The sequence below is a fragment of the Triticum dicoccoides genome, chromosome 1A, assembly GCF_002162155.2.
Source record: "Triticum dicoccoides isolate Atlit2015 ecotype Zavitan chromosome 1A, WEW_v2.0, whole genome shotgun sequence".
NCBI lineage: Eukaryota > Viridiplantae > Streptophyta > Magnoliopsida > Poales > Poaceae > Triticum > Triticum dicoccoides.
The window spans coordinates 436,008,961-436,081,049 of record NC_041380.1 but is presented as its reverse complement, the minus strand read 5'-3'; positions in this window follow the sequence as shown (position 1 = coordinate 436,081,049).

The window sequence follows — 72,089 nt, the reverse complement described above, 5'->3', positions numbered from 1 at the left end:
ATTCTACGGTGGGTGAACAAACTACTGTTGAGCGATTGACAGAATTGAGCATAGTTATGAGAATATCTAGGTACGATCATGTATATAGGCATCACGTCCGAGACAAGTAGACCGAAACGATTCTGCATCTACTACTATTACTCCACTCATCGACCGCTATCCAGCACGCATCTAGAGTATTAAGTTAAAAACAGAGCAACGCCGTAAGCAAGATGGCATGATGCAGAGGGATAATTTCATGCAATATGATAAAAAAACCATCTTGTTATCCTCGATGGCAATAATACAATATGTACCTTGCTGCCCCTTCTGTCACTGGGAAAGGACACCACAAGATTGAACCCAAAGCTAAGCACTTCTCCCATGGCAAGAACAACCAATCTAGTAGGCCAAACCAAACTGATAATTCGAAGAGACTTGCATAGATAACCAATCATACATAAAAGAGCTCATAGAAGATTCAAATATTATTCATAGATAGACTGGATCATAAACCCACAATTCATCGGTCTCAACCAACACACTGCAAAAATAAGATTACATCGAATAGATCTCCACAAGAGAGGGGGAGAACAGTGTATTGAGATCCAAAAAGAGAGAAGAAGCCATCTAGCTACTACTATGGACCAGTAGGTCTGAAGTAAACTAATCACACTTCATCGAAGGGGCTTGGATGATTATGTAGAAGCCCTCCGTGATCGATGCACCCTCCGGCGGAGCTCCGAAACAGGCCCCAAGATGGGATCTCGTGGATACAAAAAGTTGCGGCGGTGGAATTAGGTTTTTGGCTCCGTCCCCGATCATTTGGGGGTACGTGGATATATATAGGAGGAAGAAGTATGTCGGTGGAGCTTTGAGGGGCCCACGAGGCAGGGGGCGCCCTAGGGGGGCGCCCCTACCCTCGTGACCACCTCGTGGCTTCCTTGATGGAGGGTCCAAGTCTCCTGGATCTTATCTGATGAGAAAATCACGTTTCCGAAGGTTTCATTCCATTTGGACTCTATTTGATATTCCTTTTCTTCGAAACCCTAAAACAGGCAAAAAACAACAATTCTGGGCTGGGCCTCCGGTTAATAGGTTAGTCCCAAAAATAATATAACACTACTAGGGAAAACCCTAGTAGTAGCACGGGTTTAAATCCCACTAGTAGCGCGGGCAACCACACTACCAATAAGGCGCTACAGCTATTAGTTAGCAGTAGCGCGTGCAACAGGCGCTACTGCTAAGACACATAGCGGCAACGCTTGTTCTGTCCTGCGCTGCTGCTAATCTAGCTTGTTGTAGCGTGTTCCTTATCCATCGCTACTAGTACTCTTTTTTTAATTTTTAGTCTTTTTATACGATGTTATACAAATTTTGGTACAATACCAATTATGATGTTTATATCATTATGTCCATAACAGTGTGTCAAATGAAGGTGGATTAGGTTCAAGTGGAGGCAATATGTGGTGCATGTCAAAAGTATACTACTAATCCAAACTTGATCTAGTTTGGACTAGTAGTACTTTCGATGTGCACCACATGTTGCCTCCACTTGAATCAAATCCGCCAGCACAAGCTATTTAATCATCATCATAGTCATTACCACCAAAAGTATTTATTTAATCACCATAGTCATAGTGTAGCACATCATCATCTTCAAACTCATTCTAGCTAGCTAATCACCACCAACACTAGCTGCAATAGCTATCTAATCACCACCAACACTAGCTAATAATAATCATCATAGTCATTACCACGAACACTAGCTATTTAATCATTATAGTCATAGTGTAGGACATCATCATCTTCAAACTCATTTCTAGCTAGCTAATCACTCCTGCTGCTCTCTCTCAGGTAAAATAACATAAAACATGTATAGCACTCCTCCTTCATCAAGTTGGAGCATGCAGATGAAGCTGTCTCCTAATCATGGGATACACTTTTGATTGCTGCTCCCTAGTACTTCTCTGCGATCATTCACAATTTTGCTCCAGTCTTTCACTATTAAGCATTCCTCGCTATTAGAAATCCTGAATGCACTAAAGTGCATTGTAGGATATCTTGGCCGTAAGCTAACAATATTCATGGTACCTTAAGTCTCGATCCAATTAGGCACAACATTCATCGGGAGTCCCTGTTGAAGAACATCGTATAGTAACATACTTAAAAAATAATGTATGCAAAAGATGAATTGAGGATAAAATAGTAAAAATATTACCATCTTTCCTAAATAGATGTGACCGTAGTTTAGTACAAACACTATTGGTCGCACGTTTTCAGTACTAACATTTCTAAGTGCAGGAAGAAAATTTGTCTTGACAGTATCAAGATCCTGAAGCCATGAAACATAATGACTTAGCTCCTCGCAGTTTACTTCAGCCCCGGGACAGTAGTAGGTCCTGTCTACCAAGCGCTGGTCACGTTTGCTTGAACGGAAATAAGCTGACAATAGCAATTAGTTGTCAACTATTTTTGAATAAACAATATCAAAGACATAAATATGGTTAAGAAACTCACATAATGGTATAACTAGAGGCATCTGCACATCGACCCAGAAGTCGGTATTACCTTCAAGATCATCTTCCGGATGAATATCAAAGCTGATAACCATATCAGGCTCAGATGCATAATTCTTGCATACTGCTCGCCAAGTTTTGCATCCAAAATAGGTGTAGTCATCTTCGTTGTATAATTTTGCATGGAAAATATAACCATGCTCGGTCTTCAAGTAAACTTTATTTACCTCCATAGTACGACTGAAACCTATCTTATCCAAGACAAAAACTCTTGCATGGCAAGGGATACGCTAGTGGAATAGTAAAAAATTAATTTATAAGTTGAAGCCAATGAAGGAGATGTCATGCTTAATTACAAAAAAGACTTGCCATTGTGACTTACTGTATCCACTTCGAAGTTCTCGTCCAGCTTGATGCTGAAGCGCCTATCATCATCTAGGAAGATTCCGTCGCGCAGGCCGCGCTCGTCTTCGCAGTACTTGCAAATACCGAAATCCTTTTCGTCATCAGACATTTCCTATGTTCATAGTTGAAACATTAATTGAAAATCGATTGAAGACAACTACTAGGATACTCAACAGACAAATCCGGGACAACTCGATATTTCCTACATATTCTGGCACAAGTCATGCCAAAATTCACAGAAAAATCTGGCATGACCTTTGCTAAAATAGGACACATCGAGCGCCTGAAATTTGCCACAACGGAAATGAATCAACACTCCAGCAAAACATAGGCCACTCGGAGGTGTAACATGCAAACATAATCGGCCACTTGGGCAAGCACATATCCTATTTGAGCAACGCAAGATATACACTTCAAAATATCTTATAGGACTCATATTGACATGAGCATTCAATAAGCAAAACCAAATCATAAAAAAGTAAGTATTCAAATTAGCATGCATTCAATAAGCAAAAGTAAATCGAATAGTATCATACATATAACATCACTAATACAACTAAAACCCTAGCACACGACGGGTATTAGTGCGGGCGGTGGACACCCATAGAGAAGGAACCATCATAAGATCATAGCTCCAGTGAGATCCCTGGAGAACCAGCCAGGTATTGGAGAACATGTGCTCCAACGCAAACAAGTAGCGACGGACGTGCACGTCCTCCTCACTGACACGGTGACGCACCACCTTCGCGGGGTCCTCGAGCCTCTGGACCGTCACTAGCCCACGCGACCGCCACCAAAGAAGGTCCGGGTCAACGACGGGCTGCCTCACCAACCTGCGCCCCCTGGTAGGTAGCGCCTCCCAGTACCACCCTAGCGGAGGCCAGTCCCGGACATGACCCATCTGGTGACGCAGGTGTCCTCTGCCGACTCGACGACGAGGATGCGGGATAGGCATTGTCGACGTTGATGCGGGAATAATTGCTTTAACTAAAAAAGTAAACTAGTTCTATTAATTTTTGTACTAAAAATAAAATACTTGTATTAACTCAACTAGTTCAATTAAGCACTTACTATGAATAAAAATAAACTAGTTTTTACTAAAAATAAACTAGTTCAACTAGTTATATTAATTTTCTTACTATATCTATTAAACACTTACTAAAAATACTAAAAAAACTAGTTAGATTAACTCTAAAATTTAATGAACCCTAACTAATTTGATGAACTCTAAAATTTAACCCTAACTAATTTGATGAACTCTAAAATTTAACCCTAACTAATTTGATGAACTCTAAAACTAATTCTATTTAACAACTACTACCATAATTAGCATCTAATTTGATGAACCCTAAATAATTAGATGAACTATGAAATTTAACCCTAGGAACCCTAGCTAGGCAGAAGTAGGGGAGGAGGAGGAGGGCATGCTCACTTCTGGCGCCGGCAGAGTTAGGGAGAGGGGCACGCGGTGCTAATTATCAGTAGCACTTTTGTACTCGGGCGCGCTACTGATATAACTGTATATGTAGTGTGGTTTAAAACACCACGCTGCTACTAATTAGCACCAACGTGCGTTTTTAGCCCGCGCTACTGCTTATGTTCTGTGTATAAGGTTTTCCCTAGTAGTGTAAAAGTGGAAAATAAAGCCCAATAATGTCTAAAAAAGTAGATAATATAGCATGGAGCAATAAAAAATTATAGATATGTTGGAGACGCATCACAAGTTCGCGACCTCAGTAGCCGGCATCTCCTTGGTGCTCAGCCGACACGGGTCGCGATGCCCGCTTATTCGGCTGATCAGGTGCGGCCTACTTTGGAGCGGGAGAACCCGGCGCTCAACTAAGGCGACTAGCAAGTCGGAAGCCTCGAGGCCTTCGGTCTCGGTCAGCTCCCGGAGCCGTTGGATGGCGGCGGCACCGTCTGCCGATGCCGGCTTCGGCTTGTAGCACCAGCTGGCCTGGGGTTCGGCAGCTGGGCCGGCTATGTAGGCCGGCAGGTTGATGAAGTCGGCGGACGAGTCCGCGTTCTCCACGTCAAACTAGGATTGCGTGTAACACCCACGATGCGTCTATATCTCCCACGTGTTGGGGCACGACTTAGAGGCATAACCACATGGTAGGCATGTCGCAAGCGGGGTAATCTTTACACATCCCATGTACTGAATAAGAAAGGGATAAAGAGTTGGCTTACAATCGCCACTTCACACAATACATAAATATATCATCATCCAGAATACAATCAAGGTCCGACTATGGAACAAAAATAAAGAAAGACAACCCCAAATGCTAGATCCCCGATCGCCCCAACTGGGCTGCTCTACTGATTATCCAGAAACGAAACATAGTAATGACCCGAATCGTCGTCGAACTCCCACTTGAGTTCGGTAGCCCCTGCACTGGCATCATCGACACCTTCATCTGTTTGGAAGTATTTGTGAGTCATGAGGACTCAGCAATCTCACACCCGAAAGACCAAGACTATTTAAGCTTAAGGTAGGAAAGGGGTAGTGAGGTGGAGCTGCAGCAAGCACTAGAATATATGGTGGCTAACTTACGCAAATGAGAGCGAGAAGAGAAGAAAAGCACGGTCGAGAAGCTAAAGGTGATCAAGAAGTGATCCTCAAGCTACTTATGTTCAAGCATAACACGTGACCGTGTTCTCTTCTCGGACTCCGCCAAAAAGAGACCATCATGGCTACATACGCGGTTGATTCATTTTAATTAAGTTAAGTTTGAAGTTTTCTACGACCGAATGATAACAAAATCCAACCTGCCCATAACCGCGGGCACGGATTTTGAAAGTTCAAAAGCCTATAGGGGTGTCCCAACTTAGCCCATCACAAGCTCTCATGGTCAACGAAGGATATTCCTTCTCCCAGGAAGACCTGATCAGACTCAGAATCCCGGTTACGAGACATTTCGACAATGGTAAAACAAGACCAGCAAAGCCACCCGAATGTGCCGACAAATCCCGATAGGAGCTGCACATATCTCGTTCTCGGGGCACACTGGATAAGCAATCCGTACAACTAAAACCAACCCTCAAGTTTCCCCGAGATGGCGCTGCAAGGGGCTCTAGTTTGGACCAACACTCAGAGGAGCACTGGCCGGGGGGTTTAAAATAAAGATGACCCGTGAGTCCGCGGAACCCAAGGGAAAAAAGGCATAGGTGCAAAATGGTAAAACCAAGGTTGGGCCTTGCTAGAGGAGTTTTATTCAAGGCGAACTGTCAAGGGGTTCCCATAACACCTAACAGCGTAAGGAACGCAAAACCAAGGAACATAACACCGGTATGATGGAAACTAGGGCAGCAAGAGTGGAACAAAACACCAGGCATAAGGCCGAGCCATCCACCCTTTACCAAGTATATAGATGCATTAAAGCGAACAAGATATTAATAATGATATCCCAACAATAACCATGTTCCAACATCGAACAAACTTCAACTTCACCTCCAAATAGCAACGCTATAAGAGGGGCTGAGCAAAGCGATACATAGCCAAAGAACGGTTTTCTAGGAAAGGTGTGTTAGAGGCTTGAAATGGCAATATGGGAGGCATGATATAGCAGGTGGTAGGTATCACGGCTAGCAATAGAGCGAACAACTAGAAAGCAAAGATAGAAGTGATTTCGAGGGTATGGGCATCTTGCCTACAATGTTCTCAGAGTTGCCGAAAGCTTGATCCTCGTAAGCGTAATCAACAGGTTCGTCGATCACATACTCGTCTCCCGGCTCTACCCAAAGTAAGAACACAAGCAAAGGAAACAACAATCAACCATGGTGCAATGCGCAAGCAACATGATGCAAAACATGGCATGATATGCGAGATGTGATATGCAATGCATATGTGTGCTCTGGAAGGAAAAGATTGATCAAGGCATCAACATGGAAAACCAAGTGTTCCCCTGGAAAGATGAGATTATTTCGGTCGAAATCGATATAAAGATCACCGGAATCGGATGCACGGTTTGCAAATGGCAAGCAAAACAATAATGGCACAATTATGCGATTAACAACACAATGCCACCTAGAATGCAACAAGAAACTAAGCTACTGCACTCCAATATAAGAACAAAGCACATGGCAGTGATTTACTCAAGATGCTTGACAAAAGATGAACACTTAGCTATGGCTAAATCACACCAGAGTAGGTTCAAACAAGCATGGCAAAAGCGCAAAACATCCGGAAGCCAGGTTTAGAGCAAGCAAACAACATGCTACAGGAACAAATCATATCAAACAAAGGCATGGCATGAATTTACTAAGTGCATATATTAAAAGTCCCTTACTGATCAAGAGCCAAAAAGGCACAGAAGATATGATGGCACCATGTAAACATATCAAGTTTCGTTAACAAATTCAGAGGTCGATTAAGACATGCTAGGGCACCCACCTTTGCGAGCTCGATTCACTCACCACAATGCATTGCATGACAAGATAAGCATAATATAAGAAAGAAGACGTGTTCTTGAAGCTAACCATCGCAAGAAAAAGTTTATAGCATGCATGGATCAACTACAACATCCATGGCAAAATTGATTAACTTGTAAACAATCTGCCAGGAACATTTTATAGCAAAAGTAGATCAAGATTAAGACATGCTAGGGCACTCCATCAATGCAACCAGGGGCATGGATGGATAGAACATAACCATGTGTACAAATCATCCTTACTGAAGATACTCAAAACAAGCATTGATCTCATGTAGCATCATGGATACATGGCATAAAAATAACAGCACATCAAGGACTTTGCAAAATCCTAAGTCCCTGAAATCAACAATATCAAGAAGGCTACTTTGCATGCTTGTGCTAGTCACCACAAACATCACAAAAATACATGGAAAGCACCCCTGTAAAGATGGCATGGCATAGACCAAAACACATGTAGAGCTCATGTTCATATGAAGCACACACCAAATGTGACAAAAATGACAAATCATCATACTCTGATAAGAAACAACACTTAACAATTTATAGCACTCTTGCATCAATGATTTGGACATCAAGATGGACTCAAACAAGCATGTCACAATGGAACAAAATGAAGAGCACATCATGATGAACATTTTGATATATTGCACGCACAAAACGGAGCAACACACATGAAGTTATGGCATGATGAACATGGTCTAAAAATGTGAGGGGAGAAGGACTTGGCAATGAAAACAACCTCCGGATGGATCTAGGTTTGACTGGCACGCGGATCGAGGACTCGCCGGAATGGTGCCGGAGGAGCCGCCGGAGAGGAGGGAGACGATGTGGTGGCGAGATACGCCCGGATCCTCGCCGGATTTGGCCGAGGAAGAGGAGGAGGCGGTGGGGCGCGCTGTTGCCGCGGAGGTCGGCGTGGTTCGGAGGAGCCGCGGGCGGCGGCGGGCAGACGCACGGGCCGGAGAGGGCCCGCCCCGGGCCTCGGCGGGCCGGCGCGGGGGGGCGGGGATGTGGGCGCGGGTGACATGGCGGCCCTGGATTTGCCGCGGGCGGAAGTGGGTGTAACACCCGGGATGTAATTTACCTTATATGTACTCCAACTCTTGCCATTTTCGGCGCTAAGTTATTTTATTTTCCTCGGGTTCGGGTTTTTGTCTTCATGTGTAGTGTCCTTTGTCATGCATCTCATATCATGTCATCATGTGCATTGCATTTGCATACGTGTTCGTCTCATGCATCCGAGCATTTTCCCCGTTGTCTGTTTTGCACTCCGGCGCTCCTATGTCCTCCGGTGGTCCTTTCTACCTCTTTTCATGTGTGGGTGTTAAAAATTTCCGGTTTACTACCGGTAGACCGCCTGTCAAGTTTTGTGCCATTTGGACTTCGTTTGATACTCCAATGGTTAACTGAGGAACCGAGAAGGCCTCGTGTGTGTTGCAGCCCAACACCTCTCCAAAGTGGCCCAAAACCCACCTAAACCCTCTCCATAGTCTCGGTCGTTCGATCATGATCGCGTGGCCGCAAACCGTGCTCAATTTGAAGCCTCCTAGCTCCTCCTATGTATAAATAGGTCCTCCCACTTCAAATCCCAGGTCATTTCAACCGTAAACCTAGTCTCCTTCCACCTCCAGCCGCCGGACGCGTCCGACCAGGCCGGACACGTCTGCCCCGCTCCCCCCGTCCAACCACCGCTCGCCACATGTCCCGCAGGAGCCCCACATCGCCGCCCAACCGCGCCGGCCCGCCAGGCCCGACACCAGCCCCCGCAGCCCGCTCCGCGCCCACCGCCGCCCGCTTGCCCGGCTCGCCCGCGCGCCGCCCAGCCGACTCCAGCCCGCCGCCGCACTGTTCGCCGCGCCGCCCCACTCCGCCTCGACGCCGGCGGCCGCCGACTCGCTGTACCGCCGACTGACGCGTGCCGCCCGGAGTTCCCCTCGTCGCCCCGCCGCCTCCTCTCGCCGACGCCGCCCGGATCCGGTCGGCTCCGCCCACCCCGGCCTCCTCCAGTCACTTCTCCGGCGGAGATCCGGCGAGACCTGCCGCCGCCTTGAAGACCGTGCCCGATCTGGATCCGGTGCTACAGTAAACCCTAGGGGTTGACCTCGTTTCCCCCCAAGTCAGTATTATTTTTAGCATTGTTCATCGCATCGTAACTCCACATCCATAGCTCCGATTTGCGCGTATATCATATCAAAATGTTTGTCTCAGAGAGTACATCATTTCATCTCATTGCATCATTTTCATTTGAGCTCATATTGATGCCCGAAATGCTGTTGGAAGAGGGCAATCTGATATAATTGTCAGATCTGTTTCATCAAATAGCTATTTGTCATTTTTGCCATGATTAATGTGTGCATGATATGCTCCTGAGCTCTACATGAGTTTTGCTATATGCCATGCCCTCTTTGCAGAGGTACTTAGCATGTATTTTTGTGATATGTGTGGTGACTAGTACAAGCTTGCAAAGTAGTGCATTCGTTAATGCTGATTTCAGGGACATAGAATTTCTCTAAGTCCTTGTCCTGATTTTGTCATTATGCCATATGTTCATGTTATTTCCTAGTGATCCGTGCCTCTTTTGAGGATGACCAGTAAGGATGATTTGGAACATTGTGGTGCTCTATCCATCCATGTCTTTGTTTGCATTTATGGAGCACCCTAGCTTGAGTCAATTGACTTCTACTTTTGCTATTTCGTGAATCCTGGCAGATTGTTGACTTGTTAGCGATTTTTCGGAGGATGTTGCTAGTGATCCGTGCATGCTATGTGGTTGTTCTTGCCATGTCTAGCTTCTATTATATGTATTCTTAATGGGTGTATGCTTAGTTTGTCATGCCTTGCTCTGTAGTGAGTGCATCGTGCTCGTGAACATGCCTACTCGTTAATAGATTTGCATGCTCCAGTTTTTCACTAAGTCTGTAATATGACTATGTTTCTGCCATGTTCGCATGCTTACAATTGTATTTTCTAATCCCTTTTGGCTCAAGGTCACTAAGGGACTTTTGTTAAGTGCTTTGAGTAGCTTCGTGTCATGCCTTGCTTTGCCATGTTAAGTTCCTGTAGCACATAGTTTTCATGCTCTAAATTGTGCTACCTGATGTTAAATTCCAGACTTGTGTTAATTTCACTAAGTCTGAAACCTGTTATCAATTGCACTTTTGCCATGCTTATTTGAACCTGTTAATGGATGAATTGGCCATAGCTCAGTGTTCATATTTTGTCAAGCATCATGAGTGGATCCCTGCCATGTATTTTTTTTCATGTTTGAATGTTGTAGCATAATTATCTTGATGCATTTAGATGGCTACTTGCTGATTATCGCAGACCGGTGCCATATTTGTTTTGCTTGCCATTTCCAAACCGTGCATCCGATTCCGGTGATCTTTATATCGATTTCAACCGAAATCACCTCACCTTTCCAGTGGAACTCTTGGATTTTCATGTTGAAGCCAGGTTCAATCATTCCTTGACAAATCTTGCATATGCATCACATACCGCATCCCGCATAGCATACCATGTTTGCATCATGTTGTTCGAGCTTTGCACGTGGTTGATTGTGTTCCTTTTGCTTGTTTGTCTGGTTTGGGTAGAGCCGGGAGACGAGTTCGCTAATGAGGAGCCCATTGAGTTTCCTTACGCGGATCAAGTCAACTCTGACAACTTTGTAGGCAAGATGATCATACCCTCGAAATCACTTCTATCTTTGCTTGCTAGATGCTTGCTCTTTTGCTATGCCTATGGTACGATACCTACCACTTGCTTATCATGCCTCCCAAATTGCCATGTCAAACCTCTAACCCACCATGTCCTAGCAAACCGTTGATTGGCTATGTTAACGCTTTGCTCAGCCCCTCTTATAGCGTTGGTAGTTGCAGGTGAAGATTGGAGATCGTTCCTTGTTGGAACATTATTTATTGTTGGGATTATCACCATATTATCTTGTTATCTTAATGCATCTATATACTTGGTAAAGGGTGGAAGGCTCGGCCTTTTGCCTAGTGTTTTGTTACACTCTTGCCTCCCTAGTTTCTGTCATATCGGTGTTATGTTCCCGGATTTTGCGTTCCTTACGCGATTGGGTGATAATGGGAACCCCTTAATAGTTCGCCTTGAATAAAAATCCTCCAGCAATGCCCAACCTTGGTTTTACCATTTGCCACCTAGCCTCTTTTTCCCTTGGGTTTCTAGAGCCCAAGGGTCATTTTATTTAAACCCCCCCGGGCCAGTGCTCCTCTGAGTGTTGGTTCACCTTGTCAGCCGCCGGTGGCCACCAGGGGCAACTCTGGGCTGGCCTACTGGAAGTTTGGACAATCTGAGTGTGCCCTGAGAACGAGATATGTGCAGCTCCTATCGGGATTTATTGGCACACTCGGGCGGTGTTGCTGGACTTGTTTTACCATTGTCGAGGATGTCTTGTAAAACCGGGATGCCGAGTCTGATCGGAATGTCTCGGGAGAAGGAATATCCTTCGTTGACCGTGAGAGCTTGTGATGGGCTAAGTTGGGACTGCCCTGCAGGGATTTGAACTTTCGAAAGCCGTGCCCGCGGTTACGGGCAGATGGGAATTTGTTAATGTGTGGTTGTAGATAACATGAAACTTAACTTAATTAAAATGAATCAACCGCTTGTGTAACCGTGATGGTCTCTTCTCGGCGGAGTCTGGGAAGTGAACACGGTGTTGGAGTAATGTTTGACGTAGGTTGTTCTAGGATCACTTCTTGATCATAGTTCTTCGTTCGTGCTTTGCCTTCTCTTCTCGCTCTCTTTTGCGAATAGGTTAGCCACCATATATGCTATTCGCTTGCTGCAACTCCCCATATTACCTTGCCTTACCTATAAGCTTAAATAGTCTTGATCGCGAGGGTGCGATATTGCTGAGTCCCCGTGACTCACAGTTTACTTCCAAACCAGATGTAGGGACCCATGATTCCGTTCTAGATGATGCGCTTGAGCTCATGTGGGAGTTCGACGAAGACTCTCGCCGTTACTAAGTGTCTTTCCCAGATGATCAGTAGAGGTGCCCAGTTGGGGCGATCGGGGACCATGTCGCTTGTTGGGGTTGATCTTTTATTTTGGTACCGTAGTCGGACCATGAGTGTATTGGATGATTGTAATGTTATTCATGTATTTGTGTGACGTGGCGAGTGTAAGCCAACTATGTACCTTTTCCCCTATTATCTATTTACATGGGTTGTTGTGAAGATTACCTTACTTGTGGCATTGCTTTCAATGCGGTTATGACTCTAAGTCGTGCTTCGACACGTAGGAGATATAGCCGCATCGAGGGCGTTACAAGTTGGTAATCAGAGCCTTCCCCAACCTTAGGAGCCCCCCTTCTTGATCGAATAGCTGGCGATGTTGAGTCTAGAAAAATGTTTTGAGTCATTTAGGAATTATATATCAGAGATTTAGGACTTCTTTTTACTCCCCAGTCCCTTCATCCCTCTGGCAAGGCATCCTGATGTAGAGTTTTGACTCTTCTCTTCTCAAATTTCACTAACTTTTTTTTAGGATCACGCGGGTATCTTGGAATTGTTCCGATGGTTTTGTGACGAGAACATTGTTCTTGGTGCCTCCTGTCATTTAGGGGTTGTGGCTGTGTCCCGGGGAGTTGAGCTCCGAGGTGTTGTCATCACAATTCTATCGTTGCAGTTCTGGAATACCTGAGTTTAGGTTCGCTGACATCGAAAATCTATTTTATGCAGTTGTTGGTGAGATAACCTCGACGCCACCCAGTACTGGGGCGGGAGTTCGGGAGTATTGCCATAACTTGTATAACGGATGCTTTTCGAAGGTTGAGGTAGACGATTTCTGAAGTTTTTTTCGGTTATGTGTTGAACGATGGATACAGCTGGATGTAGGATTTGCTAGAATTGGGTGAGATATTATGCTTCCCCTGTATCCCCAAGACTTGATTGCATAATCGGAAAGGTTCGGGAGTTTCATAGGTGGGAATTCTTGTAGCTCTAGTTCTTCTTCCATGGATATTTGGTTTGAGATTGGGTGATCCTTACTGAGTATTCGTTCTTGTTCTGTACCTTGTTGTTTTTTCTTCTACCTCAATTCTAAGTGGCTTCTCAATTTATGGATATGTGACCATTTCAAGTGGAATGCATTCGTTCATTTTGTTCGGATGTGAAGACTATATGTTGCAATTTCAACCCGTTTGATTCAGCTTCAATATTTGTTTGTCAATGTGCTAATGGATGTAAACCTCTTCAGGATGGCTCCTCCAACGCGCACGACTCCGAATCCTGATCCGCCACCACCACCTCCACCTCCGGAGGCATGGCAAGATGTGATGGCCGCTACCAATGCAAACACGCAGCTGATCATGCAACTTCTTCAAGAGCGCAACCAAGCGAACCAGGGCCAAGGCAACAATCAGAATCACTTTCCTACACTCAACCAGTTCCTTGCTAACCAGCCAAAGACCTTCAGCAATTGTGTTGAGGAAACAGACGCTGATGATTGACTCGTGGACATATGCAAGCATTTCGAGTGCAGTAACGTCAGGCCTGAGGACTTTGTCAAGTTCACTTCCTTCCAACTCAAAGACCAAGCTGCAGAATGGTTTCAGCAGTACAAAGATTCCAGAGGAGGCCGTGTGATTACCTGGGATGAATTCCATCATGACTTCAAAGCTCATCACATTCCTCAGAGCGTGGTTGAAAGTAAGCGTGAGGAATTCCGCAACCTAAAACAAGGCTCTATGTCTATCTACGAGTACAACAAGATGTTTCAGAAGCTCACCCGTTTTGCTAAGCAAGATGTCCCTGACGAGAAGAGCATGATATACTAGTTCAGGGGTGGTCTCAGAGAAGAAATCCAGCTAGCTCTTGTCCTCTTTGAGCCCAAGAGGTACGATGAGTTTTACAACATGGCAATGACGCAAGAGACTGCTCAACTGAAGTACGATGCTTCCAAGAAGCGAGTCAGAGATGCTACTCCTTCTTCCTCAACTCAAGTGGCTAAGCAGCAGAAGTATTGGCTTCCTCCTCCTCCATTCCGCCAGCCTTATCAGCAAAAGAGCAAAGGTGGCAGTGGATCTTCCCACCCACCAAACCCTGGCTTTTAGAACAAGACTTCGTCTCAAGCTCCAAGATCGAGTGCTCCGTATCACCGTCCGCTTTCAGAGGTCACGTGCAACAAGTGCCAACAGAAGGTTCACTATGCCAACAAATGCTTCAATCAGAGGCGTCTCCCTCCTCCTCCTCCTGTGAGACCGGCAAGTACAGCTGTGGTCAAACATAACCCCAAGCACGCCAAGGTCAACTTGATGAATGCAGCTCAGGCAGAGGACTCGTCAGATGTCATCATGGGTAACCTTCCTGTTAACAATGTTCCTGCAAAAGTACTTTTTGACACTTGTGCATCACATTGTTTCATCTCGAGACCTTTTGCATCTAAGCATGAGTTGTCTTCTCATGTTTTGCATAAACCGTTAGCAGTTGTCTCAGTGGTAAATGTTTGCTCGCAAACTACAAGATTCCAGATATTTCTATCATGATGGGTGACTTCAAGTTTCTAGCTTCTCCAATGGTCCTTGGTAACTCGGATATTTATCTTATTCTTGGAATGGACTGGATTTCGAAGCACAAGGCTCAGCTTGATTGTGCTGCCAAGCAGATTCAGTTGACTCATTCGTCTGAGGATGTAATTGTCTTTGCCACTCGGGATAATACAATCCGTCTGTTTTCTCTCAATAAGAAGGGTGAACTGGATGCCATCTCTCAAATTCCAGTCGTTTGCGAATATCAAGACGTCTTTCCAGAAGAGCTTCCAGGAATGCCTCCGCACCGGCCAGTTGAATTCGTCATTGATCTTGAGCCTAGCATGGAGCCTGTTTGCAAACGTCCTTACAAGCTTGGACCTGAAGAGTTGAAGGAGCTAAAGAAGCAACTCGATATTCAAGAGCGAATGGGGCTCATCCGACCTAGTTCTTCTCCGTGGGGTTGTGGAGTTCTTTTTGTGAAGTAGAAGGATGGAACGGACCGACTTTGTGTTGACTACTATCCATTGAACAAGAAGACTATCAAGAACAAGTACCCACTTCCCAACATCAATGAACTGTTCAAACAACTCAAAGGTGCTCAAGTATTCTCCAAGCTTGATCTCCGTATGGGCTATCACCAAATTCGAATCCGTGAGCAAGATATCCCCAAGACGGCGTTCAGAACAAGCTATGGTTCATATGAATACACTGTCATGTCTTTTGGCCTCGTCAACGCTCCTACGACCTTCTCTCGCATGATGAACTTCATCTTCAACGCCTACAAAAATGACTTTGTCTTGGTCTACCTCGATGACATTCTGGTCTTTTCGAAGAACAAGGAAGATCATGTCAAGCACTTGCGTTTGGTGCCCAATAAGCTCAGAGAGCATCAGTTCTACGCCAAGTTCTCAAAGTGCGAGTTTTGGCTCGATGAGGTTCTCTATCTTGGGCATATCATCTCTGCCAAGGGCATAGCGGTGAATCCTGAGAAGGTGTCTGCAATTGTGAATTGGGAACCACCTCAGAACGTGAAGCAACTCCACAGGTTCCTTGGTCTCGCAAGCTACTGTCGAAGGTTCGTTGAGAACTTTTCAAAGATCGCGAAGCCTCTTTCAAACCTTCTCCAGAAACACGTCAAGTACGTTTGCTCTCCTGAATGTGACATCACTTTCAACACTTTGAAAGAGAAATTAGTCACTGCTCTAGTTCTGAAGAATGTTGTGGCTTATACCTCTCGCCAGTTGAAGCCCAACGAGAAGAACTACCCCACTCATGACCTCGAGCTGGCGGTAGTTGTGCATGCAATTTTGACTTGGAGACATCTCTTATTGGGAAGAAAAGTGGACATCTTCACTGACCACAAGAGTCTCAAATACATCTTCACTCAGCCTAATCTCAACCTCAGGCAGACTCGTTGGGTCGAAATGATTCAAGAGTATAATCCGAGTATCGAGTATACTCCAAGCAAGGCCAATGTGATTGCTGACGCTTTGAGCAGGAAGGCTTACTGCAACAGTCTGATTCTCAAGCCTTACCAACCCGAGCTTTGTGAAGCTTTCCGCAAACTCAATCTGCAAGTTGTTCCTCAAGGGTTCCTCGCCAACCTTCAAGTCTCTCCTACTTTGGAAGACCAGATCTGCGAGGCTCAACTTCTTGATGCTGTGGTGAAGAAGGTGAAGATTGGGATTGCCAAGAGTCAACCAATGAACAAGTGCTATCTCCTTGATGACAAGGATACTCTCTTCTTCGAGGATCACATTGTTGTGCCTAAAGGTGACCTTCGTAAAGTCATTATGAACGAGGCTCACAATTCACTCCTCTCCATCCACCCTAGGAGTACGAAGATGTACCAGGACCTCAAGTAGGCTTATTGGTGGACTCGAATGAAGCGCGAGATTGCTCAGTTCGTGAATGAATGTGATGTCTGCAGAAGAGTGAAGGAAGAACACCAATGACCAGCTGGTCTCCTCCAACCTCTTGCCATTCCAGAATGGAAGTTTGACCACATTGAGATGGACTTCGTGGCTGGGTTTCCAAAGTCCAAGCGTGGCGATGATGCTATATTCTTTGTCATCGACAAACTCACTAAAGTGGCTCACTTTCTGCCTATCAAAGAGTCTATCAGTGTAGCTCAATTGGCGGAGGTGTATACCTCTCGGATTGTCTCTCTGTACGGCATTCCACAGTTGATTTCTCTAGACCGTGGCAACATCTTTACCTCCATGTTTTGGGATTCTTTTTCAGAAGGCCATGGGCACCAACATCCGCTTCAGCACACCTTTTCATCCTCGAACTAGCGGTCAAGTCAAGCGTGTCAATCAGATTCTCGAAGATATGCTCAGGTCTTGCGTTATCTCTTCCGGTATGAAGGGGAAGATTGTCTTCCATATGCCGAGTTTTCCTACAACAACAGTTTTCAAGCAAGTTCGGGCAAGGCCCCATTCAAAATTCTCTATGGCAGGAAGTGTCGTACTCCTCTTAACTGGTCAGAGACCGGTGAATGTCAACTACTTGGTAATGACTTGATCACAGAGGCAGAGGAAATGTGCAAAGTCATTCATGATAACCTCAAAGCAGCGCAATCGCGCCAGAAGAGCTACTATGATAGTAAGCATCGTGATTTGGCTTTCGAGATCGGAGACCATGTTTACCTCCCCGTCTCTCCAATGAAAGGTACTCGCCGCTTCGGTATCAAAGGGAAGCTTGCCCCTAGATACGTGGGTCCTTTCAAGATCTTGTAACACCCCGGATGTAACTTTCACTATTTGTTCTCCAACTCTTGCCGTTTCTGGCGTTAAGTTATATTTATGTTTCTCGGGTTCAGGTCTTTGTCTCTGTGTGTTGTTGTCTTTGTCATGCATCTCATATCATGTCATCATGTGCATTGCATTTGCATACGTGTTCGTCTCATGCATTCGAGCATTTTCCCCGTTGTCCGTTTTGCATTCCGGCGCTTCGTTCTCCTCCGTTGGTCATTTCTAGCTTTCTTTCGTGTGTGGGGATTAAACATTTCCGGATTGGACCGAGACTTGCCAAGTGCCCTTGGTTTACTACCGGTAGACCGCCTGTCAAGTTTCGTACCATTTGGACTTCGTTTGATACTCCAACGGTTGACCAAGGGACCGAAAAGGCCTCGTGTGTGTTGCAGCCCAACACCCCTCCAATTTGACCCAAAACCAACCAAACTCTGCTCCATGTCCTAGAGCGTTCGATCACGATCGCGTGGCCGAAAACCGCACCTCATTTGGACTCTCCTAGCTCCACTTATGCCTATAAATAGACCCCCCGTTTTTCGGATCTTCTCCTCCCACGAAACCCTAAAAAAATCCCCTCGCGCCGGCCGGACATTGTCCGACCCGGCCGGACGTGTCCTACACCGCCCGCCTCCGCCAATCAAGCCGCGCCACGTGGCAGCCACCACCTCGCCGCCACCGCAGGCCGGGGAGCCCGAAGCCGGCCCCCGTGGCCTGTCTTCTTCGCCCCGCCGCCCGGCTCCTCCCGCGAGCGCCCCGCCGCCCCGCCACTCGACTCCGGTGGCCGGAGCTCCGCCGCCTCCCTCCACGGCGAGCGCCGCCCCCCGCGGCCACCCTCGCCGCCCCGGCCTTCTTCTCCCTCGCCGGCCAGCGCCGCCCCCCGCGGCCACCCTCGCCGCCCCGGCCTTCTTCTCCCTCGCCGGCGATCTCCACCGGCTCCGGCGCCGGTCGTCCTCGGCTTCCGCGCCGACTAGTGAACAGTGCAGCACCGCGCCTCGGTTTCTGTGCTAACCCTAGATCCAGATCCAGAGGTTGTTTTTTTTGCTAAGTCCCTAGATTTTTTTCTCCATATGCTCATGTTCGAGGCCCAGTAACTTTGCATCCGTAGCTCCAATTTGGGCATATAGCATATCAAAATGTTCGCCTCCATTAGTACATCATTTCATTCCATTGCATCATTTTTATTTGAGTTCATCTTGATGCCCGAAATGCTGTTAGAAGGAGGCTTCGTGAGTTAATTGTCAGATCTGCTAGTTCATCTTAGACTTTTGTCTTTTTTGGCATGATTATTGTGTGCATGATATGCCTGTGAGTCCTTCATATGTTTTGTTAAGGATTTTGTCTTCTTTCCAGAGGTGCAACCCATGCATTTTTGTGATGTGTGTGGTGACTTGTGCAATCTTGCAAAGTGAGGCACCCGGTAAATCTGGTTTCAGGGACTTAGTTGTTTTCACTAAGTCTGGGATTATTTAGTTCATGATGTTCTTGCTGTTTTCTAGTGATCCGTGCCTCTTTTGAGGATGATCGGTAAAGGAGTTTTGTTAATCTTGTTATGCTCTATCCATCCATGTCTTTGTTTGCAATTATGGAGCACCCTAGCTTGAGTCAATCAAGCTCTACTTTTGCTTCGTTGTGAATCTGGGCAGATCGTCAACTTGTTTGCGATTTTGCCGATGTTATTATAATTGATCCGTGCATGCTATGCCATTGTTCTTGCCATGTCTAGCTTGTATTTTGTGCCTTATTTAAGGATGTATGCTTGTCTTGCCATGACATGCACCGTGGTGAGTGCATCGAGCTCATAAACATGCCTTCGTGAGTTATGTTTCAGCATGTCCCAGTTTCCACTAAGTCTGAAAACTGGTTATGTTTTTGCTATGTTCGTGTGCTTGTTAGTATATTTTGTGATCCCTTTTGGCTCAAGGTCACTAAGGGACTTTTGTTAAGCTTGTTGAGTAGCTCCATGCCATGTCTTTCTTTGTCATGTTCAGATCCTGTAGTATGTTGTTTTGTTGCTCCGAAGAGGGCTATATGATCTGAAATTCCAGACAAGTGTTAATTTCACTTAGTCTGAAATCTGTTTTGCATTTGCGTTTTTGCCATGCTTGTTCGAACCTGTTAGTGGATGAATTGGCCGTAGCTCAGTGCTAGACTTTTGTTAAGCATCTTGTGTGCATCCCTGCCATGTATTTTGTTGTCATGTTTGGTGGCTGTACCATGTTCATCTCATTGCATTTAGATGCCTACTTGCAGTAAATCGCAGACCAGTGTCATTTTTGAATCGCTTGCCATTTCCAAACCGTAACTCCCATTCCGGCATTCTTTATATCGTTTTCAAGAGATTCATCTCATCTCTCCAGTGGCACACTTGGTTTTCGAAGTTGAGGCCAGGTTCATGCATTTCCTGTCATATCTTGCATTTTGCATCCCGCATCACATCCCGCATAGCATATCATCTTTGCATCGTGTTGTTTGAGTTTGCACGTGGTTGGTTGTATCCTTGTTGCTTGTTTGTCTTGTTTGGATAGAGCTGGGAGACGAGTTCGCTAACGAGGAGCCCGTTGAGTTTGCTTTCGAGGATCCAGTCAACTCTGACAACTGTGCAGGCAAGATGATCACACCGTCGAAATAACTACTATCTTTGCTATGCTAGTTTGCTCGCTCTTCTGCTATGCCAATGCTACGATGCCTACCACTTGCTTGAAAGCCTCCTAAATTGCCATGTCAAACCTCTAACCCACCATTGTCCTAGCAAACCGTTGATTGGCTATGTTACCGCTTCGCTCAGCCCCTCTGATAGCGTTGCTAGTTGCAGGTGAAGATTGGAGGCCGTTCCTCGTTGGAACATCATTTATTTACTTGTTGGGATATCATTATATTTCTATGTTATCTTAATGGATCTATATACTTGGTAAAGGGTGGAAGGCTCGGCCTCTCGCCTAGTGTTTGGTTCCACTCTTGCCGCCCTAGTTTCCGTCATATCGGTGTTATGTTCCCGGATTTTGCGTTCCTTACGCGGTTGGGTTATAATGGGAACCCCTTGATATTTCGCCTTCATTAAAGCTTGTCCAGCAATGCCCAACCTTGGTTTTACCATTTGCCACCTAGCCTTTTCTTTCCCTTGGGTTCTGAAGACTCAAGGGTCATCTTATTTTAACCCCCCCCCCCGGGCCAGTGCTCCTCTGAGTGTTGGTCCACCTGTCAGCTGCAGGTGGCCACTAGGGGCAACTCTAGGCTGGCCTACCCGTACCTAAGACAATCTGAGTGTGCCCTGAGAAAGAGATATGTGCAGCTCCTATCGGGATTTGTCAGCACATTCGGGCGGTGTTGCTGGTCTTGTTTTAACCTGTCGAAGTGTCTTGAATTACCGAGATACCGAGTCTGATCGGAACGTCTTGGGAGGAGGTTTATTCCTTCCTTGACCGTGAGAGCTTGTCATGGGCTAAGTTGGGACTCCCCTGTAGGGAATTGAACTTTCGAAAGTCGTGCCCGCGGTTATGGGCAGATCGGAATTTGTTAATGTCCGGTTGTAGATAACTTGAACCTTAATTATTTAAAATGAATCAACTGAGTGTGTTGCCGTGATGGCCTCTTCTCGGTGGAGTCCGGGAAGTGGACACGGTGTTGGAGTAATGTTTGCGCAGGTTACTCTCTAGACTCTCGCTCGCGCTTTGCCTCCTCTTCTCGCTCTCCTTTGCGTATAAGTTAGCCACCACATATGCTAGTCGTTTGCTGCAGTTCCACATATATATTGCCTTACCCTTCCTATAAGCTTAAATAGTCTTGATCGCGAGGGTGCGAGATTGCTGAGTCCCTGTGGCTCACAGATTACTATTACACCAGATGCAGGGCCTAATGATTCCGCTCCAGGAGACGCGTGTGAGCTCAAGTGGGAGTTCGACGAAGACTCTCAACGATACTATGTTTCTTTTCCCGACGATCAGTAGTGGTGCCCAGTTGGGGGTGATTGGGACCGTGTCGCATGTTGGGTTCTCTTTTATTTTGGCGCCGTAGTCGGGCCATGAGTGTTTGGGATGATGTAATGTTATTTATGTACTTGATTGATGTGGCGAGTGTAAGCCAACTATGTTCTCCCCTTATTTATTCATATTACATGGGATGTTGTGAAGACTGCCTAACTTGCGACATATGCGTTCAATGCGATTATGTCTCTAAGTCGTGCCTCGACACGTGGGAGCTATAGCCGCATCGAGGGTGTTACAAGTTGGTATCAGAGCCTTCCCCGACCTTAGGAGCCCCATTGCTTGATCATTTTTAGCGGCCGAGTTGTGTCTAGAAAAATGTTTTGAGTCTTTTAGGAATTATATATCGAAGAGTTTAGGAATTCTTTTTACTTCCCAGTCTCCTCATCGCTCTGGTAAGGCATCCTGACGTAGAGCTTTGACTCTTCTCTTCTCAAAATTCACTAAAAAAAATTTAGGATCACGCGGGTATCTTGGAATCGTTCTGATGGTTTTATGATGAGAACATTGACTTGGTGCCTCCTGTCAGGGGTTTAGTGGAAGTGTCCCGGGGAGTTCAGCTCTGAGGTGTTGTCATCATAATTTTATCGTTGCAGTTCTGGAATACCTGAGTCTAGTACGCCGACATCGAAAATCTCTTTTATGCAGTTCGTTGGTGAGATAACCACGACGCCACCCAGTACTGGGGCGGGAGTTCGGGAGTATCGCCATAACTTGTATAACGGATGCTTTTCGAAGGTTGAGGTAGATGGTTTCCGAAGGTTTCTTGGTTATGTGTTGAAGGATGGATACAGCTGGATGTAGGATTTGCTAGTTTGGGTGAGATATTATGCTTCCCCTGTATCCCCAACACCTGATTGCATAACCGGAAATGTTCGGGAGTTTCATAGGTGGGAATTCTAGTAGCTCTAGTTCTTCTTCCACGGATATTGGTTTGAGATTGGGATTTCTTACCGATTATACGTTCTTGATCCATACCTTGTTGATTTATTTCTCTACCTTAATTCTACCTGTCTTCTCAATTTATGGATATGTGACCATTTCAAGAGGAATGCATTCGTTCATTTTGTTCGGATGTGAAGACTATATGTTGCAATTTTCATTCCGTTGGATTCAGCTTCAATATATTATCTATCAATGTGCTAATGGTGGTCAACCTCTTTAGGATGGCTCCTCCAACGCGCACGACTCCGAATCCTGATCCGCCACCACCTCCACCTCCTCCAGAGGCATGGCAAGCTGTGATGGCCGCAACCAATGCAAACACACAGCTGATCATGCAAATTCTTCAAGAGCGCAATCAAGGCAGTCAAGGGAATCAAGGCAGCAGTCAGAGTCACTTTGCTACACTCAACCAATTCCTTGCTAACGGGCCAAAGACTTTCAGCAATTGTGTTGAGGCAACTGATGCTGACGATTGGCTTGTGGATCTGTGTAAGCATTTCGAGTGCAGTAACGTCAGGCCTGAGGACTTTGTCAAGTTCGCTTCCTTCCAACTCAAAGATCAAGCTGCAGAATGGTTCTAGCAGTACAAGGACTCTAGAGGTGGACGTGTTATCACTTGGGATGATTTCCGTCGAGATTTCCGAGCTCATCATATTCCCCAGAGCGTGGTTCAAAGCAAGCGTGAGGAATTCCGCAATCTGAAGCAAGGCTCTTTGTCTGTCTATGACTACAACAAGTTGTTCCAGAAGCTCGCCCGCTTTGCGAAGCAGGATGTCCCTGATGAGAAGAGCATGATATATCAGTTCAGGGGTGGTCTCAGAGAAGATATTCAGCTAGCTCTTGTCCTCTTTGAGCCCTTGAGATACGATGAGTTCTACAACATGGCACTGAAGCAAGAGGCTGCTCAGTTGAGGTGTGATGCTTCCAGGAAGCTAGTCAGAGATGTTACTCCTTCTTCCTCTACTCAAGTGGCCAAGCAGCAGAAGTTTTGGCTTCCTCCTCCTCCGTTCCATCAGCCGTATCAGCAGAAGAGCAAAGGTGGCAGTGGTTCTTCCCACCCACCCAACCCTGGCTTTCAGAACAAGACTTCATCTCAACCTCCAAGATCGAGTGCTCCGTATCACCGTCCGCTTTCAGAGGTCACGTGCAACAAGTGCCAACAGAAGGGTCACTATGCCAACAAGTGTTTCAACCAGAGGCGTCTTCCTCCTCCTCCTCTTGTCAGATCGGCAAGTACAACTGTGGTCAAGCATAATCCCAAGCATGCCAAGGTCAATTTGATGAATGCAGGTTAGGCAGAGGACTCGTCAGATGTGATCATGGGTAACCTTCCTGTTAATGATATTCCTGCAAAAGTTCTTTTTGACACGGGTGCATCGCATTGTCTCATCTCGAGACCGTTTTCAAATAAGCATGGTTTGCCTTTGCAAATTTTGCCTAGTCCTTTAGCAGTTGTCTCTTCTGGTAAGCGCATGCATGCTAACTCCATTGCTCCGGATGTTACTATCACTTTGGGTGACTACAAGTTTCTATCTTCTCCAACGGTTCTCGGTGACTCGGATATTGATCTTATTCTCGGAATGGATTGGCTTTCTAAGCACAAGGCTTAGCTTGATTGTGCAGCTAGGCAGATTCAATTGACTCATTCGTCTGAGGATGTAATTGTCTTTGCCGCTCGTGATGATTCTGTCCGTCTGTTTTCTCTCAATGAGAAGGGTGAATTGGATGCCATCTCTCAAATTCCAGTCATTTGCGAATATCAAGATGTCTTTCCAGAAGAGCTCCCAGGAATGCCTCCGCACCGGCCAGTTGAATTCGTTATTGATCTTGAGCCTGGCACGGAACCTGTGTGCAAATGTCCTTACAAGCTCGGACCTGAAGAGTTGAAGGAGCTGAAGAAGCAACTCAATGAGCAAGAAAGAATGGGTCTTATCCGGCCTAGTTCTTCTCCGTGGGGTTGAGGTGTTCTTTTTGTGAAGAAGAAGGATGGAACGGACCAACTTTGTGTTGATTACCGTCGAGTGAACAAGAAGACCATCAAGAACAAATACCCACTTCCCAACATCAATGAGCTGTTCGAACAACTCAAAGGTGCTCAAGTATTCTCCAAGCTTGATCTCCGTATGGGTTATCACCAGATTCGCATTCGTGAAGAAGATATTCCCAAGACAGCATTCAGAACAAGCTTTGGTTCATATGAATACACTGTCATGTCTTTTGGCCTCGCAAACGCTCCTCCGACGTTCTCTCGCATGATGAACTTCATCTTCAACGCCTACACCAATGACTTCGTTTTGGTCTATCTCGACGACATTCTGGTTTTCTCCAAGAACAAGGAAGATCATGCCAAGCACTTGCGTTTGGTTCTTGATAAGCTCAGGGAACATGAGTTCTACGCCAAGCTCTCCAAGTGTGAATTTTGGCTTGATGAGGTTCTTTATCTTGGTCATATCATCTCCGCCAAGGGCATTGCCGTGAATCCTGAGAAGGTGTCTGCAATTGTGAATTGGGAACCTCCTCAGAACGTGAAGCAACTCCGAAGTTTCCTCGGTCTCGCAAGCTATTGCCAAATATTTGTTGAAAACTTTTCTAAGATCGCGAAGCCTCTCTCAAATCTTCTTCAGAAGCACGTCAAGTACGTTTGGTCTCCGGAGTGTGATACTGCTTTCAACACTTTGAAAGAGAAATTGATCACTGCTCCAGTTCTGACTCCGCCTGATGAATCCAAGCCGTACGAGGTCTTTTGTGATGCCTCTCTCCAAGGTCTTGGCGCAGTATTGATGCAAGAGAAGAAAGTGGTTGCTTATACATCTCGCCAGTTGAAGCCTAATGAGAAGAACTACCCCACTCATGATCTCGAGTTGGCGGCAGTTGTGCATGCTCTTTTGACTTGGAGACATCTTCTATTGCGAAGAAAAGTGGACATTTTCACTGATCACAAGAGTCTCAAGTACATCTTGACTCAGCCTAATCTCAACCACAGGCAAACTCGATGGGTCGAAATGATTCAAGAGTATAATCCGAGTATCGAGTATACTCCAGGCAAGGCCAATGTGATTGCTGACGCTTTGAGCAGAAAGGCTTACTGCAATAGTCTGATTCTTAAACCTTATCAACCCGAGCTTTGTGAAACTTTCCGCAAACTTAATCTGCAAGTTGTTCCTCAAGGTTTCCTCGCCAACCTTCAAGTCTCTCCTACCTTAGAAGACCAGATTCACCAAGCCCAGCTTCTTGATGCTATGGTGAAAAAGGTGAAGATTGGGATTGCCAAGAGTCAGTCCAAGTACAAGTGCTACCGCCTTGATGACAAGGACACTCTCTTCTTTGAGGATCGTATTGTTGTGCCCAAAGGTGACCTCCGTAAAGTGATCATGAACGAGGCTCACAATTCTCTCCTCTACATCCACCCTGGGAGCACGAATATGTATCAGGACCTCAAGCAAGCTTATTGGTGGACTCGAATGAAGCGTGAGATCGCTCAATTCGTGAATGAATGTGATGTCTGCAGAAGAGTGAAGGCAGAACACCAAAGGCCAGCTGGTCTCCTCCAACCTCTTGCCATTCCAGAATGGAAGTTTGATCACATTGAAATGGACTTCGTGACTGGTTTTCCTAAGTCCAAGAGTGGCAATGATGCCATATTCGTTGTCATCCAAAAACTCACCAAAGTGGCTCACTTTCTGCCTATCAAAGAGTCGATCACTGTAGCTCAATTGGCGGAACTGTATACCTCTCGCATTGTCTCTCTGCACGGTATTCCTCAAGTGATCTCTTCAGACCGTGGCAGCATCTTTACCTCGAAGTTTTGGGATTCTTTTCAGAAGGCCATGGGCACCAACATCCGCTTCAGCACAGCTTTCCATCCTCAAACAAGCGGTCAAGTCGAGCGTGTCAACCAGATTCTTGAAGATATGCTCAGGGCTTGTGTGATCTCCTTCGGCATGATGTGGGAGGATTGCCTTCCTTATGCTCAATTCTCCTACAACAACAGTTTTCAAGCAAGTTCGGGCAAGGCCCCTTTTGAAATTCTGTATGGCAGGAAGTGTCGTACCCCTCTCAACTGGTCTGAAACCAGTGAACTTCAGCTTTTGGGTAATGACTTAATCACAGAAGCAGAAGAAATGTGCAAAGTCATTCGTGATAACCTCAAAGCAGCCCAATCCCGCCAGAAGAGCTACTATGATAGTAAGCACCATGATTTGGCTTTCGAGATCGGAGATCATGTTTACCTCCGTGTCTCTCCGATGAAAGGTACTCGTCGCTTCGGTATCAAAGGGAAGCTTTCCCCTAGATACGTGGGACCTTTCAAGATTGTCAGCAAGAGAGGCGACCTCGCCTATCAACTCGAGCTTCCTTCAAACTTTGCAAATATTCATGACATGTTCCATGTCTCTCAGCTTCGAAAGTGCTTCAAGACTCCTGAACGCACCGTCAACTTCGAGGACATTGAGCTCCAAGAAGATCTCTCTGATCGTGAGCACCCAGTTGCTATTCTTGAAGAGACTGAACGCAAGACTCGCAACAAGTCAATCAAATTTCTCAAAGTCAAGTGGTCACACCATTCCGACCGTGAAGCTACCTGGGAACGCAAGGATCACCTCCGTTCTGAGTACCCGGCATTCTTTCAGTCCTAGATCTCGGGACGAGATCCTTTCGTAGTGGTGGAGTGTTGTAACACCCCGGATGTAACTTTCCCTATTTGTTCTCCAACTCTTGCCATTTCTGGCGTTAAGTTATATTTATTTTTCTCGGGTTTGGGTCTTTGTCTCCATGTGTTGTTGTCTTTGTCATGCATCTCGTATCATGTCATCATGTGCATTGCATTGCATACGTGTTCGTCTCATGCATTCGAGCATTTTCCCCATTGTCCGTTTTGCATTCCGGCGCTTCGTTCTCCTCCGGTGGTCATTTCTAGCTTTCTTTCGTGTGTGGGGATTAAACATTTCTGGATTGGACCGAGACTTGCCAAGCGGCCTTGGTTTACTACCGGTAGACCGCCTGTCAAGTTTCGTACCATTTGGACTTTGTTTGATACTCTAACGGTTGACCGAGGGACCGAAAAGGCCTTGTGTGTGTTGCAGCCCAACACCCCTACAATTTGGCCCAAAACCCACCAAACTCTGCTCCATGTCCTAGAGTGTTCGATCGCGATCGCATGGCCGAAAACCGCACGTCATTTGGACTCTCCTAGCTCCACTTATGCCTATAAATAGACCCCCCGTTTTCGGATCTTCTCCTCCCACGAAACCCTAAAAAATCCTCTCGCCGGCCGGACATTGTCCGACCCGGCCGGACGTGTCCGCCACCGCCCGCCGCTGCCAATCAAGCCACGCCACGTGGCAGCCGCCACCTCGCCGCCGCCGCGGGCCGGGGAGCCCGAAGCCGGCCCCCGCGGCCCGTCTTCTTCGCCCCGCTGCCCGGCTCCTCCCGCGAGCGCCCCGCCGCCTCCTTCCTCAACTCCGGCGGCTGGAGCACCCCGCCGCCCCGTCCATCAACTCCGGTGGCCGGAGCGCCCCGCCACTCCGCCACTCGACTCCGGTGGCCGGAGCTCCGCCGCCTCCCTCCACGGCGAGCGCCGCCCCCCGCGGCCACCCTCGCCGCCCCGGCCTTCTTCTCCCTCGCCGGCGATCTCCACCGGCTCCGGCGCCGGTCGTCCTCGGCTTCCGCACTGACTGGTGAACAGTGCAGCGCCGCGTCTCGGTTTCCGTGCGAACCCTAGATCCAGATCTAGAGGTTTTTTTTTGCCAAGTCCCTAGATTTTTTTTGTCCATATGCTCCTCTTCGAGGCCCCGTAACTTTGCATCTGTAGCTCCGATTTGGGCATGTAGAATATCAGAATGTTCGCCTCGATGAGTACATCATTTCATTCCATTGCATCATTTTCATTTGAGTTCATCTTGATGCCCGAAATGCTGTTAGAAGGATGCTTCGTGAGTTAATTGTCAGATCTGCTAGTTCATCTTAGACTTTTGTCATTTTTGCCATGATTATTGTGTGCATGATATGCCTGTGAGTCCTTCATATGTTTTGTCAAGGATTTTGTCTTCTTTCCAGAGGTGCAACCCATGCATTTTTGTGATGTGTGTGGTGACTTGTGCAAGCTTGCAAAGTGAGGCACCCGGTAAATCTGTTTTCATGGACTTAGTAGTTTTCACTGTCTGGGATTATTTAGTTCATGATGCCATATGTTCTTGCTGTTTTCTAGTGATCCGTGCCTCTTTTGAGGATGATCAGTAAAGGAGTTTTGTTACTCGTGTTATGATCTATCCATCCATGTCTTTGTTTGCAATTATGGAGCACCCTAGCTTGAGTCAATCGAGCTCTACTTTTGCTTCGTTGTGAATCTGGGCAGATCGTCAACTTGTTTGCGATTTTGCCGATGTTATTATAATTTATCCGTGCATGCTATGCCATTGTTCTTGCCATGTATAGCTTGTATTTTGTGCCTTCTTTAAGGATGTATGCTTTTCTTGCCATGACATGCACCATGGTGATTGCATCGATCTCGTAAACATGCCTTCGTGAGTTATGTTTCAGCATGTCCCAGTTTCCAAAGTCTGAAAACTGGTTATGTTTTGGCTATGTTCGTGTGCTTGTTAGTATATTTTGTGATCCCTTTTGGCTCAAGGTCACTAAGGGACTTTTGTTAAGCTTGTTGAGTATCTCCATGCCATTTCTTTATTTGTCATGTTCAGATCCTGTAGCATGTTGTTTTGTTGCTCCGAAGAGGGCTATATGATCTGAAATTCCAGACAAGTGTTAATTTCACTTAGTTTGAAATCTGTTTTGCATTTGCATTTTTGCCATGCTTGTTCGAACCTGTTAATGGATGAATTGGCCATAGCTCAGTGCTAGACTTTTGTTAAGCATCTTGTGTGCATCCCTGCCATGTATTTTGTTGTCATGTTTGGTGGCTGTAGCATGTTCATCTCATTGCATTTAGATGCCTACTTGCTGTAAATCGCAGACCGGTGTCATTTTTGAATCGCTTGCCATTTCCAAACCGTAACTCCGATTCCGGCGTTCTTTATATCGTTTTCAAGCGATTTCATCTCATCTTTCCAGTGGCATACTTGGATTTCCAAGTTGAGGCCTGGTTCATGCATTTCCTGTCATATCTTGCATTTTGCATCCCGCATCGCATCCCACATAGCATATCATCTTTGCATCGTGTTCTTTGAGTTTGCACGTGGTTGATTGTATCCTTGTTGCTTGTTTGTCTTGTTTGGGTAGAGCCGGGAGATGAGTTTGCTAACGAGGAGCCCGTTGAATTTGCTTTCGAGGATCCAGTCAACTCTGACAACTGTGCAGACAAGATGATCACACCCTCGAAATCACTACTATCTTTGCTATGCTAGTTTGCTCGCTCTTTTGCTATGCCAATGCTACGATGCCTACCACTTTCTTGAAAGCCTCCTAAATTTCCATTTCAAACCTCTGACCCACGATTGTCCTAGCAAACCATTGATTGGCTATGTTACCGCTTCGCTCAGCCCCTCTTATAGCGTTGCTAGTTGCAGGTGAAGATTGGAGGCCGTTCCTCGTTGGAACATCATTTATTTACTTGTTGGGATATCATTATACTGCTAGGTTATCTTAATGCATCTATATACTTGGTAAAGGGTGGAAGGCTCGGCCTATCATCTAGTGTTTTGTTCCACTCTTGCCGCCCTAGTTTCCGTCATATCGGTGTTATGTTCCCGGATTTTGCGTCCTTACGCGGTTGGGTTATAATGGGAACCCCTTGATATTTTGCCTTGATTAAAGCTTGTCCAGCAATGCCCAACCTTGGTTTTACCATTTGCCTCCTAGCCTTTTCTTTCCCTTGGGTTCTGCAGACTCAAGGGTCATCTTATTTTAACCCCCCCCGGGCCAGTGCTCCTCTAAGTGTTGGTCCACCTGTCAGCTGCCGATGGCCACCAGGGGCAACTCTGGGCTGGCCTACCCATACCTAAGACAATCTGAGTGTGCCCTGAGAAAGAGATATGTGCAGCTCCTATCGGGATTTGTCGGCACATTCGGGCGGTGTTGCTGGTCTTGTTTTAACCTGTCGAAGTGTCTTGAATTACCGAGATACCGAGTCTGATCGGAACGTCTTGGGAGGAGGTCTATTCCTTCGTTGACCGTGAGAGCTTGTCATGGGCTAAGTTGGGACTCCCCTGCAGGGAATTGAACTTTCGAAAGCCGTGCCCGTGGTTATGGGAAGATGGGAATTTGTTAATGTCCAGTTGTAGATAACTTGAACCTTAATTATTTAAATGAATCAACCTAGTGTGTTGCCGTGATGGCCTCTTCTCGGCGGAGTCCGGGAAGTGGACACGGTGTTGGAGTAATGTTTGCGCAGGTTGCTCTCTAGATTCTCGCTCGCGCTTTGCCTCCTCTTCTCGCTCTCTTTTGCGTATAAGTTAGCCACCACATATGCTAGTCGCTTGCTGTAGTTCCACATATATATTGCCTTATCCTTCCTATAAGCTTAAATAGTCTTGATCGCGAGGGTGCGAGATTGCTGAGTCCCTGTGGCTCACAGATTACTATTACACCAGATGCAGGGCCTGATGATTCCGCTCCAGGAGACGCGTGTGAGCTCAAGTGGGAGTTCGACGAAGACTCTCAACGGTACTATGTTTCTTTTCCCGATGATCAGTAGTGGTGCCCGGTTGGGGGTGATTGGGACCGTGTCGCATGTTGGGTTCTCTTTTATTTTGGCGCCGTAGTCGGGCCATGAGTGTTTTGGATAATGTAATGTTATTTATGTACTTGATTGATGTGGCGAGTGTAAGCCAACTATGTTCTCCCCTTATTTATTCATATTACATGGGATGTTGTGAAGATTGCCTAACTTGCGACATATGCCTTCAATGCGATTATGTCTCTAAGTCGTGCCTCGACACGTGGGAGCTATAGTCGCATCGAGGGTGTTACAGATCGTCAGCAAGAGAGGCGATCTCGCCTATCAACTCGAGCTTCCTCCCAACTTTGCAAACGTGCACGACGTGTTCCATGTCTCTCAGCTCCGCAAGTGCTTCAAGACTCCTGACCACACCGTCAACTTCGAAGACACTGATCTCCAAGAAGACCTCTCCTATCGTGAGCACCCAGTTGCTATTCTTGAAGAGACTGAACGCAAGACTCGCAATAAGTCAATCAAATTCCTCAAAGTCAAGTGGTCACACCATTCCGACCGTGAAGCCACCTGGGAACGCAAGGACCACCTCCGTTCTGAGTACCCGAAGTTTTTCCAGTCCTAGATCTCGGGACGAGATCTTTTTGTAGTGGTGGAGTGTTGTAACACCCCGGATGTAATTTACCTTATATGTACTCCAACTCTTGCCATTTCCGGTGCTAAGTTATTTTATTTTCCTCGGGTTTGGGTTTTTGTCTCCGTGTGTAGTTGCCTTTGTCATGCATCTCATATCATTTCATCATGTGCATTGCATTTGCGTACATCTTCGTCTCATGCATCCGAGCATTTTCCCCGTTGTCCGTTTTGCATTCCGGCGCTCCTATGTCCTCCGGTGGTCCTTTCTACCTCTTTTCATGTGTGGGCATTAAACATTTCCGGATTGGACTGAGACTTGTCATGCGGTCCTGGTTTACTACCGGTAGACCGCCTGTCAAGTTTCGTGCCATTTGGACTTCATTTGATACTCCAGTTGTTAATCGAGGAACCGAGAAGGCCTCGTGTGTGTTGCAGCCCAACACCTCTCCAAAGTGGCCCAAAACCCACCTAAACCCTCTCCCTAGTCTCGGCCGTTTGATCACGATCGTGTGGCCGCAAACTGTGCTCAATTTGGAGCCTCCTAGCTCCTCCCACTCCAAATCCCGGGTCATTTCAACCCTAAACCTAGTCTCCTTCCACCTCCAGCCGCCGAACGCATCCGACCAGGCCGGACACGTCCGCCCCACTCGCCCCGTCCAACAACTGCTCGCCACGTGTCCCGCGGGAGCCCCACATCGCCGCCCGACCGCGCCGGCCTACCAGGCCCAGCGCCGGCCCCCGCAGCCCGCTCCGCGCCCGCCGCCGCCTGCTTCCTCGGCTCGCCCGCGCGCTGCCCAGCCGACTCCGCCCCGCCGCTGCACTGTTCGCCGCGCCACCCCGCTCCGCATCGACGCCGGCGGCCGCCGACTCGCCGTACCGCCAACTACCGCGCGCCGCCTGGAGTTCCCCTCGTTGCCCTACCGCCTCCTCTCGCCAGCGCTGCCCGGATCCGGCCGGCTCCGCCCACCCCGGCCTCCTCCGGTCACTTCTCCGCCGCCGCCTCAAAGTCCGTGCCAGATCTGGATCCGGTGCTACAGTAAACCCTAGGGGTTGACCTCGTTTTCCCCCAAGTGTGCATTATTTTTAGCATTGTTCATCGCATCATAACTCCGCATCCGTAGCTCCGATTTGCGCGTGTAGCATATCAAAGTGTTCGTCTCAGAGAGTACATCATTTCATCTCACTGCATCATTTTCATTTGAGCTCATATTGATTCCCTAAATGCTGTTGGAAGAAGGCTATGTGATATAATTGTCAGATCTGTTTCATCAAATAGCTATTTGTCATTTTTGCCATGATTAATGTGTGCATGATATGCTCCTGAGCTCTACATGAGTTTTGTGATATGCCATGCCCTCTTTACAGAGGTACTTACCATGTATTTTTGTGATATGTTTGGTGACTAGCACAAGCTTGCAAAGTAGTGCATTCGTTAAGGCTGATTTCAGGGACTTATGCCATATGTTCATTATGCCATATGTTCATAAAGTCCTTGTCCTGATTTTGTCATTATGCCATATGTTCATGTTGTTTCCTAGTGATCCATGCCTCTTTTGAGGATGATCAGTAAGGATGATTTGTTAACATTGTGGTGATCTTTCCATCCATGTCTTTGTTTGCATTTATGGAGCACCCTAGCCTGAGCCAATCGAGCTCTAATTTTGCTATTTCGTGAATCCTGGCAGATTGTTGACTTATTAGCGATTTTCCCGAGGATGTTGCTAGTGATCCGTGCATGATATGTGGTTGTTCTTGCGATGTCTAGCTTCTATTATATGTATTCTTGATGGGTGTGTGCTTAGTTTGTCATGCCTTGCTCTGTAGTGCGTGCATCGAGCTCATGAACATTCCTACTCGTTAACAGATTTGCATGATCCAGTTTTTCACTGCCTGTAATATGATTATGTTTTTGCCATGTTCGCATGCCTGCAATTGTATTTTTTGACGCCTTTTGGCTCAAGGTCACTAAGTGACTTTTGTTAAGTGGTTTAAGTGCTTCGTTTCATGCCTTGCTTTGCCATGTTAAGTTCCTGTAGCATATAGTTTTCATGCTCTAAATTGTGCTACCTGATATTAAATTCCAAACTTGTGTTAATTTCACTGTCTGAAACCTGTTATCAATTGCACTTTTGCCATGCTTGTTTGAACCTGTTAACGGATGAATTGGCCGTAGCTCAGTGTTCATCTTTTGTCAAGCATCATGAGTGGATCCCTGCCATGTATTTTGTTGTTATGTTTGAGTGTTGTAGCATAATTATCTTGATGCATTTAGATGGCTACTTGCTGATTATCACAGACCGGTGCCATATTTGTTTTGCTTGCCATTTCCAAACCGTGCATCCGATTCCGGTGATCTTTATATTGATTTCAACCGAAATCACCTCACCTTTCCAGTGGAACTCTTGGATTACCAAGTTGAGGCCAGGTTCAATCATTCCTTGTCAAATCTTGCATATGCATCACATACCGCATCCCGCATAGCATACCATGTTTGCATCATGTTGTTCGAGCTTTGCACGTGGTTGATTGTGTTACTTTTGCCTGTTTGTCTGGTTTGGGTAGAGCCGGGAGACGAGATCGCTAATGAGGAGCCTGTTGAGTTTGCCTACGAGGATCAAGTCAACTCTGACAACTTTGTAGGCAAGATGATCATACCCTCGAAATCACTTCTATCTTTGCTTTCTAAATGCTCGCTCTTTTGCTATGCCTATGCTACGATACCTACCACTTTCTTATCATGCCTCCCATATTGCCATGTCAAACCTCTAACCCACCATGTCCTAGCAAACCATTGATTGGCTATGTTACAACTTTGCTCAGCCCCTCTTATAGCGTTGCTAGTTGCAGGTGAAGATTGGAGATCGTTACTTGTTAGAACATTGTTTATTGTTGGGATTATCACCATATCATCTTGTTATCTTAATGCATCTATATAGATGGTAAAGGGTGGAAGGCTCGGCCTTTTGCCTAGTGTTTTGTTCCACTCTTGCCGCCCTAGTTTCCGTTATATCGGTGTTATGTTACCGGATTTTGCGTTCCTTACGCGGTTGGGTGATAATGGGAACCCCTTGATAGTTCGCCTTGAATAAAACTCCTCCAGCAATGCCCAACCTTGGTTTTAGCATTTGCCACCTAGCCTCTTTTTCCCTTGGGTTTCCGGAGCCCGAGGGTCATCTTATTTAAACCCCCCCGGGCCAGTGCTCCTCTGAGTGTTGGTCCACCTCGTCAGCCGCCGGTGGCCACCCAGGGCAACTCTGGGTTGGCCTACTGGAAGTTTCGACAATCTGAGTGTGCCCTGAGAACGAGATATGTGCAGCTCCTATCGGGATTTGTCGGCACATTCGGGCGGTGTTGCTGGACTTGTTTTACCATTGTCGAGGATGTCTTGTAGAACCGGGATGCGGAGTCTGATCGGAATATCTCGAGAGAAGGAATATCCTTCGTTGACCATGCGAGCTTGTGATGGGCTAAGTTGGGACTCCGCTCCAGGGATTTGAACTTTCGAAAGCCGTGCCCGCGGTTACGGGCAGATGGGAATTTGTTAATGTCCGGTTGTAGATAACATGAAACTTAACTTAATTAAAATGAATCAGCCGCGTGTGTAACTGTGATGGTCTCTTCTCGGCGGAGTCCGGGAAGTGAACATGGTGTTGGAGTAATGTTTGACGTAGGTTGTTCTAGGATCACTTCTTGATCATAGTTCTTCGTTCGTGCTTTGCATTCTCTTCTCGCTCCCTTTTGCGAACAGGTTAGCCACCATATATGCTATTCGCTTGCTGCAGCTCCACATATTACCTTGCCTTACCTATAAGCTTAAATAGTCTTGATCGTGAGGGTGCGAGATTGCTGAGTCCCCATGACTCACAGTTTACTTCCAAACCAGATGCAGGGACCGATGATTCCGTTCCAGATGATGCGCTTGAGCTCAAGTGGGAGTTCGACAAAGACTCTCGCCGTTACTAAGTGTCTTTCCCAGATGATCAGTAGAGGTGCCCAGTTGGGGCAATCGGGGACCATGTCGCTTGTTGGGGTTGATCTTTTATTTTGGTACCGTAGTCGGACCATGAGTGTATTGGATTATTGTAATGTTATTCATGTATTTGTGTGACATGGCGAGTGTAAGCCAACTATGTACCTTTTCCCCTATTATCTATTTACATGGGTTGTTGTGAAGATTACCTTACTTGCGACATTGCTTTCAATGCGGTTATGACTCTAAGTCGTCCTTCGACACGTAGGAGATATAGCCGCATCGAGGGCGTTATAGCGGGCTCCTGTCCGGTGCGGACCGGACTTGTCTGGCGGCGGAGTGGGGAAGGGGCTAGGGTTAGACTACGAAAATTTTGGAGGAGATCACATATATATAGGTAGGGGAGTTTGGAGTCTCCAAATGGAGTGCAGTTTGAGGCCACGCGATTGTGATCTGATGACGGAGGACATCAGAGTGGTTTGGAAGGGTTATTTGGCCGTTTTGGAGGGGTGTTGGGCTGCAACACACACGAGGCCTTTACGGTTCCCCGGTTAACCTTTGGAGAATCAAACGGACCCCAAATGGCACGAAATTTGACAGGCGGTCTACCGAGGGTGTACCAAGGCCTTGGCAAATCTTTGTCCATTCTGAGAATGTTTAACACCCGCTCACAAAAAGAGACAAAAGGGGGCGTTGGAGGATGTACGAGAGTCGGTTTGCAATACGGACAACGGGGAAAAAGCTCGGATGCATGAGACGAACACGTATGCAAATGTGATGCACATGATGACATGATATGAAATGCATGACATGAACAAAATGCAAAACAAAGACAAACCCAACCACGAAGGGAATCTCATAACTTAAAGGCGAAAATGGCAGAGTCAGAGTTAACAAATATGGCAAGTTACATCCGGGGTGTTACAACACTCCACCACTACGAAAGGATCTCATCCCGAGATCTAGGACTGAAAGAACTCCGGATATTGGAAATGGAGGTGATCCTCGCGTTCCCAGGTGGCTTCTCGGTCGGAATGGTGTGACCACTTCACTTTCAGGAATTTGATAGACTTGTTGCGAGTCTTGCGTTTGGTTTCTTCAATAATAGCAACGGGATGCTCATGATAAGACATGTCTTCTTGGAGATCAATCTCTTCGAAGTTGATGCACTACTAGGGAAAACCCTAGTAGTAGCGTGGGTTTTGAGGCTAGCAGCAGCACGGGTGGCCGCGCTACTAATAAGGCGCTACAGCTAACATATAGTAGTAGCACGGTCCTTACCCGCGCTACTACTATTGACGATATCAGCAGCGCTTTTTGTTAACGTGCTACTATTACTTAGCTGTAGCGATTTCGCAGTCCCTCACTACTACTATATCTTTCATCATTTTCCCCCATACCCCTTTGTCTTTCAGATACTAGATACTAGGTACTGCTAGTAGATATCAAATTCATAAACCATTACTGGGTAGTACTCCCTTCGTTCCAAATTACTCGTCGTGGCTTTAGTTCAAACCACGACCAGTAATTTGAAACGAAGGGAGTACTAGATAACAATTTACTGCATAGTCAACATCCATCCTCAAGCAGTACAAAGTCATATCAACGACGATCATCATATGTAGTTCTAGATGATATCGACGACGATCATCATATGTAGTTCTAGATGATATAGCCACACACACGTATGTAGTTCTAGATGATACCGAAAACAATCATCATCCTCAGGCCTGGGCGGTTGGTGTTCCTGATAGTAATTAGGATGGCCTATCCAACACGAAGATTCTTGCCATCGACGAATTTCTTCCACCCAAATGAGTTTATGTGTGTGCGACCGTCCGTGTCCACGCAATAAGTACAGGTTGTGACGGAGCCCCTTGTAGTAAGGCGTAGTTTAGCTGAGCCTTCTTCATCAGGCTCGATACCATAACTCACATAAATGCTCTTTTCCAATTTCTGAATAAGAAAAACATTTCAATTAATAAATAACCTCACAAATAAGTACATATGGATTATCTACACTATTAATAGTTTCCTTAGATTCTACAATAATATGCATGTGATCGAACTCTACACTAAAACATATCATCGACTAGATTCCACACAACATACCATATCATTGGACTGTACACTAAGTATTTCATCGGATAATTTGCATTTATAAGTATAACATACCATATCATGTCAATCAACCATGGTATTTGTCAGGCGGGTCACGAATGGCACCCCGACAAAGCCAGCACGTGGCGGAATTATGTCCCACAGGTTGGACACCTCCTCCTCGCTCAGCCTTCTTCTTTGAGCTACGATGGCTTCATGAAGTGGGTCCTCATCATCTTCATCGAGTGGGTCCTCATTATCTTCATCATCTTCGTCATCTTCATCATCTTCCACAAGGTTGAGATAAATGATAGCCAGCTTGGGTATTTCTGCTCTAAAGGAGAAGCTGATCAACTCACCACCAGTAAGACGCATGCGAGCGACGAAACGGGCCCATCCATCTCCTCCAATCTGCGACATATTGCGTCCTTTCTCAACCTCCATAGTGTACGACCCCCCAGGAGCCTCAAATGTCATAGTGTCTCCTGTCAGCTTGTTGAATTTCAACCTTTCATTGCATGGGATGATCTGTGTAAAATAAGCAAAATGACACAATGCAGTAATGCCAACACTAAAAATAAAATAGTTATTACATTTCATCTAATTTCTTACCGCCGCATGACGAGAACCCGGCTGGAAGTAGATGTCGAACAACTTGCCAGTTGCAAGGCTGCTGGCGCACCTTGACTTGCACAGTGGACATAGTGGTGGTGGTGGTGGCGCCATTTTTCCTAAAGCAATATGAGAAAGGATTAACGATCCACTTCACAGGAAAGAAAAAAAAGAGCATGAGATATTTTTGGTTCTTCCGCGAGAAGCAATTTGATGGACAATTATAATCCTAAGATCTAGTAACATATTAGATGACAAGGTACCACCTACATTTTGCCAAAAAGTAACTAAATCAACTAAATGAAAATGTTTTAAATCAACTAAATGAAAATGGTGCATACTAAATGAACTAGCCTACTAAATCAACTAAATCAAAATGTTCTAAATCAACTAAATGAACTAGCCTACAAAATCAACTAAATCAACATGTTCTAAATCAACTAAATCAACTAGCCTACTAAATCAACTAAATCAAAATGTTCTAAATCAACTAGCCTACTAAATCAACTAAATCAAAATGTAGGGAGGACGGAGGAGGAGGCCGGTGCCGAGTCCAGCAAGGAGGAGGAGGGGCCAGCCGGCGGCCAGTGGAGGGAGGACGGAGGAGGAAGGCGGAGCGAGGAGGGGCCGGCCAGTGGCGAGTGGAGAGGGAGGACGGAGGAGGAGGCCGGTACTGAGTCCAGCAAGGAGGAGGAGGTGACGGCGGCGCAGAGGGAGGAGGGGCGACGGGGGAGGACCAGCACGGGGGATAGAGAGGTATCCAGTGAGTGTGTGACTGTGAGTGGATCGGATAGAGGAGACGGGGTGGGAGATGGAATGGCTTAGCAGTAGCACGCTATAGAGAAAGACGCTACTGCTAAACTACCTAGTAGCAGCACCTTTAACAAAGAAGCGCTACTGCTATGTGTCAGCATGTAAAAATAGACTTATAGTTCAATGTATCAATATGATTTGTCAATATGAGTCCTCACCGGTTTAGGAACAAGTGAAGACTCATATTGCAGCCACAAATTCTACACATAGAATCCAATGAAGACCAAGTGCTTGTCAAAGTTTGAGAAGTAACGTATTTAAGGTGGTAGAAACTCTCTTCACGGAGCGAGGTGGGACTAAATTTTTGTAGTAAACTTAGCAGTAGCGCTTATTGGCGAAATGCGCTGCTACTATGCTAGGTAGCAGTAGCGCCCTTCGTTATAACACGTTACTGCTATAGCTAGCCTCACGGCGGCCTTGTGGGAATTATAGCAGTAGCGTGTCTTTCAGCTGGCGCGCTACTGCTATATTTATTTCAGCATGGAGTTATTCTTGAGCTCGTTATGGCTAATTAGCAACAGCGCCTTATTTTAAAGCGCACTGCTGATAAGATTCTATGTATAGGCTTTTCCCTAGTAGTGATGGTGCGGTCAGGAGCCTTGAAGCACTTGCGAAGTTGTGACACATGAAACAAATCGTGCACATTTGCGAAGTTGGATGGAAGCTCAAGTTGATAGGCGAGGTCGCCTCTTTTGCTAATGATCTTGAAAGGACCCATGTATCTAGGGGAAAGCTTCCCTTTGATACCGAAGCGACGAGTACCTTTCATTGGAGAGACGCAGAGGTAGACATGGTCTCCGACCTCGAAAGCCAAGTCACGATGCTTGCTATCATAGTAACTCTTCTGGCGTGATTGCGCAGCTCTGAGATTTTCACGGATGACTTTACACATTTCTTCAGATTCTGTGATTAAGTCATTGCCAAGAAGTTGGCGTTCACCACTCTCTGACCAATTAAGAGGAGTACAACACTTTCTGCCATACAGAATGTCGAATGGGGCCTTGCCCGAGCTTGCTTGGAAGCTGTTGTTGTAGGAGAACTCGGCATATGGAAGACAATCTTCCCACTTCATACCGAAAGAAATGACACAAGCCCTAAGCATATCTTCCAGGATTTGATTGACTCACTCGACTTGTCCACTAGTTTGAGGATGGAAGGCTGTGCTGAAGCGAATGTTGGTGCCCATGGCCTTCTGGAAGGAGTCCTAGAACTTAGAAGCAATGATGCTTCCACGATCTGAAGATATCAACTGCGGAATGCCGTGCAAAGAGACAATCCTGGAGGTGTATAGCTCTGCCAACTTAGCTGATGTGATAGATTCTTTGATAGGAAGAAAATGAGCCACTTTTGTAAGCTTGTCGATGACAACAAAGATACAATCATTTACACGTTTGGACCTGGGAAATCTAGTCACGAAGTCCATCTCAATATGGTCAAACTTCCATTCTGGAATGGCAAGAGGTTGGAGGAGACCAGCTGGCCGTTGGTGTTCTGCTTTCACTCTTCTGCAGACATCACATTCATTCATGAATTGAGAAATTTCTTGCTTCATTCGAGTCCACCAATACGACTGCTTGAGGTGATGGTACATCTTCGTACTTCCAGCATGAATGGATACAAGGGAATTTTGAGCCTTGTTCATGATGACGTTACGTAGATCACCCTTAGGAACCACAATTCGATCCTCAAAGAATAGATTATCATTGTCATCAAGGCGATATCACTTGTACTTGGGATTGGCTCTTGGCAATCACATTTTCACCTTCTTCACCATGGAATCAAGAAGTTGTGCCTCACAAATTTGATCTTTCAAAGTAGGAGAGACTTTGAGGTTGGAAAGAAAGCCTTGAGGAATAACTTGGAGATTCAGTTTGTGGATAGCTTCACAAAGGTCCGATTGGAAGGGTTTGAGAATTAAGTTGTTGCAGTAAGCCTTCCTGCTTAAAGCATCTACAATGACATTGGCCTTGCCTGGAGTATATTCAATACTCGGATTGTACTCTTGAATCATTTCGACCCAACGAGTCTGTCTGAGGTTGAGGTTGGGTTGAGTGAAGATGTACTTGAGGCTCTTATGATTAGTGAAGATGTCCACTTTCCTTCCCAACAAGAGATGATTCCTTGTTAATAGAGCATGGACAACTGCCGCCAACTCGAGGTCGTGAGTGGGGTAGTTCTTTTTGTTGGGCTTCAACTGACGTGAGGTATAGGACAAAACTTTCTTCTCTTGCATTAACACAGCACCGAGACCTTGCAGGGAGGCATCACAGAAAACTTCGAATGGTTTAGATTCATCGGGAGGAGTCAAAACAGGAGTTGTGACTAACTTCTCTTTGAGAGTGTTGAAAGCCACGTCACATTCAGGCATCCAGACATACTTGACATGCTTCTGGAGGAGGTTGGAAAGAGGCTTTGCAATATTAGAGAAATTCTCAACGAATCTTCGACAATAGCTTGCAAGCCCAAGAAAGTTGTGGAGCTGCTTGACATTCTGAGGCGGTTCCCAATTCACAATTGCAGACACTTTCTCAGGATTAATAGCTATGCCCTTGGCGGAGATGATATGCCCAAGGTAGAGAACCTCATCAAGCCAGAACTCACACTTTGAAAACTTCATATAGAATTGATGCTCTCAGACTTTGTCGAGTACCAATCTCAAATGCTTGGCATGATCCTCCTTGTTCTTGGAAAAAAGCAAAATATCATCGAGATACACCAGGACGAAATCATTTGTGTAAGGGTTGAATATGAAGTTCATCATGCGAGAGAACGTTGGAGGAGCATTGACAAGGCTGAAAGACATGACAATATATTCATAAGAACCATATCTTGTTCTGAATGCTGTCTTGGGGATATCTTGTTCACGAATGCGAATCTGATGATAACCCATGCGGAGGTCAACCTTGGAGAAAACTTGGGCACCCTTAAGTTGCTCGAATAGCTCATTGATGTTGGGAAGTGGGTACTTATTCTTTGTTGTTTTCTTGTTCAATTGACGGGAGTCGACAAAAAGTTGGTCCATGCCATCCTTCTTCTTGACAAAAAGAACACCACAACCCCATGGAGATGAACTCAGTCTGATTAGACCCATACGCTCTTGTTCCTCGAGTTGTTTCTTCAACTCCCTCAACTCTTCTGGTCCAAGCTTGTAAGGATGTTTGCAATCAGGTTCCGTGCCAGGCTCAAGATCGATGACGAATTCAACTGGCCAATAAGGAGGCATTCCTGGAAGCTCTTCTGGAAAGATGTCTTGATATTCACAAACGACTGGAATCTGAGAGATGGCATTCAACTCGCCCTTCCCGTTGAGAGAAAACAGTCGAATGGTATCATCATGAGCGGCATAGATGATCACATCCTCAGACGAGTGTGTTAATTGAATCTGTCCGGCAGCACAATCAAGTTGAGCCTTGTGCTTAGAAAGCTAGTCCGTGCCGAGAATTAGATCAATATCCGAGTCACCAAGGACCATTGGAGAAGACAGAAATCTATAGTCACCCATCTTGATAGAAACATTCGGGATCATCATGGTAGCGCTCATAGACTTGCCCGGAGAAACCACTCCCATGGGTTTACCCAACATTTCCGAAACAAAGTCATGCTTTGAAACAAAAGATCTTAACATGAAATAATGCGATGCAACAGTGTCAAAAAGTACTTTTGAAGGAGTAGAGTTAACTGGAAAGTTACCCATGATCACTTCTGAAGAATCCTCTGCCTGAGCTGCGTTCATCATGTTGACCTTTGCAAACTTGGGATTATGTTTGACCACTACATTGCTGGTAGATCTCACAGGAGGAGGAGGCGGAAGGCGCCTTTGGTTGAAGCATTTGTTTGCATAGTGCCCTTTCTGCTCACACTTGTTGCAAGTAACCTCTGAGAGCGGACGGTGATAAGGAGCACTTGACCTTGGAGCATGAGACAGAGCTTTGTTCTGATAGCCTAGGTTGGGTGGGTGGGAAGATCCATTGCCACCTTTACTCTTCTCCTGATAGGGCTGACGGAACGGAGGAGGAGGAGGCAACCAGAACTTCTATTGCTTAGCTGCCACTTGAGTTGAAGAAGAAGATAGAGATGCATCCCTGACTCTCTTCTTAGAAGCATCACACTTGAGTTGAGTAGCTTCTTGCTTTAGTGCCATGTTGTAGAATTCATCATACTTGGTCAGCTCAAAAAGCACGAAACCTAATTACAGATCTTCTCTGAGGCCACCTCTGAATTGATAAATCATGCTCTTCTCATCAGGGATGTCTTGTTTAGCAAAGCGAGCGAGTTTCTGATACTGGATGTTGTATTGGTAAACAGACATGCTGCCTTGCTTGAGATTTCGGAACTCCTCGTGCTTACTCTCAGCAACACTTTGTGGAATGTGGTGAGCTTTGATGTCTCGGCAGAAATCATCCCAGGTAATCGCACGACCTCCTCTGGAATCTTTGTATAGTTGATACCACTTAGCAGCTTGATCCTTGAGTTGAAACGAAGCAAACTTGACAAAGTCCACATGCCTGACATTGCTACACTCAAAATGTTTGCAGATATCCATGAGCCAGTCGTCATCGTCTCTGTCCTCGACACAGTTACTGAAGGACTTCGACTGGTTTGCGATGAACTGATTGAGGATAGCAAACTGAGGTTGATTGTTGCCTTGGCCTTGATTTCTTTGGTTGCCTTGCCCTTGGTTGCGCTCTTGCAAGAGTTGCAAAAGCATCTAAGTGTTGGCGTTGGTGGCTGCCATGACAGCTTGCCATGCCTCTGGAGGTGGAGGTGGTGGCGGAGGTTCCGGATTCTGACGCGTTGGAGGAGCCATCCTGAAGAGGTTGACATCCGTTTGCATCTTGAAAGACATATATTCAAGTTGAATTAATGGATCGAAATTGCAACATATAGCCTTAACATTTGAACAACAATGAACGAATGAATTCCAAAGTAAATCATCACACTTCCATAAGTTGAGAAGCCACTTAGATAAAGGTAGATGAATAAAACTACAAGATACGAATATGAAGAAATAAGTGGTAAGGATTACCCAATCACAAACCAAATATCTGCGGGAAGAAATACTAGAGCTACATGAATTCCCACCTATAAAACTCCTGAAACTTTCTGGTTACGCAATCAGGTGTTGGGGATACAGGGGAAGCATAATATCTCACCTAAAACTAGCAAATCCTACATCCAGTTGTATCCATCCTTCAACACATAACCAAGAAACCTTTGGAAATCATTTACCTCAACCTTAGAAAACCATCCGTTATACGAGTTATGGCAATACTCCTGAACTCCCGCCCCAGTACTGCGTGGCGTCGAGGTTATCTCACCAACAACTGCATAAAGGAGATTTTGGATGTCGGCGAACTCAGGTATTCAAGAACTGTAACGATAAAATTGTGATGACAACACCTCGGAGCTCAACTCCCCAGGACACTGCCACAACCCCTAAATGTTAGGAGGCACCAAGAACTATGTTCTCGTCACAAAACCATCGGAACGATTCCAAGATACTTGTGTGATCCTAAAAAAATTCATGAAATTTGAGGAGAGAAGAGTCAAAACTCTACGTCAGGATGCCTCACCAAAGCGACGAAGGGACTGAGTAGTAAAAAGAATCCTACTCTCCGATATATATAATCCTAAGACTCAAAACATTTTGTTCTAGACTCATCAACATCAGCGATTCGATCAGGCAGGGGGCTCCTAAGTCGGGGAAGGCTCTGATTACCAACTTGAACACCCACGATGAGGCTATATCTCCCACCAGTCGGGGCACGACTTAGAGGCATAACCTCATGGTAGCCATGTCGCAAGAGGGGTAATCTTTACAGATCCCATGTATTGAATAAGGAAGTGATAAAGAGTTGGCTTACAATCGCCACTTCGCACAATACATAAAAATATATCATACATCATCCAGAATACAATCAAGGTCCGACTACGGAACCAAAATGAAGAAAGACAACCCCAAATGCTAGATCCCCGATCGCCCCAACTGAGCTCCACTATTGATCAACAGGAAACGAAATAACACAACGAACAAGATCTTCATCGAGCTCCCACTTGAGCTCGGTTGCATCATCTGCACTGGTATCATCGGCACCTGCAACTGTTTGGAAGTATCTGGGAGTCACGAGGACTCAGCAATCTCACACCCTCGCGATCAAAACTATTTGAGCTTATGGGAAGGAAAGGGGTAGTGAGGTGGAGCTGCAGCAAGCACTAGCATATATAGTGGCTAACTTACGCAAATGAGAGCGAGAAGAGAAGCAAAGCACGGTCGAGAAGCTAAAAGTGATCAAGAAGTGACCCTAAAGCTACTTACGTTGAAGCACAACACGAGACCATGTTCTCTTCCCATACTCCGCCGAAAAGAGATCATCACGGCTACACATGAGGTTGATTCATTTTAATTAAGTTAAGTTTCAAGTTTTCTACAACCAGATAATAACAAATTCCCATCTGCCCATAATAATGGGCATGACTTTCGAAAGTTCAAAACCCTGCAGGGGTGTCCCAACTTAGCTGATCACAAACCCTCACGGTCAATGAAGGATTTTCCTTTTCCCAGGAAGACCCGATCAGACTCGGAATCCCTGTTATAAGACGTTTCGACAATGGTAAAACAACACCAGCAAAGCCACCCAAATGTGCTGACAAATCCTAATAGGAGCTACACATATCTCATTCTCAGGGCACACCGGATGAGAAGTCCGTACAACTAAAATGAACCATCAAGTATCCCCGAGGTGGCGCTGCAAGGGGCTCTAGTTTGGACCAACACTCAGAGGAGCACTGGCCCGGGGGTTTAAAATAAAGATGACCCTTGAGTCCGTGGAACCCAAGGGAAAAAGGCTTAGGTTGTTTGGCAAATGGTAAAACCAAGGTTGGGCCTTGCTGGAGGAGTTTTGTTCAAAGCGAACTATCAAGGGGTTCCCATAACACCCAACCGTGTAAGGAATGCAAAATCAAGGAACATACCATCGGTACGATGGAAACTAGGGCCGCAAGAGTGGAACAAAACACCAGGCATAAGGCCGAGCCTTCCACCCTTTACCAAGTATATAGACGTATTAAAGTAAACAAGATATTAATAATGATATCCCAACAATAACCATGTTGCAAGATGGAACAAACTTAAACTTCACCTGCAACTAGCAATGCTATAAGAGGGGCTGAGCAAAGCGGTGACATAGCCAAACAACGGTTTGCTAGGAAAGGTGGGTTAGAGGCTTGACATGGCAATATGGGAGGCATGATATAGCAGGTGGTAGGTATCGCGGCATAGCAATAGAGCGAACAACTAGCAAGCAAAGATAGAAGTGATTTCGAGGGTATGGTCGTCTTGCCTGCAATGTTCTCAGAGTTGACGAAAGCTTGATCCTTGTAAGCATACTCAACAGGTTCCTCGATCACGTACTCGTCTCCTGGCTCTACCCAAAGCAAGAACACAAGCAAAGGACCAACAATCAATCACGGTGCAATGCGCAAGAAACATGATGCAAAACATGGCATGATATGCGAGATGTGATATGCAATGCATATGTGTGCTCCGGAAGGAAAAGATTGATTAAGGCATCAAATTGGCAAACCAAGCACACCACAGGAAAGATGAGATGATTTCTGTCACACCCTAGCTAGTTCATGCATTAGAGAGTTGCATCATGTATTCTTTCATCAGAAACCTGAAATGGGGATGACAGAACCCCCAGCCCCCTCTGAAACCAACTAGGGTTTACTAAAAACTTTTTCAATGAACCTGAAATGCCCTTCTAAAATGCCCATCATTTTTGTCTTGGTTCAGAACCTCTGCCAAAAGTGATGCACATTTTCCTAGGTCATCTTAGGGTCTTTGAATTAAATCATAGATATTTGAATTTGGGCATTTAAAATTATATAAAATATTCAGATGCTCAAATATCTCCAAACTAAAATGTTTCATGTTGGAAATAATCCAACTATGGACCAGGAGTAGTTTGGTGATTTTAGGAGTTGCCTAAGTATTTCTAATAATTCAACAAAGTTGCAGAAGTATTAAAAAAATAGAAAACAGGAGAAATAGCAAAAACTTACCTGGCGCCCAGCACCCGGCCCACCTGCCGGCCCAGCCCAGCGCCGCTCTAGCGAGCTGCTTGCCGGCCAGGCCGGCAGGCAGGTGCCCGACGGCGACCGCAGCGCGCGCCACGCAGCTGGCCGTCGCCCTGCTTCACCTCCTCGCCTCGGGGCTGGATGGATGAACTCCACGCCGCGCCGTGAACCTCCAGGACACCTCCATTCTCCCCCAACTCCTCTCTCTCGCGCTCCCCCGCCATGGCCGACGCCATCGCCGCCACCCCCTCGCCGTAGCCACGCCCTCCGTCAACCCCACGCCGTGCCGCCGTGTCCAGGAGCTCCGCCACCCTCCTCTCCTTCGAGCAAGCCGAGCCCCGAGCGCTCGCAAGGCCCGAGCCCACCGCATCGACCTCGACCGAACCGCCCTCGCCGGAGAACCCCTTCAACGCCGTCGTCGCTCCGGCCCGTCCCCGGCCGCACCAAGTGCTTCGGCGAACTCCCCGTGAGCTTAGCCATCTTCCCCTCCCTTCTTTTCTTGCTTCCGAGCCGTGTAGCGACCTCCCGGAGCTCAACCGCACCCACCGCTGTGGAGCTCGTCGCCGACGTGCTCCCGGTCACCCTCCGGCCACAAACTGGTGTCCATCATGCTCACCGCGTCACGTAGCACCTAACCAGCTACTCCCCGCACCTCACCGACCCCTCTAGTGTAAAGTTCGCCCTCGGCCGAACTCCGGTGGCTGCCAAAGTCGTCGCCGGCGCCAACTCCGGCCACCTTGACCCCAACGGACTCCACCAAGAGCTGCGGCTCCTCCTCAGCTCCACTCCGATGGCCTCCGCGACTCGTTTGGTTGTCGGAACGGCAAAAACCACTTCCGCCGCCGCGTCGAGCTCGCCGGCGGCTAAACACCGGTGTAGCCGACCTGGGTTTGACCGCGGGTGGGCCCTGGTTGACTCCGGTGAGTCAATGACAGGTGGGGCCCAGCCCTGTTAACTATTTAGGATTAGTTTAAATTAATTTTAGTTTAACTAATCACACTGACACGCTGGACCCACTGTCAGGTTTGACCCGGACCGTGTCCCGTTGACCCGCTGATGTCACACTGACATCAGGCTGACGCAGTAATTGATTTTCTGGATTTATTCTAATATAGGAAATTCCAGAATATAGTTTAAACTTCAAAAATTCATAACTTTTAATCTGTAGCTCCAAATCAGACAAGTTATATATGAAAAATGATCAGAAAAATCTAATCTATCCATCTGTAGTATTTTCATGCATGATTAAACAAGTTAACTTGATGTTTAATGCAGAACAAGGTAAAACACTTTAAAGGGCCATGTATGAGTTTGAAATTTGAACCTTTGGTTCAAATTGGTTCAAACCCTTCTGGTCTTAGTTGCATTAGCCCAACACACTCATATTGCCATGTTTCATGCATGCATCATATTGTCGCACATTGTTTGGTGATGGTTGTGTATCGGTGTTCTTTGCGGCAGGTTCTGCCTCCGAGGAGTATCGTGATTACCCTAGCGAAGAACCGTATCAGTGCATCAAACCATCAGGCAAGCAACCAACCATTTGATCATATCGATACAATCCCATGTTCTCGCTCCTGCTCTCTTTTACTGCATTAAGACAACGCGTTTCAAACTACTGTGTGTTACGGTAGTTGAACCCATTTCCTCTGCATGACCTGTCATTGCCACAGTAACTAGATGAAACCCACTAGCATGTGTAGGAGTTGTTTGAGCCATATGTATGTGTTGTTCCTACCTTGCTATGCCTGCTATGCTTAGAGTCGTGTCAGGTCTGGTTCATCTGGGTGATGGACTAGAGTGAAATGATTATGTCGGTAATGAGAGTGGTGTGGTGAACACGATTTGGTAAAGGTATCGATGAGAGGCCATGTAGGAGTACATGGTGGGTTGTTTCATTGAAGCCGACCTTAAGCACTGAGATCTGTATGTGTGATTTAAGATTCAGCTACTACCATGCATTGGGCCCGAAACCAATGGACCCTCTCGACTTCTTATTCACCCTAGTTCTCTGTCCAGGAGTTGCAAGTAGTTTCTGGTGTTTGTAGCCTACTGGAGGCCGTGGACAGCGCTGACCGTAGGGGTGGGCTGTGATGCGGTAGGTACGTGGCACGGTGTACCGAATACCCGTTAGGTATCTCGGGAACCCTGTTCACATCGTTTGGGGCTGTGAGCGAAACCTCGGCCGGATCTCCTCATGGATGGAACCCGAATAGGCGATAAACCTGGACTAGAGACTTAGGTGATTAGGTAGGTCATGGCCAACACCCACGTTGGGCTTCCGCTTGAAGGTTGCCGAGTACATGTCGTGTAAACGACGGTAAGTGGTGAGAGCGTGTATGAAGAAGTACACCCCTGCAAGGTTATCATGATCTATTCGAATAGCCGCGTCCGCGGTAAAGGACTACTTGGTTGCCTATACAGTTCATAGACAAGTAAATGGAAACTACTAAAAGCCTCAAGATAAGTGTGAGTGCCGAGGATGGCTCTTTCGTAGGAAGACGGAGGTGGACCCTCGGTAGTGTATTGAAGTGGTGAGTAGTGGACTCGTGTGCGCAAAACCATTTCAAGTTGGAGTCTCGTAGGATAGCCTAGCCAAGAGTCAAAGCTGGCTTGCTGCAATAACTCCTCCAACCCTTCTTGATAACGTGCATGTATGTAGGATCTGATGTAAGTCTTGCTGAGTACCTTTGTACTCATGTTGCTATAATTTACATTTTTACAGAAGACGCTGCAACCCCTTCTGATGGGTTCTTCGTAGACGTTGACATCAATGAGTAGGCTAAGGCCCAGGTGGTGATCCTGAGCTTGTGAAGGACCACGTAGTATAGCTAGGCTCTACAAGCCTCTTTTATTTTAATAGTTGTCTGTACTCAGACAAGTTACTTCCGCTGCTGGTTTGTATGACTGTATGACTTGAATGCTGGGTCGTGTGACCCGTACCTATGTGTATGTTATGTATGGCTCTCTGAGCCTTAAATAAAGTACTTGTGTCGTAGAGTCATGTTGTGATGCCTTGTTGTATTTGCACATATCGAGCATATTGTGTGTATGATTGAAATGCTTGGTATGTGTGGGATCTGACTATCTAGTTGTTTATCTTTAGTAGCCTCTCTTACCGGGAAATGTCTCCTAGTGTTACCACTGAGCCATGGTAGCTTGCTACTGCTGTGGAACACTTAGGCTGGCCGGCATGTGTCCTTCTTCGTTCCTGTGTCTGTCCCTTCGGGGAAATGTCACGCATTGAGTACCGGAGTCCTGTTAGCCCACTACAGCCCGGTTTACCGGAGTCCTGCTAGCCCAGTGCTACAGCCCGGACCCACTTGCTGATGACCGACACGTTCGAAGCTGGGTCATGGATGCCTGTCCCTGTAAGTCTGTGCCACTTTGGGTATACGACTAGTCATGTCAGCCCGGGCTCCTTATCATATGGATGCTAGCGACACTATCATATACGTGAGCCAAAAGGCGCAAACGGTCCCGGGCAAAGGTAAGGCGACACCCGTGGGGATACCATGCGTGAGGCCGCAAAGTGATATGAGGTGTTACAGGCTAGATCGATGTGACATCGAGTTGGGGTCCTGACAGCTTTGGTATCAGAGCCGGACTGCCTGTAGGATCTCCAAGCCAAACTGGTCGATGTTGAGTCTAGAAATTCTTTAGTTATATGTAGGGGAATTGTTTGTGGGTTGGAACGTAAGGCTCTTTTTACTCCTTTATCTTATGACATTCTGATCTGAGTCAGTCTATTCTTCCACCGGGGTTTAAGGAATTAGGATCTTTTCTCTCTATCAGGTTCACGTGTTACTAATCAGTAGTACCTTATAGGTTTGATGGATACAAGCCTAGCTCAGTTCTACTACCACATTATGTTGCTAGGATGGACTCAGAACTTGATATGATGTTGTTGAGTGTGTATGAAATCCTTTGTCAAATGTCTCAAAATCCCTCTTGAGCAATTACAGCTGTTATGCTGCCGAAATTTTGCTAGAAATTCTAATGCCTTTGCATTATGGTTGTGCTTTCAGATGGCCACTCGCGACCTCAATCAAGTGGTTCGCCTGACTCGATGCCTAGATGTACCCGGCCATACCGCCATGTTGGTCAGGGTAATGACTGAGGCTGGATACCGTTGGTATCCTGAGTACACGGTCGAGGAGCAATTTCGAGACATTAATCAAAGCCAGTATCTCTGCACTGTCAGGATATTTCCATCTTATCCTGGATCCACCGAGCCCCTTCACTGCTCCTATGGACTCGGGGTTACTATTGAGATGGCTGTGCAGGACGCCGCCTATTCTATGATGACCATCATGCGAGTCAGGACTGGCCTATTTCGGGGCTCTGATTTCCAGTATATGCTAGCATCACTTCCGGGAGCACAAGGGTATCTCCAGGCTATCTATGCTGACCCCACTCAGGAGGATTCACGGACTCGCACCACTGCTGAGATGCTCGAGGATAAGGACCGTGAAAATCGGGCCTTGAGGCTAGAGCTTTTCAATACCCGTGCTGACCATTGGGCCACTTTGACTAAGTTTGCACCGGCGGTGCAAGCTGGATATTCGGATATGCGCGATCTCTATCCTGTGAGATCTGCTCTGCTAGACGTGATGGGTTGGCGTGATGTAGGAGGCATCACCCCACCTCGTGGTCCCCGCAGGCCATCGTCTGTTGGTCCAAGACCTCATCCTAGCCCCTATGGTCCACAAGCTCCGCGAGATCGTCTGTTCCTGGATGATCACGTTGAGCTTCCCGGCTATGGAGGTGATTTCTATGAGGACTACTATGGATCGGTCTGAGTTAGTGGTAGTATCACTAGTTCATACTAGCTGTGTCATCTATCGTCCTGCGTGACTCGTGGGATATGACCTAGTTTGTACCGCCTTCCGGAGGTGTAGAAAAATAATGTATAGGAGCTTGGGATGCCTCCGATGAGATGTAATCCTCTTTTCACCGTAATAGTACCTTGTTTGGTCTTGTACTAAACCTTGTATGGTGTGTATGACGATGGAATAAAAGAAGGAGTTTCTGTATCTACCATGTCATACGGATGATCATCTTGCATTCCGAGTTATTCCTTACATTCTGTATCCTATGTCGGAATCTTATCATTCTGACTAAATCATTGTCTTGTTTACCTAGGATGGTCAACACGCGCAATAACCCTGCTCCTCAAGAGCAGGCCGAAGGCAGTGAAGTCAGGAATGCAAATCTGCCTCATCCTCCTTCCCTAGCCGAGGTTATGCTGGAAGCCGAGAGAAACAAGCGGGAGACCAACCGTTTGTTGGAGCGTATTGAACAGAACACAGCACACCATCAGAGGACTAACTTGGTGTCACTCAGTGATTTCATGAAGTTACATCCACCCACGTTCCACCACTCCGTCGAGCCTCTCGACGCTGATGACTGGCTTCGTAGTATTTCTTACAAACTGCGTTCCGCGCTAGTAGCTGAGGCTGACAAGGTCACCTTTGCTGCATATCATCTTGAAGGCCCCGCCAGTCTATGGTGGGAGAATTATGGAGCTATGCGCCCAGCGGGCCATGTCACTACTTGGGCTGAATTCAGCGAGGCTTTCCGTGAACATCACATTTCGGAGGGTCTCATGGACCGTAAACGTGAGGAATTTTGCAGTTTCACTCAAGGCCGACTCTCTGTGGATGCTTACAGCAGGGAGTTCGGTAACCTCACACGATATGCAACTGAGGAAGTTTCTACTGATGCCAAGGAGCAAGCAAGGTTCCGTAAGGGACTTAGTCCTGAGCTTCGCCGCGACCTCCGTCTGCATGAGTGCACATCTTTTCAGAAGCTTGTTAACAAGGCCATCAGTGCTGAGATTGGTCAGTCTGATTATGACGCAACACGCAAGCATGGCCGTGACGTGGGTTCCTTATCCGGTGCTGGCCCTCAGAAGCGCCGCGTGTGGGTGCCTAACACTACCGTGCCACCCAGGTTCACACCAAGGCCATCCTTCCAGGCGCCTCGCCCCGTTCAACAGTTCGCACCAGCCAAGCCCTATGGTGGTCCAACCAACAGTGCTCCTCCACGTACCAGTTCCGTGACTTGTTTCAAGTGTGGGGAATCAGGCCACTATATGCGCGAGTGCCCCCAAACCAACCCCAACCAATCTGCTAAAGCTGTTGGCCGAGGCAAGCCGACAGGTAAAGTGTTCCACGCCAAGCCGGCCACCGCTACACGTGGCCATGTCAACTGTATCTCTGCCGAAGAAGCTCAAGAGGATCCCAACGTCGTTCTCGGTACGCTCCTTGTTAATTGCTACCCGGCATCTATTCTTTTCGATACAGGAGCATCTCATTCATTTATATCCGAGAGTTATGCTCGTCTGCATAACACCACATTCTGTGAGATGGCCACCTCTATGGTAATTCAAACTCCGGGATCCAAATGGCAAACCTCTAGGGTAAGTCATGGAAATGAAATCCAAGTCGACAGACTTGTTTTCCTTGCATCTTTGATAGCTCTTAAATCTTCAGATATCAACATCATCTTGGGTATGGACTGGATGTCAGCCCATCATGCCCAAATTGATTGCTTCTCTAGGACTGTTCAACTCACCCATCCTTCGGGGAAGATAGTCAATGTCTTGACCCGAATAGCCAAGCGACAGTTATATTCTCTTAACGCCAGCCCTTTGCCAGACCTTGAGGACGTTCCGGTAGTCCGTGACTTCCCAGATGTCTTCCCAGAGGAATTGCTAGGTGTTCCACCTGACAGGGATGTGGAGTTCGTAATAGACCTTATTCCAGGAACCGTCCCAACTGCTAGAAGACCCTATAAGATGGCACCACTAGAACTAGCCGAGCTTAAGAAAAAACTCGATGAGTCCTTGAAAAAGGGTTTCATCCGACCCAGTTCATCTCCGTGGGCTTGCCCCGTCCTCTTCGTCAAGAAGAAGGATGGTACGGACCGGATGGTTGTAGATTATCGACCTGTCAATTTGGTCACAATCAAGAACAAATATCCGCTCCCCAGGATCAACGACATGTATGATCAGCTCGCTGGATCCTCAGTCTTCTCCAAAATGGATTTGAGGTTGGGCTACCATCAAATCAAAATCAGGAACGGGGACATTCCTAAAACGGCCTTTGTTACTCGTTATGGCCAATACGAGTACACCGTCATGTCCTTCGGTTTAACCAACGCTCCAACCACCTTTTCTCGGTTAATGAACTCAATCTTCATGGAGTATTTGGATAAATTCGTCGTGGTTTACCTCGATGATATACTCATCTACTCCAAGAACGAGGAAGAACATGCCGAACATCTAAGGCTAGTGTTGAAGAAACTTCGAGAGCATCGTCTTTATGCCAAATTCTATAAATGTGAATTTTGGTTGTCAGAAGTGACCTATCTGGGTCATGTAATATCCGGTAAAGGTATTGCTGTTAACCCTGAGCGAGTTCAAGCCGTCCTTAATTGGACTCCACCTGAATCGGTCAAGCAAGTTCGGAGTTTTCTGGGCTTAGCGAGCTATTGCCGTCGCTTTGTCGAAAACTTCTCCAAAGTTGCTAAACCTCTAACCGAACTCCTCAAGAAAGATAAAAAGTTCGAATGGACTCCACAATGTGAGCACAGCTTTCAGGAACTGAAAAGACGCCTGACTTCTGCTCCCGTACTGGTACCACCAGACTTCTCCAAGGACTTTGTTATCTACTGCGACGCCTCGCGACAAGGACTAGGTTGCATTCTCATGCAAGACCGACACGTAATTGCTTACGCTTCACGGCAATTGCACCCACATGAGGAGAATTATCCTACTCATGATCTAGAGCTTGCAGCCATAGTCTATGCACTTAAAACCTGGCGACATTACCTCCTTGGTAATCGCTGCGAAATATTCACTGATCACCAAAGTCTAAAGTACATCTTCACCCAACCGGATTTGAATCTCAGGCAAAGACGTTGGGTCGAGTTGATCACAGATTTCGACTTAGGAATAACTTACACCCCAGGGAAAGCCAACGTCATGGCTGATGCGCTAAGTCGTAAATCTTATTGTACAACCTGATGTTACAACAAAGTCAACCGCTTCTCCATGAGGAATTTCGGAAACTTAATCTCCACATTGTTCCTCAAGGATTCCTTTCCACCATGGTGGCGAAACCTACCCTTATGGATCATATCATCAAAGCACAGAAGGTAGATCCGGGAATTTCCCGCATCAAGAGAAACATCAAGAGAGGAGTTGCGAATTGTTTCTCCATTGATGATCAAGGGGTCGTATACTTCGGGAATCGACTAGTGGTTCCCAAGGTGCGAAACCTGAGGCGATTGATCCTTAAGGAAGCTCATGAATCTCCTCTCACTATTCATCCCGGTAGCACTAAGATGTATCAGGACCTACGCCAGAGGTTCTGGTGGACTAGGATGAAGAGAGAAATTGCTCAGTATATTGCTAATTGCGACGTCTGCCGTCGTGTAAAAGCAGAGCATCAACGGCCTGCTGGCACCCTTCAACCCCTAGCTATTCCTGAATGGAAATGGGATAAAATTGGTATGGATTTCATTACCGGTTTTCCCAGGACCAAGAGAGGGAATAATGCTATCTTCGTCGTGGTCGATCGTCTTTCCAAGGTAGCCCATTTCTTACCTGTTCGTGAGAGTATAACCGCTAGTCAGTTGGCAGACTTATACATCTCCTGAATAGTGTCTCTCCATGGTGTTCCTTTGGAAATTAACTCGGATCGAGGAACTCTTTTCACCTCTCGATTTTGGGAAAGTTTCCAAAATGCTATGGGAACCCGCCTTTCCTTTACCACCGCTTTTCACCCTCAACCAAGTGGTCAAGTAGAACGCGTCAACCGGATTATAGAAGACATGCTTCGAGCCACTGTTATCTCATTCGGAATGGAGTGGGAGAAATGCCTTCCATTTGCCGAATTTGCTTACAACAACAGCTATCAATCTAGCTTGGGTAAAGCCCCTTTTGAAGTTCTCTATGGACGACGGTGTCGAACACCCCTTAACTGGTCAGAAACCGGGGAAAGACAATTCTTTGGCCCGGATATGATTCAGGAAGCAGAAGAGCAAGTTCGCATCGTTCGTGAAAAGTTGAAAACAGCCCAATCTTGTCAAAAGAGTCAATATGACCGAAAACATAAGGCTATGACTTTCGAGGTTGACGAGAAGGCGTACCTTCGGGTTACTCCTCTGAAGGGAACCCATCGTTTCGGTATCAAAGGCAAATTGGCTCCCCGTTACATTGGACCTTTTCGTATTCTCGCTAAACGAGGAGAAGTTGCCTACCAGTTGGAACTACCTCCGCATCTCTCCAGAGTCCACGATGTCTTCCACGTTTCTCAACTCAGGCGTTGCTTCTCGGATCCTATCCGTGGAGTGGACCACGAAATGCTTGATCTCCAAGATAATCTCACATATCGAGAGTACCCCATTCGTATCCTCGATCAGGCCGAGCGTACCACTCGACGTCATAATATCAAGTTTCTCAAAGTTCAATGGTCGCACCATTCTGAGGATGAAGCAACTTGGGAAAGGGAGGATCGTCTTCGACTCGAGTATCCCGCCTTCTTTCCGGAGGAACCCAAATCCCGGGACGAGATTCCTTTGAGTGGGGGTGAGTTGTCACACCCTAGCTAGTTCATGCATTAGAGTGTTGCATCATGTTTATTCTTTCATCAGAAACCTGAAATGGGGATGACAGAACCCCCAGCCCCCTCTAAAACCAACTAGGGTTTACTAAAAACTTTTTCAATGAACCTGAAATGCCCTTCTAAAATGCCCATCATTTTTGTCTTGGTTCAGAACCTCTGCCAAAAGTGATGCACATTTTCCTAGGTCATCTTAGGGTCTTTGAATTAAATCATAGATATTTGAATTTGGGCATTTAAAATTATATAAAATATTCAGATGCTCAAATATCTCCAAACTAAAATGTTTCATGTTGGAAATAATCCAACTATGGACCAGGAGTAGTTTGGTGATTTTAGGAGTTGCCTAAGTATTTTTAATAATTCAACAAAGTTGCAGAAGTATTAAAAAAACAGAAAACAGGACAAATAGCAAAAACTTACCTGGCGCCCAGCACCCGGCCCACCTGCCAGCCCAGCCCAGCGCCGCTCCAGCGAGCTGCTTGCCGGCCAGGCAGGCAGGCAGGTGCCCGACGGCGACCGCAGCGCGCGCCATGCAGCTGGCCGTCGCCCTGCTTCACCTCCTCGCCTCGGGGCTGGATGGATGAACTCCACGCCGCGCCGTGAACCTCCAGGACACCTCCATTCTCCCCCAACTCCTCTCTGTCGCGCTCCCCCGCCATGGCCGACGCCATCGCCGCCACCCCCTCGCCGTAGCCACGCCCTCCGTCAACCCCACGCCGTGCCGCCCTGTCCAGGAGCTCCGCCACCCTCCTCTCCTTCGAGCAAGCCGAGCCCCGAGCGCTCGCAAGGCCCGAGCCCACCGCATCGACCTCGACCGAACCGCCGTCGCCGGAGATCCCCTTCAACGCCGTCGTCGCTCCGGCCCGTCCCCGGCCGCACCAAGTGCTTCGTTGAACTCCCCGTGAGCTTAGCCATCTTCCCCTCCCTTCTTTTCTTGCTTCCGAGCCGTGTAGCGACCTCCCGAAGCTCAACCGCACCCACCGCCGCGGAGCTCGTCGCCGACGTGCTCCCGGTCACCCTCCGGCCACAAACTGGTGTCCATCATGCTCACCGCGTCACGTAGCACCTAACCAGCTACTCCCCGCACCTCACCGACCCCTCTAGCGTAAAGTTCGCCCTCGGCCGAACTCCGGTGGCCGCCAAAGTCGTCGCCGGCGCCAACTCCGGCCACCCCGACCCCAACGGACTCCACCAAGAGCTGCGGCTCCTCCTCAGCTCCACTCCGATGGCCTCCGCAACTCGTTTGGTTGCCGGAACGGCAAAAACCACTTCCGCCGCCGCGTCGGGCTCGCCGGCGGCTAAACGCTGGTGTAGCCGACCTGGGTTTGACCGCGGGTGGGCCCTGGTTGACTCCGATGAGTCAATGACAGGTGGGGCCCAACCCTGTTAACTATTTAGGATTAGTTTAAATTAATTTTAGTTTAACTAATCACACTGACACGCGGGACCCACTGTCAGGTTTGACCCGGACCGTGTCCCGTTGACCCGCTGATGTCACACTGACGCAGTAATTGATTTTCTGGATTTATTCTAATATAGGAAATTCCAGAATATAGTTTAAACTTCAAAAATTCATAACTTTTAATCTGTAGCTCCAAATCAGACAAGTTATATATGAAAAATGATCAGAAAAATCCAATCTATCCATCTGTACTATTTTCATGCATGATTAAACAAGTTAACTTGATGTTTAATGCAGAACAAGGTAAAACACTTTAAAGGGCCATGTATGAGTTTGAAATTTGAACCTTTGGTTCAAATTGGTTCAAACCCTTCTGGTCTTAGTTGCATTAGCCCAACACACTCATATTGCCATGTTTCATGCATGCATCATATTGTCGCACATTGTTTGGTGATGGTTGTGTATCGGTGTTCTTTGCGGCAGGTTCTGCCTCCGAGGAGTACCATGATTACCCTAGCGAAGAACCGTATCAGTGCATCGAACCATCAGGCAAGCAACCAACCATTTGATCATATCGATACAATCCCATGTTCTCACTCCTGCTCTCTTTTACTGCATTAAGACAACGCGTTTCAAACTGCTGTGTGTTACGGTAGTTGAACCCATTTCCTCTGCATGACCTGTCATTGCCACAGTAACTAGATGAAACCCACTAGCATGTGTAGGAGTTGTTTGAGCCATATGTATGTGTTGTTCCTACCTTGCTATGAATGCTATGCTTAGAGTCGTGTCAGGTCTGGTTCATCTGGGTGATGGACTAGAGTGAAATGATTATGTCGGTAATGAGAGTGGTGTGGTGAACACGATTTGGTAAAGGTATCGATGAGAGGCCATGTAGGAGTACATGGTGGGTTGTTTCATTGAAGCCGACCTTAAGCACTGAGATATGTATGTGTGATTTAAGATTCAGCTACTACCATGCATTGGGCCCGAAACCAATGGACCCTCTCGACTTCTTATTCACCCTAGTTCTCTGTCCAGGAGTTGCAAGTAGTTTCTGGTGTTTGTAGCCTACTGGAGGCCGTGGACAGCGCTGACCGTAGGGGTGGGCTGTGATGCGGTAGGTTCGTGGCACGGTGTACCGAATACCCGTTAGGTATCTCGGGAACCCTGTTCACATCGTTTGGGCTTGTGAGCGAAACCTCGGCCGGATCTCCTCATGGATGGAACCCGAATAGGCAATAAACCTGGACTAGAGACTTAGGTGATTAGGTAGGTCGTGGTCGACATCCATGTTGGGCTTCCGCTTGAAGGGTGCCGAGTACATGTCGTGTAAACGACGGTAAGTGGTGAGAGCGTGTATGAAGAAGTACACCCCTGCAGGGTTATCATGATCTATTCGAATAGCCGCGTCCGCAGTAAAGGACTACTTGGTTGCCTATACAGTTCATAGACAAGTAAATGGAAACTACTAAAAGCCTCAAGATAAGTGTGAGTGCCGATCATGGCTCTTCCGTAGGAAGACGGAGCTGGACCCTCGGTAGTGTATTGAAGTGGTGAGTAGTGGACTCGTGTGCGCAAAACCATTTCAAGTTGGAGTCTCGTAGGATAGCCTAGCCAAGAGTCAAAGCTGGCTTGCTGCAATAACTCCTCCAACCCTTCTTGATAACGTGCATGTATGTAGGATCTGATGTAAGTCTTGCTGAGTACCTTTGTACTCATGTTGGTATAATTTACATTTTTACAGAAGACGCTGCAACCCCTTCTGATGGGTTCTTCGTAGACGTTGACATCAATGAGTAGGCTAAGGCCCAGGTGATGATCCTGAGCTTGTGAAGGACCACGTAGTATAGCTAGGCTCTCCAAGCCTCTTTTATTTTAATAGTTGTCTGTACTCAGACAAGTTACTTCCGCTGCTGGTTTGTATGACTGTATGACTTGAATGCTGGGTCGTGTGACCCGTACCTATGTGTATGTTATGTATGGCTCTCTGAGCCTTAAATAAAGTACTTGTGTCGTAGAGTCATGTTGTGATGCCTTGTTGTATTTGCACATATCGAGCATATTGTGTGTATGATTGAAATGCTTGGTATGTGTGGGATCTGACTATCTAGTTGTTTATCTTTAGTAGCCTCTCTTACTGGGAAATGTCTCCTAGTGTTACCACTGAGCCATGGTAGCTTGCTACTGCTGTGGAACACTTAGGCTGGCCAGCATGTGTCCTTCTTCGTTCCAGTGTCTGTTCCTTCGGGGAAATGTCACGCATTGAGTACCGGAGTCCTGTTAGCCCGCTACAGCCCGGTTTACCGGAGTCCTGCTAGCCCAGTGCTACAGCCCGGACCCACTTGCTGATGACCGACACGTTCGAAGCTGGGTCATGGATGCCTGTCCCTGTAAGTCTGTGCCACTTTGGGTATACGACTAGTCATGTCAGCCCGGGCTCCTTATCATATGGATGCTAGCGACACTATCATATACGTGAGCCAAAAGGCGCAAACGGTCCCGGGCAAAGGTAAGGCGACACCCGTGGGGATACTGTGCGTGAGGCCGCAAAGTGATATGAGGTGTTACAGGCTAGATCGATGTGACATCGAGTCGGGGTCCTGACAATTTCGGTCGAAATCGATATAATGATCACCGGAATCGGATGCACGGTTTGCAAATGGCGAGCAAAACAAGAATTGCACAATTTTGCGATTAACAACACGATGCCATCTAGAATGCAACAAGAAACTAAGCTACTGCACTCCAACATAACAACAAACCACATGGCACTGATTTACTCAAGATGCTTGACAAAAGATGAACACTTACCTATGGCTAAATCACACCAGAGTAGGTTCAAACAAGCATGGCAAAAGCGCAAAACATCCGGAAGCCAGGTTTAGAGCAAGCAAACAACATGCTACAGGAACAAATCATATCAAACAAAGGCATGGCATGAATCTACTAAATGCATATATTAAAAGTCCCTTACTGATCAAGAGCCAAAAAGGCACAGAAGATATGATGGCACCATGTAAACATAGCAAGTTTCGTTAACAAATTCAGAGGTCGATTACACTACAAGAAATATGTCAACTTATGACCTTCTGTCAGTGACCCTCGAAGGATTGGTCACAAATTTAGGACCATTTTAGACCAATTGGTCAAAAGATGTTCAGGGGGCTCCAAACCCTAAACCATTGCGACCATTTTGGTCAGAAAGGTCATAATTTTCTTAACGAAATGGTCCCAGAGCAAACAGTGCTAGTCCGGTGCCTTATTTCTAGTTGTTAATGACCAATATAGATGGTCATAGCCTAGTAGATTGTGGTGGGTTGTGATGACTAGGCGCCATCTCATCAGTTTTGCCTATGTGTCATGTCCTTGTGGAAGTTTTTGCCCTAGGTTGTGAAGCAACCTATATTTCTATCATTCCCAAAATTCCCAAAAAAATCTCATAAATTCTTTGGGGCATATCTTCATCAAATATGTAAAAATCCTTCCTTGCCTAGTTCAAAACTAATTCAACAATATTCATTTTCCTATTCTGTTCACAACAACACTTTATGAAGGAAGTGCTATTTATATATTCTTGATTGCCCTCGGAATTTTTGGGCACTCTTTCCTATCCAAATCATTACCGCATGACAATATTCAGCTCCATTTGCCTAGCAAATATTCCTCGGCAAATTTCCAAAGTTTTTGTCCACCTAGAAGAATTGTGAAGGAAGTACCTTTTTTATATCTCTAAATGACATGAAATTTATACAGTTCCTTCATATGCCCAAATTATCACCCTCCTCCAAATTGCAGCTCGGTCAAATCATCTATGTGAGCCCAGGTTCAATTTATATTTTATGGCCAAATTGGCTCGTTGCAAAGCAAGTGTTATATAGACCCCTCCTATTACCCTCAAACTTTTCAGGCACTCTTCCATACCCAAATCATTGCCACATGGTAATATTCAGCTCAATTTTCCTAGTAAATCTTTCTCGGGAAATTTCCAAAGTTTCTACCTCTAGAGAAGCTTTGTGAAGTAAGTACTAGCTAGGCTTACCCAAATGATCTGAAAATTTACCAGCGCATGACCATACCTAAGTAACTTACCTACACCAATTTTGAGCTCATTTCATTCATCCAATCTCTCTCACTAGTTTTCCCAAGTTTCTATCCATAGAAGAGCATTGTGAAGGAAGTACTACTTTGGCATGTACAAATGGTATGAATTTTCTACAATGCTTACCTATGCCCAAATAACCATCCTTCACAAAATTTCAGCTTACTCCATTCATTATTTTGAGCCCAGCTTCAACATTCATATTTTTGTCCAGCGTGGTCCTTTGCAAAGCAAGTACCACCTAGGATCCTCCTTTTGAACTAAAAAATTGAAGACATTCTCCTTAGTAGATGATCATCCTCAGCCAAAACTCACACCCATTGGCCATGTACATTTCCCGTACCGCTAATCAAACACTTGGCTGCTAATTCATGTTTGAGCATCGATCAGTCTCCTCGTGAGAATCTTATGTTGTAATTTTCTTCCTAGCACCAACCTGGGGAGTGCCCAACCCACTAGACATGCCTAGTCCGCCCAGAACACATGGCAACATTACGGTCACGCGGTGACCACGCGACGGGCATGCGAGTTTACGCGCTCTAGAGTTGGGGCCCTCGGCCACCGCCCAAACCTCGACGTATCGCCACCAAACCATGTATTTATGATTAAATAGGTCCTTATGTAACTAGAAATGATTTTTGGAAAAAATAAATAGCAAACTGTGAGGCAGCTGCAGTTCAAATTTGACCCGCTTCCAACTGAATCGGCGGAAATTTGTCTTTTTCACAAGAGGTGGATCAAAAATTTTTACACCCAACCATTTTGTCAATTGTGCATTAAATATGGCCTAGTATTTTATAAAAATGATTTGGTCCAATTTTGCAACAATTATTTGGTAGTTCCTTCACAAAAAAACCTCCTTTCGGGCACTCGAAAAATGGAAAATGGTTTTTTCGTCCAACGAAAATGAAAACTTCCTTAGACAACATTGTTTGCCATTACAATATGCACTCTTGTGCACAATATGAGATCATTTGAACAAACTATGCCATGAATGTGGCTATAAGATTGATCATTTGGCTTGAAAGCCATTGATCTCCACACATGATAGCTCGTTTCTGAGAACACTTTTTTAAAATAATTACCGTATTACAAGTTTGTTATTTTTCCTGGGAGCTTGGCCACATATGATGACACAATGCGAAGGTTTCCCAATTTTTTGATTTTTCTTGAATTTTTTATGCCCGTTTCAAAATGCGGTCAAAACGGCGAGAATGACTGTTCCTAGCTAGTGGTTGAATCTTGGAATTTTTTTGGTGTTTCTCTAATTAAATATGTCCTTATGTACCTATAAATGATTTTTGGAAAAAATAAATAGCAAACTATGAGCCCTCTGCAGTTCAAATTTGATCCGCTTCCAACTGAATTGACGGGAATTTGTCTTTTCCACCAGAGGTGGATCAAAACTTTTGACACCCAACCATTTTGTCAATTGTGCATTAAATATGGCCTAGTATTTTATAAAAATGATTTGGTCCAATTTTGCAACAATTATTTGGTAGTTCCTTCACAAAAAAACCTCCTTTCGGGCACTCAAAAAATGGAAAATGAATTTTCCGTGCAAAGAAAATGAAATCTCCCTTTGGCAACATTGTTTGGAATTCCAAGATGCACCCTTGTGCACAATATGAGATCATTTGAACAAACTATGCCATGAATGTGGCCATAAAATTGATCGTTAAATACATGAATCTTCACACATGATAGCTCATTTCTGAGAACATTTTTTTAAAATAATTACCATATTACAAGTTTATTATTTTTCCTGGAAACTTGGTCACATATAATGACACAATGCGAAGGTTTTCCATTTTTTTGATTTTTTTTGAATTTTTTATGCCCGTTTCAAAATGCGGTCAAAACGGCGGGCATGACCGTTCCTAGCTGGTGGTTGAATCTTGGAATTTTTTTGGTGTTTCTCTGATTAAATAGATACTTATGTACCTAGAAATGATTTTTGTAAAAAATAAAGAGCAAACTATGAGGCAGCTACAGTTCAAATTTGACCTGTTTCCATCTGAATCGACGAAAATTTGTCTTTTTCACCAGAGGTGGATCAAAACTTTTTTCGCCCAACCATTTGGTCAATTGTGCATTATATATGTCCTAGTATTTTAGAAAAATGATTTGGTCCAATTTTGCAACAATTATTTGGGAGGTCCTTCACAAAAAAACCTCCTTTTGGGCACTCGAAAAATGGAAAATGGTTCTTTCGTCCAAAGAAAAAGAAAACCTCCTTAGGCAACATTGTTTGCCATTCCAATATGCACCCTTGTGCATAATATGAAATTATTTGAACAAACTATGCCATGAATGTGGCCATAAGATTGATCATTTGGCTTGAAAGCCATTGATCTCCACACGTGATAGCTCGTTTCCGAGAACATTTTTTAAAAATAATTGCCGCATTACAAGTTTATTATTTTTCCTGGGAACTTGGCCACATAAAATGACACAATGCGAAGGTTACCCAATTTTTTGATTTTTTTTGAATTTTTTATGCCCGTTTCAAAATACGGTCAAAACGGCGGGAATGACCGTTCTTAGCTAGTGGTTGAATCTTGGAAACCTTCCTATGTTTTTCTGATTAAATAGATAGTTTTGTACTTAGAAATGATTTTTGGAAAAAATAAAAAGCAAACTATGAGGCAGCTACAGTACAAATTTTACCCGCTTTCTACTGAATCGTGAAAATTTGTCTTTTCCACGAGAGGTGCATCGAAACTTTTGACACCTAACCATTTGATCAATTGTGCATTATATATGGCCTAGTATTTTAGAAAATTGATTTGGTACAATTTTGCAACAAATATATGGTAAGTCCTTAAAAAAACTTATTTTTGGGCACTCAAAAAATGGATAATTGTTTTTCATGCAAAAGAAATAAAAACTCCCTTTGTCAATGTTGTTTGCCAATCTATGATGTAAACTTGTGCAAAATATGACATCATTTGAACAAATATTTGATAGGTCTTTTACAAAAAAACTCATTTTTAGCATTGAAAAATGAAATGAAAAATTTGTATGTAATCAATCATGACCAATTTATATGGTCAAAAAATCTTCAGATTGTTGGTGCGCTCTGATTGGTCCATAGGCATATCACGCGGATCATGCATCAACCACCGTCGGATGCTTCTGGATCCAACGGCAGCCCTCACCCCCTCACCCAACCGCAGCCCAACCACCCAAACCCTAACCCGTACCCGCACTCCTTCTCCCTCAGCTCCTCGCCGCCGCCACCTCCTCCCTCTCCGCCCCAACCTCAGATCCATCCTCTATCCCGCCGACGACCCGTCCTCCCCCAGATCCCGCAGCCGACGACCCGTCCTCCCCTTCCTTCCCCTCGCCTCAGCCACCACCTCCGCTCCTCTCCCCTCTCCTCCCTGGCTGCAGATCCACACAAGCTCCTCCTCTCCCACCCCCACCTCCACCGCAACAATCCCGCCGCCGACACCCAGCACCGCCCCCACCTCCACAGCGACCTCCCTCCCCAGCCCCTCCCCGCACCCGGAAGCCAAGCAAGGAGGCGGCGTACAAGGAGCTGTGCTTGCATCTCAGCATCATGGCGGGCTGCATCGCCATCATCGCCGTCATCCTGGTGAGCGAATCCACCGATTCCCTCGCTTTCCCCCTTGTTTAGTCACCGTTTGCGCCGCCCACCACTTCCCTGCGGGCTCGTGCTCACCGCGTCGGCCGCCCCTCGCGTGGCCGTGTGCCACCCACGCCCTGCCTCGCTGAGGCTGCACCCTGCTCGCGCCCTCACGCGCGTGTGCTCGGGCTTGTCCGCGACCCGACCCTGCCGCCACGACCGCGCCTGCAGGTGCCGTCGTGCCATCGCTGCTGCTCGCCCGCCGTAGCCCGTCCGCTCACGCCCATGGGCGCCCTCGTCCCGGCCCCTCCCCTGCATCCTGCGCACGACCTAGCCACGCCCCTACAGCCACCCGTGTGCAATAGCTCCTTCCCCTGGCCGCGCCTACTACTCTTTAGATGATTGCTTTTGCTCTCTGTAGCCTGCTACTTGCTAGCACTGTCGCCGCTGCTGCTAGCCAAGGCCGAAGCCCCGACAGCCCCCCAACCCCAATTGCTTGTAATTTTATGGTTACGTGTGTACAAAAGGTGATCCATTGTTCATTATTATTTTTAAGTCTTAGAACGCTGATTTGCAAATTGATAATTGCTGGAACTTAACTAATCATGACATGTTAATATGGAATTCGACCCAACACGCATCTTCGTGACATGTCATGTTTCTGTATTGTCAGTTTTGTTACTCCTTGCAAAGGTCAAAATTGCTCACATGCGTATTGATATTGTAGCATGTCATGTATTTTTAAGAAAGAAATCAAGTCAGATTATATACGTACAATTATTATGCACATACATATGGTGACATCTCATTATATTCTTATGCTTCCACTTATATCCCTTCGGAACCATTCTTTGAGAATTTTGTAATGCCTCCTTTGGGGTGTTGATACACTATTGCGCAAGTTCTATTGTATGTGAGTTCCTTTTGTTGCTGCAAAGCATTGATACAATATGTCATTTGCAGGGAGCTCGCTCTGCATCTGAGTCTCAGTCATCCCGCACAGCAAGGAGCCGGACCAAGGGAGCAAGCAGCGCTGCTGGTTCCTTGAGACATGTGCATGTGTGGAGTAATTTTGCTTAGAGTATTTAACAAGATTGAACTGTACATGTGTGGAGTAATTTTGCTTGGAGTATTTAACAAGATTCAATAAGACTTAACTTACTTTTCTAGTTAATTAAATGGACATCTTGGATTAGTTAGAAAATCATGAATTACTTGCAGAAATCCATAGAAGTATTGTAGTCCAGTGTGCATTACTTACATAAACTTGCTTGCAAGCTTATTTTCTGACTTGTATATTCTGAAATTGAAAAAGCTTAGTGAACTTATGTTAAGTTTCAGTAATATTCAGTGGAGTATTTACTGCTGTAGCATTAGGAGTAGTTTTACTACAGTACTGCTTGAACAGGGTGAATGGAGGGTGAGGAAGTTTTAGTGCAAAGTAGGATTGCACATGGAGTAGTTAGTAGTAGTAGATGTTGATGATCATAGTCAGGAGTAGTTTTGCCTTTGGTGATCATCCAAAAATGTGATGTACTATTGTACTTTGATTGAAAATGGAATGGTGTGATCCTGCACAACATACTTTGAGTGAATGTTGAGTACTGTATGCACGTGTGTAGTAGATATTTTATTGACTAGATATATACGTGTAGACGATTGATTACTGGTTTTAGCCCCAAGCCATCTTGTCTTGCTGTTTTCTGGAATGGTTGCTGGCCTAAAAATTAACTGGTCTGTAATTTAGTTGCTGCCTAAAGACGTTAAGATTGCTGTGTGGTGGGGGGCTTCGTGTGCTTTTTCTGTTTTGAGGCGAATGGTGATGTAGTTAAAATGTTGGGATTCTTAAGGCAGGCCTCCAGTTCTGCCTACATTTGTGCTTGAGTTGGAACCAACACTTGCTCATAATATAAACACAACTGTGTGCATAGTTTAGCTAATTATACTAGGGGTGATTAAGAGTGCACTGCACTGGAATGGATTATTGGCTGTGATACTTTTTTTGTATTAATCTACAAACACGTGTACAGTGCATTCTTGCTAGTTTGCTTAGATATGTTCTGTTCTCATCTTGGATGAGCAGTGTTTTCTGGGGCAATATATGTACCAGTTTATGTTCTTCTCTACTTGAAACATCAACATGTATTTTCCCTTGTTTTCTGGAATAATTGGTAAACTTCATATTATGCAAACCTGTTGCATTTCGCACAATCAAAGCTTGTTACTACATCAGTTGCTTTCTCCAAGTGTCTTGGTCTTGGATTTTATCTCGATATGCACAACACTCCTATATTTTTGGATAATGTTCTGGATAATGAACTGAGTTACCCTCCAATTTGGACGACCCATTTAGTTGAAACTAGTTTCTGCACCATATGCTATCTAGCTGTTGGGTGCTAATTCTAGTTACTTTATATGAAGCAACAGTTATCTTGCAGCCATCTAATATGCAATTCTAATAATATTTCATATCCTGATTTTTAAGTTGTATATGTCATTCATGCATGAATTCCTTTCTTATGTACCAGCTCCTTAATCATGTTTTTTGTTTTTTGGGTTGCTATCTTGGGATAGAATCCCTTCTCCTGTCTCATTGTGATTCCTGCCTTTGGTTTGATTTGTTTTGTTTTTTGTGTAGGTTGCTTAGATCTGTTTTGGACGAGTTGTTGCTGCTCCTGCAGGTGGATGACGAGGCCTCATGGCTACTCCCTACTCCTCCAACCACATGACTTGGTGTGGTGAGCTCATGTCATGTCATCTCATCTCATCTCACGTGCACAACAAACTTTGGATTGTTCTGGACATGTCTTGGTTCATTATTTGAACTATGACGTTGTTTGAGGCTGGCTTGAGCAGAGGAAAAGCTGTTCCTTTTTTGATGATCATGGTGATACTGCTGTCATGTTGCTTCTTGTAGTGAGTAGTATACACATGGACCTGATAAAATGGTCCATGATATGATGGAATTAGTAGCATTTGTGTGGGTTTACACTGTTGTGCCTAAACTACTATGGTTGCCAAGCCAGCATCCATTGCATCAATCCTCATGAATTAGTGGACAATGTACACATAAACTCTATGGAACAATAATGATAGTGATCCAGCACAATAGTTTACTTAATTCCTTTGCTGATGTTTAAACAGATAATTATGATGCATTGGTCCATATGGCCTTGTTTTTTAATGCATATATATGATTTAGTTGACAGGCCTTGATCTCAACCTATGAAGTTTAACAAACTGGTCTATATTACTGAGGATGTATAATGTAGAAGTATAGAAACCATAAATTCAAGCTTCTGCTGTAGCATGCTCAATATATACTGTTAGAGAAAAGTGTGTTCTACAAAAGGTTGAAACAGCATGGTCTCGGTCATTTGTAGGAAGTAGAAACACTAAGGCTGACATCTTCTGCACCTCACTGTTTTACTTGTTTTTTCCAATTTAATTTTGTGGATAGTAAATTTGCAATTGTAAGCCCTTTGTAAAAAAATGCATTTTACGTTTCCATGCCCTGTAGTGATGAAGCATGTGTCTCTGATATTCTGCATGACTGAAAGGCTGATATCTTGTATAAATTTGGCTTTTGTAGGTAATCCTTTTCCCTGCCACGTTCAGCTGCATCACTCTGATGCCCATGAAGGGTGATAGAACCATCTTCCTGCCGCCATGAAGGGCCACTTGAAGCTGTCAAAAGACACCTGTAGAGTTTGTTATACTGTGATCGCATTTGTATGTGTTGATGTAACAGATTGTTGCTTCTTGTTGATGTAACAGATTGTTGCTTCTTGTTGATGTAACAGATTGATCGCATTTGTATATTAGAATCGGCTTGTTACACCTGTTTTCTGTCTATTTTGATTTAAATATTGGTTGTTTAATTATTGGCATATTGAAATATGAGGAACATGGCCATGACAACAAAGTTCCACAAACCAGAATCGGACATTTGGGACCTGCTTATCAGAACCTGACAATTGGGACCCATTTGAAAAAGGAAAAAAAGGGCCACAACCCAGAAATAAAAAGGCCGAATTATAGGGCCTGGCCCGTGTAGCTTACCCAAATTGCAAGAAAAAAACAATAAATGGGCTGAATTAATGGGCTCGGCCCATGTAGAAAACCGAATTGGACCGGGCTGAATCTTGTGCCACATCAGCTTGCCACACTGGATGCCTACGTGGCCTGGGGAGGTTGCTAGTGACCAAAACAAAAGGTCATAGGATCAACGACCTTTTGTTAAAGGTCTCTATAGTCAGTTTACGACGCCCAGCTTTTGACCTTATGTTTTTGGTCACAAAAAGGTCATAAATGGAAATTTGTGACCATTCAGTGACCAATAGTGGTGGTCATAAGTTGACATATTTCTTGTAGTGTTAAGACATGCTAGGGCACCCATCTTTGCGAGCTCGATTCACTCACCACAATGCATTGCATGACAAGATAAGCATAATATAAGAAGGAAGACATGTTCTTGAAGCTAACAATGGCAAGAAAAAGTTTATAGCATGCATGGATCAACTACAACATCCATGGCAAAATTGATCAACATGTAAACAATCTGCCAGGAACATTTTATAGCAACAGTAGAGCAAGATTAAGACATGCTAGGGCACTCCATCAATGCAACCAGGGGCATGGATGGATAGAGCATAACCATGTGTACAAATCATCCTTACTGAAGATACTCAAAACAAGCATTGATCTCACTGTAGCATAATGGATACATGGCATAAAAATAACAGCACAGCAAGGACTTTGCAAAATCCTAAGTCCCTGAAATCAACAATATCAAGAAGGCTACTTTGCATGCTTGTGCTAGTCACCACAAACATCACAAAAATACATGGAAAGCACTCCTATAAAGATGGCATGGCATAGACCAAAACAAATGTAGAGCTCATGTTCATATGAAGCACACCAAATGTGACAAAAATGACAAATCGTCATACTTTGATAAGAAACAACACCTAACAATTTATAGCACTCTTGCATCAATGATTTGGGCATCAAGATGGACTCAAACAAGAATGTCATAATGGAACAAAATGAAGAGCACATCATGATGAACATTTTGATATATTGCACGCACAAAACGGAGCAGCACACATGAAGTTATGGCATAATGAGCATGGTTTGAAAATGTGAGGGGAAAAGGACTTGGCAATGAAAACAACCTCCGGATGGATCTAGGGTTGACTGGCACGCAGATCGAGGACTCGCCGGAATGGCACCGGAGGAGCCGCCGGAGAGGAGGGAGACGATGTGGTGCCAAGATACGCCCGGATCCTCGCCGGATTTGGTCAGGGAAGAGGAGGAGGCGGTGGGGCGCGTTGTTGCCGCGGAGGTCAGCGCGGTTCGGAGGAGCCGCGGGCGGACGCACGGGCCGGGGAGGGCCCGCCCCGGGCTCGGCGGGCCGGCGCGGGGGGCGGCGATGTGGGCGCGGGCGACGTGGCGGCCCCGGATTTGCCGCGGGCGGCGGTGGGTTTAACACCCCGAATGTAATTTACCTTATATGTACTCCAACTCTTGCCATTTCCGGCGCTAAGTTATTTTATTTTCCTCGGGTTCGGGTTTTTGTCTCCGTGTGTAGTTGCCTTTGTCATGCATCTCATATCATGTCATCATGTGCATTGCATTTGCATACGTGTTCGTCTCATGCATCCGAGCATTTTCCCCGTTGTCCGTTTAGCATTCCGGCGCTCCTATGTCCTCCGGTGGTCCTTTCTACCTCTTTTCATGTGTGGGCGTTAAAAATTTCCGGATTGGACCGAGACTTGTCATGCGGCCTTGGTTTACTACCGGTAGACCGCCTGTCAAGTTTTGTGCCATTTGGACTTCGTTTGATACTCCAGTGGTTAACCGAGGAACCGAGAAGGCCTCGTTTGTGTTGCAGCCCAAAACCTCTCCAAAGTGCCTCAAAACCCACCTAAACCCTCTCCATAGTCTCGGTCGTTCGATCATAATCGCGTGGCCGCAAACCGTGCTCAATTTGAAGCCTCCTAGCTCCTCC